This window comes from Oreochromis niloticus, linkage group LG18 (assembly GCF_001858045.2).
Source record: "Oreochromis niloticus isolate F11D_XX linkage group LG18, O_niloticus_UMD_NMBU, whole genome shotgun sequence".
In the NCBI taxonomy this organism is placed as follows: domain Eukaryota; kingdom Metazoa; phylum Chordata; class Actinopteri; order Cichliformes; family Cichlidae; genus Oreochromis; species Oreochromis niloticus.
In genome coordinates, this window is record NC_031982.2 from 1,864,655 (window position 1) to 1,936,743 (window position 72,089).

Here is a 72,089-nt window from a genome sequence, read left to right on the forward strand (position 1 = left end):
CCTCTACAATGTAGCAAGGATATCTAGGGGGGTACCTCTGGATTTGCAGACTGGGGATGTGGTTCTCATCTTCAAGAAGGAGGACTGAAGGGTGTGCTCCAACTATAGGGGGATCACATTCCTCAGCCTCTCCAGGAAACTCTATAGCAGGGTACAGGAGGAGTGAGTCTGTCTGTTAGTCAAACCTCAGTTTCAGGAGAAACAATGTGGTATTTGTCCTGGTTGTGAAACACAGGACCAGCTCTTTATCCACTTTGAGATATTTGGGAGTTCCCCAACCAGTCTACATGTCAGAGTATTCTATGGGAAGTACTTCAGGAGTATGGGGTGTCTGGCCTGTTGCTAAAAGCCATTAGATTTTTATACAACTGTTGCAAGAGCTTGGTTCACATTGCCAGCAACAAGTTTCGCTCCATCAGTTCAATTCCATTCAATTCATTTCAATTTTATTTATATAGCGCCAAATCACAACAACAGTCGCCTCAAGTCACTTTATATTGTAAGGTAGATCCTACAATAATACACATACAGAAAAACCCAACAATCATATGATCCCCTATGAGCAAGCACTTTGGTGACAGTGGGAAGGAAAAACTCCCTTTTAACAGGAAGAAACCTCCGGCAGAACCAGGCTCAGGGAGGGGCGGGGCCATCTGCTGCGACCAGTTGGGGTGAGAGAAGGAAGACAGGATAAAGACATGCTGTGGAAGAGAGACAGAGATTAATAACAGGTATGATTCAAGGCAGAGAGGTCTATTAACATATAGTGAGTGAGAAAGGTGACTGGAAAGGAAAAACTCAATGCATCATGGGAATCCCCGGCAGCCTACACCTACTGCAGCATAACCAAGGGAGGATTCAGGGTCACCTGGTCCAGCCCTAACTATATGCTTTAGCAAAAAGGAAAGTTTGAAGCCTAATCTTGAAAGTAGAGATAGTGTCTGTCTCCTGAATCCAAACTGGAAGCTGGTTCCACAGAAGAGGGGCCTGAAAACATATTTGTTCAAAATGTGCATTGAAGGACATGTCCTGGTCAAAAATGACTCCAAGGTTCCTCACAGTGTTACTGGAGCCCAAGGTAATCCCATCCAGAGTAAGAATCTGGTAAGATACCATATTTCTAAGATTTTCAGGGCCGAGTTCTAGGCATTCAGGATCGATGTGTGATGCATTGAGTAACAGGCTTTCTTGTAGTCATTCCAGGCAGTGCACAGGTTGGTCAGTCGAGTCTTATAGTCTTGGGTGACTGCTCTATCTACCAGGAGCTGGTGTTTTGCTGTCATCAAGTGCTTGCTTATTGGGGGTTATGTGATTTTTGGAATTTCTTTTTAATTGTAAGGTCTTTAACTTACAATGTAAACCGCCTTGAGGCAAACGATTTAGCACTATAAAAATAAAATGGAACTTAACTGAATCATTTTTATGCATGGATTCACAAGAGTAGTTTAAGTATTCTGGGACACAGACACAGGACAGAGAACTGTTAATTATTTTAATTATTAATTCCCTTATTTCTGTCAAAAATGACTCCAAGGTTCCTCACAGTGTTACTGGAGGCCAAGGTAATGCCATCCAGAGTAAGAATCTGGTTAGATACCATATTTCTAAGATTTTCAGGGCCGAGTACAATAACCTCAGTTTTATCTGAATTAAGAAGCAGAAAGTTAGCGGCCATCCAGGTCTTTATGTCTTTAAGACATTCCTGCAGTTTAACTAATCGGTGTGTGTTACCTGGCTTCATGGATAGACAGAGCTGCGTGTCATCTGCATAGCAGTGAAAATGTATGCTGTGGAACTCCATAATTGACCTTAGTGTGTGAAGACGACTCTCCATTTACATGTACAAATTGGAGTCTGTTAGATAGATATGATACAAACCACCATCAGGGCTGCCCTTTGTCACTGTTTCAGTTCATTTTTATTGAAGAGAACAGAATTTGTACTTTTAGCCAAGTGGGAAAAGGCTTCTACTTGGATCATCTCAGATTCTCATCTCTGCTTTTTGCAGATCATGTGTTTCTGTTGGCTTCATTAGGTGGTGGCCTCCAGCTCAGACTGGAGTAGTTCACAGCTAAATGTGAACTGGCAAGGATGAGAATCAGCACCTCCAAGTTTGAGGCCACGGTCCTCATCCAGAGTGGAGTGCTCACACCAGGTCAACGATGAGTTCCTGCCCCAAATGGAGGAGTTTAAATATCTTGAGGTCTTATTCACGATGAGGAGAGTGGGGAGCAGGAGATTGACAGATGTATTGGTGCTTAGCTGCAGTGATGCAGACGCAGTACCGGCCTATTGTGATGAAGAGAGAGCTGAATGTACCAGTCGAACTATGTTCCTACCCTCACCTATGGTGACGAACTCTGGGTAATGACCGAAAGAATGAAATTGCAGACAGAAGGAGCGGAGATGAGCTTTCTCCAAAGGGTGGCTGGGCTCTCCCTTAGGGCGAGGAGTTCAACCATCCGAAAGGGGCTCAGAGTAGAGCTGCTACTCCTCCAAACTGAAAGGTGGCAGCTGAGGTGGTCCGGGCATCTGACAAGGATGCCCCCTTGGTGAGGTGTTCCCACTGGGAGGAGGCCTTGGGTCAGAGAACGGCTTGATGTTCCCCCAGACATGAGGCTGCTGCTCCTGTAACTCGCCCCCGGATAAGCGAAAGAAAATGGATGGATGGATAGTCATAAGAAATGCAATTCACAATACTAGTTTTAAAAAGTATTGTATGCTTACAATACAATAAAATACATATACAGTCTCCTCAGTTACAATAAAACTAGATATCACTGGCTATCATATTGCCACTGGCTCCAGGTCAGTCCTCTGAGTGACTCGTAAAGTTTCAGGAAGTTACCCACACGCTAACTTCAAAATCAAAAGTTGAAGATAATCCTTTTTGTTTGATGAAACATTGTTACTGTTAACTAAAATGAGAGTAGAACCATTCAAACAATCATGATTGTTTATCAAGCCAGTATTGGAAATTTAAGGTGTAGAAAGAGCTAAAAACTGCAGAATTTGTTTTTCTGCTTTGAAAGATTAAATTAAATGTTTTCTACGTTTATGATTGTTTATCATTGCAGAAATTCATGTTTTCCCGCTCTATTTACATTATACATGCTTCCCTTAGGCAGTATCATTAAAAGACATAGCATACATTTTCATTTCTATGCAGGTGATACCCAGCTTTATGTGTCCATGAAGCCAGATGTCACAGTTGGTCACAATGCCTCTGGACTGGCAGATCAGTGTGGTGGTACCCCTTTTCAAGAAGGGGGACTGGAGCATGTGCTCTGATTTCAGAGGGATCACACTTTCCAGCCTCCTTGGAAGGGCTATGCCAGGGTGCAGGAGAGGGTTCCACTTGTTAGTTGCACCTCAGATTCAGCAGGAGCAAAATAAATGTAAAATGGTAAATGGCCTGTATTTGTATAGTGCTTTACTTAGTCCCTATGTATCCCAAAGCGCTTTTACACTACATTCAGTCATCCACCCATTCACACACACACACATTCACACACTGGTGATGGCAAACTACATTGTAACCACAGCTGCCCTGGGGCGCACTGACAATGTGGTTTAAATAGAATAGAATAGCCTTTATTGTCATTGTACAGGGTACAACGAAATTGGAGTGCCACTCCCTTGGTGCAAAATACAATAATAAATATAAATGTAAAATATAAAAGGTGCAATAAAACAAAAAATAGTAAGTACGATATATACAGGACAGCAGCATTAATATAATGACAGTATGTTGAGCAGCATAAAAACAGTTTCTGTCCTGGTTGTGGCCTTATCAGGCAGTGACCTCCAGCTTGCACTAGACTGGTTCGCAGCCTGATTGGGAATCAGGACGTCCAACCATTGTTATCAGCTAGAAAAGAGTGAAGTGCCCATTCCAGGTCGTTGATCAGTTGTTTCCCCGAGTGGAAGAGTTTAAGTATCTTGGGGATGACAAGTGAGAGCAGAGCGGGAGATTGACAGATGGATTGGCAAAGCGTTTATAGTGAGATGGATGCTGTACTAGCCTGCTGCGGTGAAGGTGAGCATGAAAGTGAAACTGTCAATTTACTGGTTGATCTATGTTCCTACCCTCACCTGTGGAGTAGGAACATAACTGAAATAACCGTAGCTGTTATTAAGTTGATTAGGAGCTCTGGGTAGTAACTGAAAGAATGAGATTGAAATACAAGAGGTGGAAATGAGCTTCTTGGGAAGGGTGACTGGGCTCTCCCTTAATGATAGGGTGAGGAACTTGGTTATAAAGGAGGGGCTCAGAGTAGAGCTGCCACTCCTCCACATCAAAATGTTGTGAAAAGTTTTCTTAACTATGTGTCGTATCCTATTGTGAGAGTTTCAGTGAACAACTACCAAATGCAAGTACTCCAGCCTAACATTATATATGCAAGACCTAAATGTTGGAGCATTCTTTGGGCTCAGACTTACTCAACGGTCCTGGACACTATATCTTCAGTCTAGTACAGAGCTCATACCCTATTTCCTCGATGGTATGGGAGGGACACACCCATGTTACAGAACATGTTCTTAGCATGAATGAAAATTATAACGATTCTTTTGATCACTGTTTCCGAACTGGATTTATTGTAAAATCACATAAATATAGGCTCTACATAATTTGCACATTGTCAAATTTTTATTTCCATTCCAGACAATATTTAATACGGTTCCTTGAATGTCCTGTTTAGAATAATGTTTGTGACTTTTGCTACACACCACATCATACTGTATATGTTGTATGGTTCATCTGCTTCATGTGTAGATTAACCAGATGATCAGTATAAACATTACCAAACTGTATAAAAAGACCATCAGTCATGTTATTAATGTTTTATTAGACACAGTAAATGACACAATACACTTACACAGGGACTTATGTTCTTGCTTATTACCTTTTCAACTCCCAATATGTTATTAATTTGGTCAAACTATTATCTATCTGTCAAGTGTAAGCATTATTATTTTTACATGCAACCTAACAATCTCAAATGGCCAGTAAAAACAAAGTTGTGGAAATTCCAGCATTTTATAAGAAAGGAAACAAAAGATGAATTTTTATGCATCAATAGAACTTGTTTGCTTTCTGCAGTAACAGCCTTTGCAAAACATGCAGTCACCTGTGCATTCTGAGTTTAGAGCCCTTCATTTCTTTTCATCCCTGCAGAGCGGACAACTTTTATTCTCTTGGCTCTTAACCTTATAATGTGAGCTTACTTAGTGATGCAAGGACTTAAAATTTCAATGACATGTTAATTTGCTCCTAACAAATCCAATGTTATAGTCAAACTGATTTCAATACATCTTTCAATGAACTTTGGCAACGTAGTAAAACAAAAAAATACATTGCTACCTTAGTGATTCATTTGCTGCTGAAGCCCATTTAAAATAAAAGTATTTGCCCTTGTATTCATATCTGCGTATTATATAAGTAAGGCTACGTTTCACAGCTGGGGAGTGAAACAGTGAGCTTGAGAAAAGAGGAAAGTTTTGTTTTATTTGGTTGGCAAAATAAAAAGATCCAGCCGAAATACTGGCTGTTCATTTGAGGAAAAAAGAAGAAGCAAAGCCTCAGTGTACAGCACTGTGTAAATGTCTCAAACCAACTCATTTCTTTGAATTTTGCGAGGAAAATGGGAGCAAGTGCAGTGATTTTTGATTTTGAAACGTACTGAAACACACATGGAAGCCAAAAGCAGCCTCTGTACAATTCTAACGAGCTTCAAAGTCCAAAAGCTGAAACGCAGCTTTTGGACCTAAACTCCGTTGATATTCACTACTGTACCTCTCTGATATCCTCTGTCCATATTGATGATGATTTAAGGCCTGTTGCCACTCATTTTCAGTCCGGTTCTTGTGTAGTTTGGCATACTGCAACCTTTTCTCTGTTTCCCTTCCTTAAGAGTAACAAGTTGTATCACGTAAATCACTCAGTTACTGTGTCGGAGCTTTGACAGATTTTTCCTCCTTCTTCAGGACATGATTTTTAGATGTTGTTTATCTGCTGTAGACAGGTTTTTCTTTTACAATTCTTCTTTTGTAATTCCCTTGGTCATGATGCTGTTCTTTAGAAATCACCTTGTTGGTACAGAAATATTATTCTATGCCTGTCAAAATGTGATATCTTTGGCATTTTTCACAGACCTAAAGAAGGGGAAACACACTGTGTGTTTTTGGAAGGTTGCAAGTGTGCCTACAAATACGATTTAAAATTGATTTCTTTGTGATGTTGTTTGATATGTGAAGACACATCACTGGTTCATCTCTTGAGTTAGGAGCATTTTTTATGAGTTATAGGTCAGTGTTAAATAACTTACCAAACAAACAAATATTCCTCTGAAAATGAGGCAACATCCAAACTTTGAAAAAACTTGAGAAAACCTGAAGAACTATTGCTCAAGAAAGTCTGTCTCTACGGAAGAAAAATGTAAAGAAATGAGTTGTTGCTCTACAATTTTACACAAAAGAAATGTAAATTGATTTAAATGATTTTGTCAGAGGTTGTCTCATGTTCCAGCCCACATACATCGATTTTGAAATGTGGTTTTCTGACAAAATCAAACTATTTATTTACACTATCACAGAGGTATAAGTGAACATTAATAAATTGTCCACCTGAAAAACATGGATCTTCTTGTTCATCTTGTCTTGTTGCTGAGTTTTAAGTTGAACGGTTAATGTTAATGTTAATGTTACAAATGATATAAAACAGGAACTGAGCATTCTCTACTTCTTTCGTGGCACCTTATCACCGAGCGGTACTTCATCCATCAGTTTCTGAAAAGACACCACAACGGTGATGTTAACATATCTTATAGTCATTCAGATGGCCAAAACACAAAATACAGTCTGGTGAAGCAAAGATGCTCTATGTGGTGATTATGAAACACGGAAAATGTCTTTAGAGCCAGTATTCGATGTAGGTAATAAAAATACTAAATCATATTTCTGGGGCTGCAGCTGCTGTGAGACACAGCTCAAAAAGCCAATTAAAGATTCATTCACTGGCCAGCATTTGTACAAGACACAAAAAAGCATACTTTATAAAAACCAATGCAAATACACACGGATGACATAAGTACAGCGGCATCAATAATATGATGAGTGTGGATGCAAGTGTTTCAGCTGTATAAAAACACAAAACAAAATTCAAACAAATCCTGAACCAACCACGCTCCTGCCTGCATATGAAAGATAAAACAGAATATTAAGACCAAAACCTTTCAAATAACACCAGCCAACTTCTAACTGGTGTGTCACCTTTTGGAACCCACCACTCACTTAACAGGGAACAGGGAGAGGGGGAAAGCTCACTATGCTACTTATACAATCATTACACTTCCTCATTAACTCGATGTCATTAAATTTTTCATTTAATTTTGGTTATTAAATCTTACCATTAACTGTGAAGTGTCCCCATTTCTGTCTGAACTCTGAGTTGGTTCATGAAAATATTCTACCAGTTTAACATGGCAGTCTTACATTTCCCAAGTTTCTCAGTTAGGTTGGGATGAACTTTGCAGACTTGCTTTTTGTGAAACCAATTCTACATCTTTATGGTTAACATGGCCGCTGCGGTCAGGAGAAAAATGTTTCATCATATTGTAAAGGTGACAAGTTTAAACAAAAATTGTATTAATTTACAGTGACCATTCCCAGAAACTAAAGGACCTAAACAATAGCAGAATAATGATCCACATCTGAACTAAAGATGGCCAGCATAGAAATGAAATGAAATGATGAAATTATGTTCAGCAGTGAAATGTATATAGGTAATGATCCTCACCTCAAGAAGCCTGGTGTAGTAGGTGAAGGTGTCCTCCCCGTCCGTGTGGGTGTCATCTACCTTGTACCTCCTGCAGGCCAGCAGCAGCTCGTTGGAGCTGTAGAGGGGTGCTGGGTCAATGGAATGGCTATTGATCAGGCTCACCAAGTACTCCCGGTAATGCTTCCTAGAAACCAGCACACCACCAAAAAATTATTTATATATCAAGTGATATCAGTGATCAATGAGTAGGGATGGGTATCGAAAACCGGTTCTTGTTGAGAACCGGTTCCCACTGTTTCAATTCCTTGGAATCATTTGCCATTTTTCCAAACGATTCCCTTATCGATTCCAGTCGCCCCGAATGACGTCACCACGTTGCGGAGCGTCGGAGCGTACCTGGCAGGAAACACGGCGCCTAAGCGGCTCAAACGCTTAAAAGTTTGTTTATACTTTACGAGGACGGATGACAACAGGGCAACTTGCAATACTTGCAAAGTAGATATTTCATTAAGGGAGGAAACACTACGAAGATGCAAAAGCATTTGCTCACAAAACACGCGATGAACTTAAATGAATGTCTTTAATTCCGCTCCGGACTCGTGAATCTCAACCCAGCAGCAGCAGCGGTAATGTTTGCACGTCATCTCCCGTTAATGCGGCAGGTAAATAATCAACTAACAGTGCATATTATGTTAGCGCGATCTGCTTTATTACAAAACCTGCCATTGTGCATTTAGGTGACCGTGATGAGACAGACAGACAGTCTGGCTGGCGCTCGCTGGCAGTTGTCGCTGCAGTCTACCGGTAGCGTCTCTTTTCAGGCCCGAATGTCACCGAGCAGTGACTAAGTTTGTGGTCAAAACCTTGCAGCCATTTGCCACAGCAGATGGTAAGTGAATGTGTTTAATTGTAGGCAGTGACATTACTGAATATTCTTGTGTAATTGCTACAGAATAATTTATGTTATACTTTGTTATTGCTACAGAAGAATATTTATTTTATTATTTTACGTTTACAATTTTCCCCGGGGACCCTGTGACACCCCACTGAAGAGCCGTAGGCTGTGGATCTCTTAAGATCTCACTGTTGGGTTTGTAAGGCCATGTTACTCCTAAATTTCTATCTTGTTGAAAGAGAAGATATAAAACAGTTCTAAGCTAATCGACCTTAGTGTTCTCCTTTTTAAAAACAAGAATCGATAAGAGAATCGATAAAGAATCGAATCGTTAAACAGAATCGAAAATGGAATCGGAATCGTTAAAATCTTATCAATACCCATCCCTATCAATGAGTCTTAAACAGGGATTCAAAGAAATATGCCACAGTGAACCAGAGTTGCTCGTTTTGTGTGTATACATATATAAAAATTCCCCACTCATCCCTACAAGCGGTCTATCTTTCAAGCTCGGGTCCTCTACCAGAGGCCTGGGAGCTTGAGGGTCCTGCGCAGTATCTTAGCTGTTCCCAGGACTGCGCTCTTCTGGACAGAGATCTCCGATGTTGTTCCCGGGATCTGCTGGAGCCACTCGCCTAGTTTGGGAGTCACCGCACCTAGTGCTCCGATTACCACGGGGACCACCGTTACCTTCACCCTCCACATCCTCTCGAGCTCTTCTCTGAGCCCTTGGTATTTCTCCAGCTTCTTATGTTCCTTCTTCCTAATGTTGCTGTCATTCATATCACTATATCTATCACTACAGTTGTCTTCTTACGCTTGTCTACCACCACTATGTCCGGTTGGTTAGCCACCACCATTTTGTCTGTCTGTATCTGGAAGTCCCACAGGATCTTAGCGCGGTCATTCTCCACCACCCTAGAGGGCGTCTCCCATTTTGACCTTGGGACTTCAAGGCCATATTCGGCACAGATGTTTCTGTATACTAGGCCGGCCACTTGGTTATGGCGTTCCATGTATGCCCTGCTTGCTAGCATCTAGCACCCTGTGCTGGATTGTCTCAGGGGCATCTTTACACAGCCTGCACCTGGGGTATTACCTGGTGTGATAGACCCCAGCCTCTATGGATCTTGTGCTCAGAGCTTGTTCCTGTGCTGCCATGATTAGTGCCTCTGTGCTGTCTTAAAGTCCAGTTTTGTCCAGCCACTGGTAGGATTTCTTGATGTCAGCCATTTCTTCTATCCGGACATGATGGTTACTCTTGTTGTTCCTCTTCTTTCTCGGGTTTCTGCTGCTTGAGGTATTCACTAAGCAGACTATCAGTTTTAGTCATCTTCTTGATGTACTTATTCGTTGTTTCATCCTGGACAGGGGTTCTGACACTCACTAGTCCCTGCGCTCCTTCCTTGTGGTTAGCGTATAGTTTCAGGGTGCTGGACTTAGGGTGAAACCCTCCATGCATGATAAGGGGCTTCCTTGTTTTGATGTCAGTGGCTTCTATATCTTTGACCAGCATTATCCCAGCAGGGTATATAATGACAGGCAGGGCGTAGGTGTTGACTGCCCAGATCTTGTCCTTCCCATTACGCTGACTCCTCAGGACTCACCTTACTCTCTGCAGGTATTCAGTGGTTGCAGCTTACCTGGTGGCCTCTTCATGGTTCCAGTCTGCCTGTGAGATTCCTAGGTACTTGTAGCAGTTCACAGTATCTGCAGAGTTGCCTTCTGGTAGTAAAATCATTGTCTTGATGTCAGTGGCTTCCATCTATCTATTCTGTCTGTTCTTGTTTATTCTTTTTTTAATTTGTATTTTTATTCTTAACTTTATTCGTTACCAACTGCCTATACTTGTTCAGTCCAAATGACATTCCAATGTCATTGTTGCACATCGTAGTGGTATGGGTCAGTGAATTGATGCCTCATTCACTCTTAGCATACAGCTTGTTGTCATCCATGTAGAGGAGGTGGCTGACGATTGCCTCATTTTGTAGTGAGTCTCGCTAGCATGTTATGTAGAAGAGTTCACCAAGGGGGTTCAGGCCTATGCAGAATAGCAGTGAAGACAGGGCATCTCCATGGTAGATACCGGAATTGATGGTGACCTGTGCAATCGGCTCGAAGTTGACCTCTAGTGTTGTTTAGCACATCCCCATCGAATTCCTGATGAATGCTCTTAGGATTCTGTTAATCTTGTATAGTTCTAGGCATTCAGGATCGATGTGTGATGCATTGAGTAACAGGCTTTCTTGTAGTCATTCCAGGCAGTGCACAGGTTGGTCAGTCGAGTCTTATAGTCTTGGGTGACTGCTCTATCTACCAGGAGCTGGTGTTTTGCTGTCATCAAGTGCTTGCTCATTGGGGGTTATGTGATTTTTGGGATTTCTTTTTAATTGTAAGGTCTTTAACTTACAATGTAAACCGCCTTGAGGCAAACGATTTAGCACTATAAAAATAAAATGGAACTTAACTGAATCATTTTTATGCATGGATTCACAAGAGTAGTTTAAGTATTCTGGGACACAGACACAGGACAGAGAACTGTTAATTATTTTTAATTATTAATTCCCTTATTTCTGTTTGTGCCAGAGACTCTGGGATCTAAGGAACATATTATAATCAAATCAAATATTACTCATTAAAAGCTCCATACTCGCAGAGTCCAGCATGTCCAGGTTGGGTCTGAGCTCCACAGGCTGCATCTGACTGCTGCCCGCCCTCATCTTTTTGCTCTATTACTCCACACAGATCTAAAAGGAAGAGAGGTATCCATTTAAAAAAATATAGAAAAACATCTGTAAGAATTACTTATAATATTCAGAACTTCCATTAATTCAGCCTGAGCTGAATTAGTTTTCAGGCCCCTCTTCTGTGGAACCAGCTTCCAGTTTGGATTCAGGAGACAGACACTATCTCTACTTTTAAGATTAAGCTTCAAACTTTCCTTTTTGCTAAAGCATATAGTTAGGGCTGGACCAGGTGACCCTCAATCCTCCCTTAGTTATGCTGCAATAGGTGTAGGCTGCTGGAAAGTTTTAAGCCTAATCTTAAAAGTAGAGATTGTGTCTGTCTCCTGAATATTTATAATTTTAGAGATGTTGCACAAATGGAAGAAAGCAGTCTTACATATTTGTTTAATATGTGCGTTGAAGGACATGTCCTGGTCAAAAATGACTCCAAGGTTCCTCACAGTGTTACTGGAGGCCAAGGTAATGCCATCCAGAGTAAGAATCTGCTTAGATACCATATTTCTAAGATTTTCAGGGCCGAGTACAATAACCTCAGTTTTATCTGAATTAAGAAGCAGAAAGTTAGCGGCCATCCAGGTCTTTATGTCTTTAAGACATTCCTGCAGTTTAACTAATTGGTGTGTGTTACCTGGCTTCATGGATAGATAGAGCTGCGTGTCATCTGCATAGCAGTGAAAATGTATGCTATGTCTTCTAATGATGCTGCCTAAGGGAAGCATGTATAATGTAAACAGAATTGGTCCTAGCACTGAACCCTGTGGAACACCATAATTGACCTTAGTGTGTGAAGAGGACTCTCCATTTACATGAACAAATTGGAGTCTATTAGATAGATATGATACAAACCACTGCAGTGCAGTACCTGTAATACCTACAGCATGCTCTAATCGCTCTAATAGGATATTATGGTCAACAGTATCGAACGCTGCACTGAGGTCTAGCAGGACAAGCACAGAGATGAGTCCACTGTCAGAGGCCATAAGAAGATCATTTGTAACCTTCACTAAAGCTGTTTCTGTGCTGTGATGAGCTCTGAAACCTGACTGAAACTCTTCAAATAAGCCATTCCTCTGCAGATGATCTGTTAGCTGTTTGACAACTACTCTTTCAAGGATGTTTGATATGAAAGGAAGGACAGGCAGGAAAAAAAAAAGGGGGGGATGAAAGGATGGAGCATAAATGCAAATGTTCGTGAGTGTGAAAGAGAGAAAGAGAGAGAGTGTCGAGTATATGTGTGTGTGCTTCTTTATCACAACACGTACTTGAAAATGAGGCTCAGAAGCCCCAATAGCGCCCCCCGGGAGGTAGACGCAGACAGAGGTGGATCTAGGGCTCCCATGGCCAAAGGCTGTCAGTCCCAGAGGACCAGAAGTGACGGGCAACCAACCCTGCTACAGGCCACCCACCCCCGTACAATCCCAGGGCTCCAGGTGCCTAATAACTGCCCAGTACCCAGCAGTATAATGAAACAGGTTACATTTTCAGGAATGCAAATGTAAAAAGATTACCCTACAGAAAGCATGTCCCAGAGCCTAGAACCTACAGACAAACAGAAAGAAATGCTCCCAAACCAACAAAAGACAGATTAGTGCTTGACACAACATACAATACAGAAGGGGAGAAAATCCAACAAAATATTAATTAAGCTGGGGTTTAATTAATTTATTCAATTTAATTTCATTAACTTTAAAGCCTCCGCTGTCACCTATAGGCCAAAGTGTCCCAGCTGCAAACTTTTAAACTGGTAGAATAAAAAGACATTTGATGGATAGGTTAGCCATAAATGCTGTATGATTAGGTAATATTAATTACCCCATTGCTATATTGATAGGTTTCCATAACACTATCCTGTATACCTTACAAACCTTTGAAACCACATTTCTCTTTCTGTACAAAGAGGAACAGACAAATGCGGAGTAAGTTTGTCACAGGAGGAACAAATCCAATTTCTTTGCAATAAGAAAGCTTTTTGGATTTACACAGCCCCCCAAATTTCATAAAATACAGAAACATACACTGATTACTTGGATTTGACTGTTTAAAAAAAAATCTTATTTGTATTTCACCCTTAGTTACCATAACGACCCAAGGTTCCAGCGCACCCTGCCTGGGATAGAGTTACCAGGAGTGGATTGTGTGTCTGTCACAGGCAGCGGTCCTGGCGCTCCGATCCAGGCGTCTAACACTGGTACATGGAGTGTCACCTTGCTGGCGGGGAAGGAGCCTTAGCTAGTGGGTGAGGTTGTGAACTACCGACTAGATATAGTCGGGCTCACCTCAAAGCATAGCTTGGGCTCTTAAACCAGCTTCCTGGAGAGGTGTTGGACTCTGTTCCCCTCTGGAGAACTCGCTGGAGAGATTATATTATCACGGTCTGCTGTCCCCATGACTCAAACCCAAATAAGTGATAGAAAATGGATAGACGATGTGCATTCTGAGATACTGGTTTAAGTATTATTAAGCATCCCTGGTGGAATATTCAATTCTAATCAAAGGTGGAAGTTTGTCATTGGTTGAACACCCTAGAAAAGATACAGTGTTTTCAGGAACTCTGTTTAATTCCCAGATGAAAAGCAGAGTTATTTAGATTAAACGTTATGCACTTCTCTACTTGAGTCATGGCACTTACAAGATTTTCCGAAAACTTGACCTTTGACCTTAACTTTTCAAGGTCACTGGGATTCAGACGTTTTAGTCTGAATGGTATGAATTTTGAAATCCTAGTTGGGTGTCCATGCCGCCCGCTCAGCATCAGCCTTTTAGAGCAGAGTAGTTTAAAACAAAGAGAATCCAGCTACTTCTGTCAGCAGTCACATGGTTTATTTTACGAGTTTCAGTCAGAACTCATTCGAGCACAGGAAAAGCACTCATGAAGGTTACAATGATCATCCAATGGCCTCTGACTGTGGACTCAACTCTCTGATTCTCCTGTGCTTGCACTGCTTTTCACTCCCTTTCACCTCTGCTGTATTTAATCATTAGTAATGATTAAACTTGGGCTCGCTCCTATAGTGTGTCTTTCCCTGTGCTGTTTTCCACTTACTTGTGGGGCTGTTTAGTGTGCCCTCACTAGTATGAATGCCATGGAGAAAATTTTAGAAAGTGCACAACTCCACAGCATCATCAAAAGTATTCAAACAAAAAACTTTGATGGAAGAAACAGCCTACCTGTCTGAGTTCCAGGGGGAGGTTCAGTGTTGAAGGCTACTCCATTATTCTGTCATGAAGATAAGATACCATGAGATGCAAAACAAACACTGACCAAATGAACAAATGAAAAAGAACGAAGGGTCTTTAGGATCACAGTAAAAATACAGAAGAGACTAAACAAAACGAGTAACATAACGGCTCTGAACACACATAAAAATATGACAATACACTAACCTCTCTGTCATGGTCCTGGGTCATACGACCCATTGTTTCGAGTTTCTTGTGTTTTGGTGTCATTTTGTATTATGGTTTAAGGTTTATTTTGTAGTCCTGAGTTTATTCTATGTTAGCTTTTTGCACATTTAGGCTCCCCTTGTGTCCTTGTCCTCTATGTCCTCTCTGTGTCTGTGTTTATGTGTGTTTGTGTGTCCTTGTGTCTTGTTTCCCTCTTCTGTTCCCATCCTTGTGTGTCATTCCATGCCCCCCCCCATTACGTTTGTCTACGTTTCCCCACACCGTCATGTCTCCTCTTGCTCTGTCTCGTCTCTATTAACCGTTTCCGCATCCCCCTCGTTCTCTCCTCCCGTTATCTCCCTGATCCATCTCATTCCCCTGAGTATTCTCTCCTCCCAGTTCTTGAGTCACGTTGTGAGATAGTTTGAATCTTAGTGTTTCCTGTTTTATTTTGACAGTCTTGCGTTCCTTGCTCAGTGTGTTTAGTTTCTGTCTGGATGTGTCTAATTTGTCTCAGCTGTGCTCCCCGTGTGTTTCCTGTTCCCTCGTCATTCCTGGTGTATTTAAGCCCTCTGTTTCCCTCTGTCCAGTGTCCTGATCTCCCTCATTCCCTGCCGTGCGTTCTGCCTGCCCACCTGTTTAGTTTGTGTTTATTATATTATAGTATTTCTGGTGTTTAGCAATAAAGCTGCCTTCTGAGTTTATTCTTGCCTCCCTGAGTCTGCATTTGGGTCCTATCCTGCCCGCTTTACACGGTCAGTTCATGACAATCTCACAAAAGACAACATGATGTCAGCACAGAACAGGCAGGGACAGTTTAACATTTAATTCCTGACCGATTCCAGATGTACACACACCAATCTGTTTAGTTTGAAAAACATTGTTTGGTAGTACGTTGCAAAGTGGAAAAGACAGAAATTTCTGCCTTAGGTTGAGATTAGATGCATGTAAGACGGAGACATTTTTAAAGACATTATTATATCAAGAAATGTATCTGTATTTGGGCTTAGGGGATTTGTTGACCGTTACACTTATTTCTTTTTCCTTTTCTGATGATGATAACGATAACATGTATTGAATGACCCTCTGCCTTGTTTGTGTATATTTTCTCTCTAATGAGAATGAAATAAAGAATGAAAGACAGAGAATAACTTTAAATCTCTTCAGTTACATGTATGTGTGTTTACCTGGAGCAAAGCCTGCAGCCTGGATGGTTCCCAGTCTCTCAGATAGAAGAGACAGTCTCTAGGATGATGGGCATGCAGTCCAGACACCGTGCACTGGTCCACTGCACAGGTCTGATGGGAAATAAGAAGAGAAAACAACAGCCATTTTTATTTTTCAGGTCTGTAACCACATTTCCCCCCCTGCTCATGTAACACTGAAATTAGCAAAAATTTAAAAAAAGGAAAATGTGACCCTTTATTAAACACTAATATTGGTTTTAAAAGACAGGACATATAAATGTGCAACTGAACTTCCCACACACACGTCATCATTTCGTCGAGTTTCCCAGATGCAATGCAGAGTTAGTTAGATTAAACGTCATGCACTTCTACGACTAAAATCGCTGAAAGATGTAAAAACAAAAAAAATATCTGTACAGACACATTTGATTTATAGCTGTTTATCTTTTGAACTGTCAGTTGTGTTTGGCTCTTATTTTTGTTTAAACATTTGAAGAAATGACAGAATCACTACAGTCTGATCCAGAGGGCATGAGTGATCATGTATGTATGTGCACTTTTGCATTTTTAACAATATGCAAATACACGCAAAACCAAATTGTAATGCATCAATACTGGTTTCTGTTTATTGGAAAGATGTTGATGAACTGTTGCACCAAATACCAATGAATTAAACAAACACCAGAGCTGCCAACAGCTGTTTTGAATGTCTCATGTGAAACAGCCAAAAACAAGAAACAAAATCTCCGTGCTGCATTCGTGTGTCATCAGTGAATTTATTTTGGGTTGCTGATGTTCCACCTTTGGAACCAGAAATGCTGTGGCCAGATGTGTGTCATTATGAAGTGGTTACTTTTGTTTCAGTCATTCAAGATTTCACATGAAACAAATCAAAAACAGTGTTTTAATAATCACATGCTGCTCTCCTTTTTTTAGGGATAAAAAATAAATCCAAGAGAAAAAAATACAATATTGCTAAAGTTGTACACATGTTTTCACTACCCGATAAACTCCACAGTCTATGTGAAATAATCAGACATGGACTGGTTCTTTTTCCACTTTACCTGAGGGCTCAAAGTGCATAATAGAACTTCCTAATTCACCCATTCACACTCTAATGTATACATCGGAGAGCATCAGGGTTAGTATCTTGCACAGGGGTATTTGCATGCAGACTGTTGCAGCCAGGGACTAAACCACCAGCCTGAGCATTAGTAGATACCTCTCTGTCACACATGTATCCTAAGTAGAGTATCACATGGCTCAAATGACTCCTTGGAAAATGACACCATGAAGAGGACTGTATGTGACAGACTTACAGTGTGGAAAGGGTTGTTGCAGCCACTGCAAAACTGGTAACGACACTGTGAGCAGCAGAAATGCATGCAGCCTCCTTTAGACAGGGCATACTGAAAGCGACAGTTAGGACAAGCTAGAAGGAGGGAGGAAGGAGAGGACACACAGGTAGCCATTACATTCAAGAAAACCATTTTAGTCTGACGTACATTCCAACATCTTTCCTGACTTACATAAATGAGTTAACTTTACTTGGTCTCTTTCTTCCAGAAGATGATTGAATAAAAAGAAATATAAATGTTTTAACACACTATGAGTCGGTTTTCTCTGTTCTATCATGGGGACAAAAGAATCGGGGTTAATAGGCTCTAGGTGAGGCTAGTTAATGCTGCTGCCTCCCCTGTTTTTAAGTAGTTTGTTGGAACCAATGGTGTGTAAGAGGGACACAACCCTAAAACAGCCAGCCTGGAAACACAGCAGCACAAAGCCTGCCATAGTGGCGCTATCAACTACCTGATGCGAGATGTTGGACCCACAGCATGTACAGCCAGTCCAGGCATCGCTGTGAGGTGTGTCAAAGCTATGTAGAGCCATGGCAATGACTGAGGGCAGAGTCGGGGCTGCGGGTGTCTCCCCTGCTCTATGGGGAGGCCCAGACAGCAGTGCTGAGCCAGCTGCTGCCGTCGTGGGGAGAGTTTGGGAACATCTGCTCCACAAGATCACCACCGCCGGTTCAAGGGCTGTCAGATGGAGGAAAAGGATCACATGTTTGCCTACGGTTGGAGGATCTGTGACGTGGCGGCAAGGTGGCTGCAGCCACGCCCTGGGGAGGAGGAAAAGGTGACTGCTGGAGTTTGTCGTCAAGGACCAACTCATTGAGAAGACAACAGAATGGGTCCTCTGCCATCGGCCAGGGAGCCTCGATGCAGCAGTGACTTTGGTGGACAACCAACTACTACGGTGGATGGAGGACCCTAGGTGGATACAGTCGCCGGTGGGGAATCCACGAGTGCCGGCCCTGAGGAGCAGAATCCTCAGCTCTCCTCCAGCACCACCGACTGCTGCGCCCCACAGAAACTCCCTACTGACCCGTTTTCCTCTGCAGGTCCTGGGAGCTACAGGCACTGGACCTATCTCACAGGGAGCCACACAGACGACAGGGCAGGAGTGCTGGTTCGGGCATCCACACGGAGTGCCCACTGATGGAGGAGGGACAGGTGTTCCGTGTCACTGGCCTCCCAGCACCTTCCCCTGGCCTGGGAGTGACATACAACATTCCAGTAAGGTACCAAAGGGCTATACACCAGGCTATGGTGGAGTCAGGCTGCATGCAAGACCTTGGTCTACCAAACTCTGGTTTGACTCTGGGCGTTTTTGGAGACAGAGTGGGTTTAGATCCTGTGTGTGCATGGGGATCATCAGCCATAGCGCCCGTTGAAATTAGGTATAAAGCATGGTGTCAAAGCTGCTGTTAGCTCATGCCTTGCACACGCCTTAATCTTGGGAAGGTGGGGGCGGCTATGATTTCTGGCTTAGTCCAGTGGGTTCAGGGGTGGGAGGCTGGGTAATGCAGCTGTGGCTCCATCCATCCATCCATCCATTTTACACACCTAAGTGTTCCCAGGCCACCCAAGAGATATAATCTCTCCATTGTGTCCTGAGTTTTACCTGGGGCCTCACTGGGACATGCCCAGAACACCTTACCCAGGAGGCACAAGGAGTCATCCTTGTCAGATGCCACCTCAACTGCCTCAGCTGTGGCCAGTTGGGTAATTATGTCTCCCCTTTCCTTAAGATATTTAGTATGCAGTGGTCCCAGCATACTACGTATCTTAAGGACAGTCCAGTCAGAGGACTGGAAGTGACCGCTGAAATAACTCGCTGGAAACACAAAAGCAACAAGCTGACTGCCCCCGTGTTGTGTCGTGTCGTGTCAGGTGAACCAGCAGCAAAAACCCTGCTATCGCAAGATTTTTAGAAAGCTTGACCCCTGCCCTGAACCTTAAGGTTGAGCTAACCAGGATTGCCTTGCCTCATTTTCAAGTTATCACATTCACAAACTTGGCTGCCCATGCTTTCCCCCCGACCGGGTGAAAAACACCCCATTAAAGAGAGGACTCCACGGGTTAGGTTTACGCAACTAATCAGAGTCTGTGTGTGTTCATATGTGTGTACTTACTGATGCCGTTGTCTCTGAGGTATCCAGCCAGGCCCTGTCTCTGATATTCTGGATCATTCTCTCTTTTCCAGGACTGGAACTGTTCACAGGACAGACCTGCATGCTGAGACTCCCACTGCACACAAACAATGTTTACCAATGAGTACAGAACAGAGCATATAAAGGATGAATTACTATTGTAACAGTTACATAGAAAAATATTTATAATCACATAATATTTAATTTTCTTTTAAATTATAAATATTAATAATATTAATAATATTTATAAAGGCTTGGATTGCACACAAGCACAAATAAAATATGTGGAAAAAATGGTTGCAAATTGTCTACGAAGACTACTTCCCAAAATCAAAATATTAGTCCAGGGGTGTCAAACTTATGAGCCCCATCTAGCCCATGATATAATTATATATCCACAGCCACAGCCGTCTGTGCAGATCCCCACACAGTCCTCAATGGTTTTAAACAGTTTCTCTGCACTGGCTCTGCCAGGAACTTGTTTGCAGAAAAGCAATTCCTCCCTCAGCATCTCCATCAATGAATCTGACATACGTTATCAGTAAGCAGTCTTTGTTACTGTCAGTGGTTTCATCCATCTGCAGAAAAAGGTGGCTGTCACGCACCTTATCATTAAGCTGCTCCTCTATGTCCTTTGACATGTCAGAAATGCGCTCGCTGATGCTATTATTGGACAGAGGAATGACCCGTAGTTTGCTGGCTGCTGTGTCAGCAATCATAGTGGAAACCAGATCCATAGCACAGGGAAGTATTAATTCCTCCGCAACTGTGTGCGGCTTTTCACACAGTCCTGCACGGTAGGCAACTTTAGAGGAGCTGAGCTGAGCATTGCCAGCACAGATGCAGCTTTAGTAAAGAAACACTGTTGAGCAGTTTTTGTCTGAAAAAGTCAGCTGACTTGTCTTTGTGCTCTGGATGTTGTGTCTCTGAGTGGCGTCTTAGCTTGTTAGGCTTTAAACTGTCACAATCTAGCACTTTAAGACAGACGACACACTGCGGCCTCTCCTCATCACCCACTGTTGTGCAGGTGAAGCCAAAGGCGAGATATGCTTCATCATATTTTCTAGTCTTTGGCTTGGAAGGAAGTTGGTTTGGAAGGATACCTGCACATGGTTATTAGGCTTTCCCCACTTTGAGGGGGAAATGTAATGATTGAAGGGAGTCCATCCCTTCAGTCTCGTATTTTTCCACTATTCAGTTAGGACATAACTTTAACGTTAAGGTTCTTAAAAGAGTGGTGAAGAACAGATGTGCTTGGAATGTCATATTTTTGTGGCTTAACAAATGGATAAAACTGCAGCTCTGCAGAAAAAGTGAAACCATACAAATGGAAGAGGCTGAGCATAAAGTGGTAAGAAAACAAGAATACACAAAGAGAAACTTACAGGCTTTTTACAGTGAGCACAGAAACTGTTTCGACATTGAAAACAGGTGACCTTCAACTGGTCTCCATCATAGATGAATCCATATGAGCACTGAGGAGAACAAACATGAGAAGGGAAAGGAGAGGACAAGATAGAAATGTAATTGTACACTAACACTATAACGTAATCATAGGCAACATTAGTCCGTGAAAATGACTTCTTGTATTCGGTAGAGTTGTGCTGATTTAAAGAAGTTTGACTAAAAAGGTATTTTTAATTAAATAATTTCAGTGGATCTTGAAAGCTCCATGACATACAGAGTGCACAGACTCTCATGTAGTTACCAAGCACTCTGCAAGCAAGAACATTGGGTAAGATTAATTCATTCATTACAGCCTTTTCAAAATAAATTGCTGAACTAATAACTGGCAATGAGTCAGTTGTATTGTTGTGGAAGAATTTTGTCCCACTCTTCTTTGCAGAATTGTTTCAATTCAGCCACATTAAGGTGTGTGAGCATTTTAAAGGTTATGCCAAATAGGAACATTTTTCTTCATTTGTAGATATTGGCTCTCATTATGGTTCACTGGTGTCCCAGTGCCTCTGAAATGGTTCTGTACCCTGTTCCAGACTGACAGATGTCAGTGACTTTGTTTCTCACCTGCTTTTGTTCTCTTTTTTAAGCCTGTCATGTCCAGTAGATCTGAATTCACCGTTGTGGCACAACATTTGTGTTTCCGAGATGAGCTCTATGTTACTCTCTATTGACTCCTATTGTTTGTGTTTATCTTTTTCTTTCTTTCTTTATTCATTTATTTCTGTTATTACTCAAGGGTGCATCATCATCTGTTTCTTTAAATGTGCGGGATAACGTGTTGGCTTCATTTCGTCACACAGGTTCAGTTTAAGTGATTTCTTGATTCAGCAGGTCTGGCAGTAATCAAGCTTGTGTCAGTAAAAATGAACTTAGTTAATTTACTGTTAATTCATGATTTTAATAAGGGGTGCAATTACTTTTTCACAAGGACCAGGCAGGTTTGGATAGCTTTTTCCACTTAATTAAAGAAATGCTCATTTTGTATTCACTCAGGTTATCTTTGTCTAGTATTAAACTTTGTTTGATGATCTAAAACATGTGCATGTGAGAAATATGCAAAAACATGTGAAATTGGGGAAGGGTAAATATATATTTTCCCAGCACTGGAATTACATATATACAGGGGTGCACATAAGTGGTCTGCAGGTGTGCATTCGCTGTCAAAATAAAAGACGCGCACCAGATAAGAAGTTGCAGCGTGCGTTTGTGTACATATAAAAGGCGCTGTTTTTGTCCGCTAGAGTGGGATTTTCACGGCATATTCTGCACCACATCTCTGTGTGTTCATCATTTGTTTGAAGCCAGCTCACCTCCTGCAACCATTTTTCCGAGAATACGCGCTTCTTTTGCGGTTCAGACTCCTTCTGACATTTCTTTGGAGGTGGAGGAACACCAAAGTAATTGCTTAAAGGAGCTTCTTCGACATCTTTAAGTATTCTAAACAAATGTCTGTCCTCCTCCAGAAAATCTTATGTACACAAACGCGCGTTGAAACCTCTTCTTATGCGCGTCTTTTATTTTGACAGCGAATGCGCACCTGCGGACCACTTATGTGCACCCCTGTATATAGAACCTTCTCCCTGTGAGCCACTGTGATGCGAGTGTTGGGGTCTGTTTTGCATCTGTGTTACTGAATTCTGGAATTTTCAACTGAAAGCAGTTCTTTGCTACAATGACTCTCAGTAAAGACACGGCTGTAGCAAAGAAATGAAAAAACCTTCAACCTTCATCCAAAAGAAATATTATGGAAGGACTTGAAGTGAGCAGCTTATGTGGGGAAGACCGCCAACATCCCAGAGATGAAGCAGGACTGATTTAGACCTTTAGTTGCAGTCATTGTTGCTCATGGACTCCTCGATTGATGTTCCTGCTTTAAATGTGTGATTTGGACCTGAGCACATGCACAATAGAAGAAACAGAAGTAGTTCCAAAACTTCCTTCTTCAGCACATCTAACACCCTGATTCAGTATACCCATAGCTTCTGTGTGGGAAAAGTGAGCTCTTCATTGGTCACCAATTCAATTTCAAAATTTGCAAAACTGCTTAGGCACATCTTACTTAATTTAACATAAACCAGTGACACACTCCAGGGCCTGATCGACCCTGGCAGGGCCTCCTTGGATGAGAGTGTCTAGTGATAATGGCCAAAACACCCGATGAATCCAAGGTCCACTACTGACGATGTGTCCCAAATTTAAAATGATAATCTAGATCAATCTCTAATCCCTAAACCTAACCAAGGAAGGAAAATGGCAGATTAGCCTGGGTAAAAGACCGGAAGTTGAGGCACACAACGATGTGTGCTGCTGGCAAAGTTTCTGCCTTTCCTCATAACAGCCATCCCTCAAAATGTTCTCAATTTAAAGCAATACATAATCAGGGATTGTAACATCTAGTCCTTTTAACTGAATTGTTTCTTATAAAGAAAATTGAATCTTTAACACCTGTGAAGCATCAATAATCCAAAAACGTGTACTCAAACTTGCATCACTTTTAAATAGTAATTAAGTAATTACATTAAGTAATTTGTTCATCAAGATTTTGTTGCAAATATTGATCCTGTACTCACGTGACAGCACCAGAGAAATTTGGGGTCCTTGATTAAAGCCTGCTCTGTCAGCTTCTTGTGGAACAGCTCGTAGACTTCTGGCTCTAGACACTCTCGCAGCTGTGAACACCAAGTTTTAGAACGTTAACTTCACAGAATGTACATGTAAGGACTGATTTACCTGTCACGACTCGTCCTGTTCTTCCTGTCAAAACATTTGTACAGAGTCGTCTAAATCTCTGGAAGATCTTCACCAAGTATGGTGTCAGTCACTCTTTCACAAGTCTTACTCATACTGCAAACAATGCGTTGTATGTTTGTCACTCTTAAATATGAACACCCTTAAAATAACACAAGCAAAGACAAAATGCAGTTTCTAAGTGACGGTGTTTCTTATTAAGAGAAAACAAATCCAGACATACGGCGGTGGGTGAAAAAACTCTTGCCCCCTAACCTATTAACTGGTTTAGGCACAAACTGCAACCAGGTGTTTCAAATAACTGGCATGAGTCGTTAACAACGCTGTGGAAGAATTTTGGCCCACTCGTCTTTGCAAAATTGTTGTAATTCAGCCAAACTGGAAGGTTTTTGAGAATGAACCTTTTTAAGGTCGTGCCACAGCATCGCAATTGTGTTCAAATCAGAACAGTGACTGACCCACTCCAAAGTCTTCATTTTGTTTTTCTTCAGCCCCTCTGAGATGGACTTGCTGGTGTGTTTCGGATCATTGTGCTGCTGCAGAACAGAAGTGCACGTCAGGTTGAGGTCATGAACAGATGGCTGGACATTTTCCTCCAGGATGTTTTGGTGGACAGCAGAGTTCATGGTTCCATTTACCACAGCAGGTCTTCAGGTCCTGAGGCAGCCCCAGACCATCACACCACCACCATATTTTACTGTTGGTATAATGTTCCTTTTCTGAAATGCTGTGTTACTTTCACTCCAGATGAAATGGCACATCACACTTTCCAAAAAGTTCAACTTTTGTCTTGTCAGTCCAGGGAATATTTTCCCAAAAGTCTTGGGAATCATCAAGATGTTTTCTGGCAAAACTGAGACGAGCCTTTATCTTCCTGTTGAGTCCGTTGTCGCTGCGCTCCTGGTGTAACGGTGCGTTCACACCGAACGCGATAGAGGCGGCCAGAGCGTCAGGTTTACATGTAAAGTCAATGGAAAGAGCGCGATGACACGCGATTGCGCGTCCGGCGAAAATTCGGAAGCAGATTTGCGTCGCGAAAACGCCAAAACGCCTGAAATGCGCGTCAGTGTAGCGTGTGGGGCGCGTTTGGCTCGCGAAGAAAACCACGCGTGTCAGATTGTGTGTTGCATTTTGTGCACACGCGCGTATCGCGCCAACCGCTCGAGTTGGAAAATCTGAACTCCGGCGTCAAATCGCGCCGCGACAACCAATCAGGAGGCTGGTGACGTGGCTCTGACCTAGGTACTGACGCGTACTGTCCCGCTATTTTCCCACTGATGTACAAATACCTTTCCGCCAACAAGATAATGTGTTTATTCAGAGGACATCTGCAGGAGAAAGTGGAAGAGCCTCAGGGACACATATAATAAGGAGAAGAGGACAGAGAAGGAGAAGAGGAGTGGGTCTGCAGCAGGATCGGGGAAGAGATGGAAGTTCTTCGCGGTCATGGGGTTTCTGGACCCTTTCCTCACCCCGCAGGAGACTAGCGGCAATATGGTGCGGACCGTGGAGAACTTCCCCCCGAGGACCAGGGACAGCCCGGAGAGGCAGCAGGGGAGTGTCAGTCAGAAGGACAAGGTTTACAGTGAATTAATGTAGGCAGTTAATTTATGCGTGTTGTCATATAGGAATATTTTCAATTCAATTCAATTCAATTTTATTTATATAGCGCCAAATCACAACAAATGTCGCCTCAAGGCGCTTTATATTGTACAATAGATCGCACAATAATAAATACAGAGAAAAACCCAACAATCATATGACCCCCTATGAGCAAGCACTTTGGTGACAGTGGGAAGGAAAAACTCCCTTTTAACAGGAAGAAACCTCCGGCAGAACCAGGCTCAGGGAGGGGCGGGGCCATCTGCTGCGACCGGTTGGGGTGAAAGAAGGAAGACAGGATAAAGACATGCTGTGGAAGAGAGACAGAGATTAATAACAGATATGATTCGATGCAGAGAGGTCTATTAACACATAGTGAGTGAGAAAGGTGACTGGAAAGGAAAAACTCAATGCATCATGGGAATCCCCGGCAGCCTACGTCTATTGCAGCATAACTAAGGGAGGATTCAGGGTCACCTGGTCCAGCCCTAACTATATGCTTTAGCAAAAAGGAAAGTTTGAAGCCTAATCTTGAAAGTAGAGATAGTGTCTGTCTCCTGAATCCAAACTGGAAGCTGGTTCAACAGAAGAGGGGCCTGAAAACTGAAGGCTCTGCCTCCCATTCTACTTTTAAATACTCTAGGAACAACAAGTAGGCCTGCAGTGCGAGAGCGAAGTGCTCTAATAGGGTGATATGGTACTACAAGGTCATTAAGATAAGATGGGGCCTGATTATTTAAGACCTTGTATGTGAGGAGCAGGATTTTGAATTCAATTCTGGATTTAACAGGAAGCCAATGAAGGGAAGCCAAAACGGGAGAAATATGCTCTCTCTTTCTAGTCCCTGTCAGGACTCTTGCTGCAGCATTTTGGATCAGCTGAAGGCTTTTCAGCGAGTTTTTAGGACATCCTGATAATAAAGAATTACAGTAGTCCAGCCTGGAAGTAATAAATGCATGAACTAGTTTTTCAGCATCACTCTGAGACAGGATATTTCTAACTTTAGAGATGTTGCACAAATGGAAGAAAGCAGTCTTACATATTTGTTTAATATGTGCATTGAAGGACATGTCCTGGTCAAAAATGACTCCAAGGTTCCTCACAGTGTTACTGGAGGCCAAGGTAATGCCATCCAGAGTAAGAATCTGCTTAGATACCATGTTTCTAAGACTTTCAGGGCCGAGTACAATAACCTCAGTTTGATCTGAATTAAGAAGCAGAAGGCAGAAGGAATATATTTTGTTTATTAATAAAACAGTATACAGTGGTCCCGCTGTTCACCCGTCACATTTCGCTGATTTTTGTTATTGCACCGTACAGCTTTCAACAATGCGCATTGCATTCTGCAGCCTGATTGACAAATCTCCTCCGTGTCGTGTCTCCTGCGCTTGCCAAACTTATCATGTTTGGTTTAGATAACCATCACGTCCAATAGAAAAAACAGCACAAAAACACTCATAACTATGACCCTCATTCGGAGATACACACCTGCACCGCGAGGGAAAAAGGCGCACAAAAGTGGCGCGCAGACGGAGAAAAAGCACAGCATAATAAAACTTCCTCCCACATTTCCGGTTCATTTCCGGTTCATTTCCGGTTCACGCGCGTCAAATGATTTTTCTTGGACACGCGTTGAGGTGCGAATGTGCACGCGTCAAATTAGGGGCGTTTGGGGCGTTTTCGCTCGCGCCTATCGCGTTCGGTGTGAACACACCGTAACTTTGGTCGGCCGGCCACTCCTGGAAAGGTTCACCACTGTTCCATGTTTTCACCATTTATATTTTTTATACTTATTTTTTATACAAGAGATATCAATTACTTATGTTTTCATTTGTTCCTGAATTTCCTTGGATCACTGCATGATGTCTGGGTTTTGAGGATCTTTGGTCTACTCCACTGTCTAAGGCAGGTCCAATTTAAGTCTTTTTTAAGAGATTTCTTAAAGTGCTTTTAATTTTCAATCACTTTTTCCACACAGGGCCACAATAATAATAATAATAATTATAACAATAATACTAACACCCTCATTTTGTGTTTACTTGTGTCATCTTTGTCTAATATTTAAATTTTATATGATCTGAAAATAAGACGTCAGGAAGGAGGCAAACACTTTTTTACAGCACTGTGAATAAAAACTGGTACTGACAGTCACAATCACAGGTATTAATATAATATTAATACTTCATTTCACCCTTTGTCTCCAGTAATAGAAATAGAAACATTCCAGACCTCAACACTGATTATAACGCACTAACTCTAATACAGGTGTTCCACAAGACTGACCTGAACATGCACTGCATTAGGACATAATGATATGACCAAAGTGAAAGTGATTACTACTACCCGTCTCTTACAATATTACTCTCATGAATGTAAAAAATTCTGAATAAAAATTAAAGTTCTGTATAATTAGTAAGCCTAGAAAAACAATATTGCAATAACTAAAGATACATATCATGTACATGTACAGGTTTTTGATATTTTATGGGCCAAACTATAATCGATGACATAAATAATTATCTGAGAAAGGAATGAAAATATGTTTTACTGTTAAACAGGAGAAAAAATATAATTAGTCCCTCCAAACTTGCATTTTGAAACTGCTGCTCAGCAGTCTGTAATTCATTTTCAACCCAAACTACAAAGTTTGATGTTGTTTGTCAACTGAATTTTCTGGCAAGCAAAAGTTTGTGTACAAGAATTTTGGTACATTAACCTCTTGTATATTTTGTACATTGTCCAAAATCCTGGAAATAAACTCAAAGAAGTAGATTCAAAGAAAAGCAAAGAAAAAACAAAAAAATGCAGATAATTGTTTTACTGAACTGTAAGTGATGGCAGGCTTTATAGTTATGATTGGCAAGATGACAATGTAGCAGTCAGAGAGAGTCAGTGTGACCAAACTTCCAGTACCACCAGTGATGGACTACATTTCACCAGGACACTTTTATGAGGTGCCCAGCGGATTTTGAGTAGGAGAGACATTCTCATTCCTTTCACAGTCTATTTGCCTACCTGGATGTCCAGGGTGGAGAAGTAGCTGTTGAGGTGTTCGGGGTCATTGATGTCAGGCTCCCAACAGACTGGACACACCATGTCTCTGATGTGTTTGTCCCTTACAGCGATGGTAAAGTGCTGCTGAAAACAACCACAGCACACGGAGCACTGACACGACGTGAGAGACTGCATCTGAGATAGAAGGGAAGGTGGGAGGAAGTAGAAAATCATGAAATGGAAATCATTCAGAAAAATATTTAGTGACCCAAAAGCATTTGTAAAGTAACCCTAACTTTGCTGTGAGGGAAAACTGAGAGGCAGATGGGACATTCTTTAGCGAGCACTCGCTTGATAAATTCCCTGTCGTGGGACTCTTGTACTGCCTGCACCACATCTTCTAGGGAATAGGGGGCACTGTGCTCCAGAAGAAGTGATAGCGCCAGCTCACAGCGACCCCAGCTGGGTAGATCATAGACTGCTAGTAGCCACCGACATACACGCTGAAAAACAATAAAATCATGTTAAAATAGACTTCAGATTTTCTACCAGTAATGCCAAACATGGGTCTTTGTAAAGTACTGTGTAACAGTTGCAAGTCACTCCTCATTTCTGTATATTTTGCTGGGAAAGTGAGCACAGAAACGTGTCCAAACAGGAAAACTGGTATGTCCACCTTTTTTTTTTTCTCATCACAGCCTGAAGCTTCTCTTCACTGGCTTCCTGTTAAATCTGGAGTCTTAAATAGATGGCTAAAAAAAAAAGGAGGACACCTCAGTCCTGCCAGCGCTAACAGCACACACTACGCCACACACTGTCTGAGCTGGAACCAGACGGGGAAAAGCTGAGGAATGGTGGCGAGTGAGGCTGCGATGAGGGTGGCTGTAGCTCAGGTGGTAGAGCAGGTCAGCTACTAACCGGAAGGTTGGTGGTTTGATCCCAGGCTCCGCCAGTCTGCTTACCAAATATCCTTGGGCAAGATACTAACCCCATGTTGCTCTCCGATGCATCCATCGGAGTATGAATGTTAGACAGTAAGTGTTTAAAGCGCTTTGAGTGCTCAGATAGAGTAGAAAAGTGCTATATAAGAACCAGTCCATTTACCATTTAAATAACTAATCCCCAAAAGTGGGTTTTGTTCATCTGGACGTAGCGTTTTCAGTGGAAGAAATAATTTGTCACTCATCCAAATAACTTCTTCAGTCTCAGCTGACTGATCCAGCTAAATCCAGTGGAGTGGTTTGGTTTAAACTAGATTAAAACCAACAATGGTCTTAAAAAATGATATATTTTAAAATAAAATAGTGAAACATACTAACTGAAAATGGATTTAGCTACATTCTGGACCATGTTTCCAGAATGCAGTAGCTAGGGAGCTGATTGGAGACTGCAACAGCCAATCAGAATTTTTGCATCCAAGTCTGCTGCCATTTCTCAATTCTCAAGTACGTGAGTACGTACTCGCGTTCTCGGCGAGTACGTACTCACGTACTTGAGAATTGAGAAACGGCCTTTGTCTGAGTTTCGGACGAAATGCATTCTGGGATATTTAGCTGTACCAAGTCCACACCGATGCATGCTCGATAAAACGGGCGGAGCGAGAACACATCCGGGACTTTTTCGCGTTCTTGGCTTGATGCTTACTTCGAATTGGAACAGTACTTGGTCTCCGACTGATGACGTATCACGAGTACACGAGAACGCAAGTACGCACAAGTACGCATATTGAGAAAGGCCCTGTGATTGGTTGCTTTTGTGGCACACCTATAACAGTGTACATGGGGCGTGTTCTCGCTCCGCCCGTTTTATCGAGCATGCATCGGTGTGGACTTGGTACAGCTAAATATCCCAGAATGCATTTTGTCCAAAACTCAACAGCGGACTCCCGGCACATCGTTTTCAACCCCCCCCCCCCCCCCCCCCCCACCGCTTGCGGTCTTCTCACTACTCAGGTTAAAGAATAAAGAAACCCCAGCAGCTGTCTATAGTATTGAGTGTCCACTAAAATAGAAATAAAAGCGTTCTAACATCTCACCTGCTTGTTTTTATTAAGGTATGTACACGTATGTACATGTACACTATTTTTATTATTAGAGGTTTCACTACCGAGGTTAAAAATGATATATAAGTGTAAAGGAATTTCTTTCACTTATGTACTAATCACATTATTTTATTGTATAATGCCTTGGTGCCACTGGATTTTAACATGTCTGACACCCATACTGTAAGACAAATGGTGGGGGTCTATTTAGGAAGTTGGGGGAAGCAGACAGCTCCACAGGAGGGAGAGTCTTTTGTCTCTTCGAGGACTCTGGGAGGTAGCAAGGGAGTGTGAACCTTAAGGTGTGAAACAGCTGTACTGCCTTTTGTTCCTGGAGAAGGTATTTAACTGAGAGCCATGTTAGGCTCAGTGAGACTCTGCTGACCCTGCCCCGTGGTCATGCAGGCTCTCCATCAAGCTTGGTTGTCTGTTCTGTGTGTTTTGATTAAAGAATGTTGGCTACCGCTCACCGCTCATCTGCAGGCTTTATTTAAGTGGAAAACTTCCACAACAGAATGGCGCTGCGAGCAGGGTGGTCCGTGTGGTCGCTGAACAACGGTTCCGTGGACGGGCTGATCACCCCTGAGGAAAAAGGTACCTTTGTCCTACCGGCTGTTGAAGCAAAGGAAATGGAGGAGTCACGGAGCCGTGTGTTTCAGTCACCACCGAGACCATCAACTTTGAGGGGACTCCTGCAGATGGGTGAGTTGTAGCTAACTTTGTATACAGTCATGGAGAGTTTTTTGTCTGGCCGAGCGGTGAAGTGCTTGCTGCTCCGGAGTTCGAGTCTCCGGAGGGAAAATCCTGGGGTTCGAGTCCCCAGGCTTGTGTTGGGTTCCGGTGTTGTGCAAAAGAAAAGCAGTTGTCTGCCAGAGTAATTGCAGAAACACCGGTCCATCACAGGGAACGGTGGTTCGAGTCCACCGTTGATAATCACGTCTGCACAATACAGTGTGTGGAGTGACGGTATTTTAGCACTTTTCTGCCGGTAAGGGAAGAAGGCCATTGCAGAGGACGCTCTGAATGTAAATGTAGGATCTAGATCCAGTAGCAGCGGACGTTGCGCCGAGCGGCCAGAGACAAAACTCAATGTGTGACTGTATGTTAAGAACTGAGGAAATGTGTGGTGTGTAAGATTGCAGAGAATGGATGTGTGGGAAAAGTTGTTGTGTGTGGAAAAAAAAAAAAAAACAGAGTATAATGGGGTTCAAAATGTTGAAATGGGGAACAAAACAAGGGGGGGAACAAAAAAGAGAGAGAGGAGTGTAGAAATGTGCGTAAAAGTTGTTTCCAACTAGCGGAAGACGGTGGTACTGCAGGCCACCAGCTCCCCTAGTGTGGACACGCAAGAAAATTCTTTTTAGCAGAATGGTTGATAAAAATAAGCAAAAATAGGAAGAGGGTTTGGTTTTTTTTCAATGTAGAACAACTACAATCTCTCTGGGTTTTTAAGAAAGGGGAGTTCAGAACCAGAGAGGGGAGATGTGTTGTTTTAAGCAATGATAAGAATGATCAAAATGTCTCAGTGTGTCACTTGCAGGTGAAGAGCAGACCCGGATCAGTTTTCCACGTGCAGCAGTCGGAAGAAATTATAGGTTAACATCATTAGAAACACTCAAGCCAAGTTCTGGCTGAACTGTTTTACAGCTTAACTTCCATGTGTTTGTCACCCTGAGAACACAAGCTCCAAGAATCTCTCCCTGAAGACAAGAAATGCAGTTCCAGAACAACGAGGTGGATATCAAGAGCTCACAGCAGGGTCCTGAGCAGTGAAGAAAAGGTCCAGCAGCAGCAGCTGTGCAAGACAGCGACAGCCAGGAGAAAAATGGCATCATCATGACTGGATGGATGGATGTGCATTTCCAATGAGCTGCAACTTCACTGTGTGTAAATGGACCTTTGAAAAGACTGTCTGAGTTGGACATTTGCCACTGTTGGAGCAAAATGGCAAGATGAGACAGTGGAAAACACAGGACAAAGCTGAAAGACAACTGACTCTCACTGGACTGCTGCAAGGGGGGAGAGATGCGATGAGACCACAGTGGAAGGAGCAGGGGAGAACATGGCTGTTTTAGTGTGGGAACTGAAATTTGGGTTTAGGAAACCGGGAAGAAAAACGACTGCCTTGCGTGGAGAATTGAAAAGTGTCTGGAGCACCGCAAAGAGGAGAGGTACACAAAATTACACAAACACACATGCAATGAAGCTCATGGAGACCAAATAGCATTTTAAGCATGCATTGCTGTTACCATCATCTTGTCCGGTTCACTTAGTGGGTTAAAAAGTGATACATAGACTAGTGAACTAGTATTATTTTGGGGAAGGATGATTGAATTATTGCAGGGGTGAACAGAATGCTGCAGGGGGGTCAGATGAGTGGGAACTAATAGGCTATTGAGTTTCTTGTTTCTGATGTGTGGGGGAGGTCTTATCATGACACACATCTGGTTACATGGGGGAAAACAAAACTCATTATCTAATAGAATATTGTTGTGTGAGGTGTGACTGGTGGATGGAAGTTTTGGGGATTTATCATTTTCCTTTGGTACCACTTTGAACCTGCCACTTAGTTTTGTTTTGATCTATCACTCTAAGAGAGTATGCTTAGACAACTTCTAAAAAGAGGCCTTCATATTGTTTCGATTTTTAACAGTGCACTGAGATATTTTTTTGTTTAGCAATTTTCTCTTTTGAAGCAGGCCTGCAAGATCGGGATCGAAAGCGCTACACAACATGTTGAACAATCGCAAGTGAGTTTCTCCAAAAATTAAAATGGGCTCGGGAGAAAGCCACTTATTTGGGACAATCAGAAAACAAGTCCCTGCCAAAAAGGATTCAGCGAGGTAATCCGGTCTAAATTTTCTTTTTTTTGAAATGACGTCATTGCTGGCAGTAGAAACTTATTGCGTCACGAGGTTCTACTGTCAGCAAATAAAAAATGGGGACTGACTGGACTGACAAAAGCTTTTACTGACTTGACACCAGTATGCAAGATTGCACCTCCACCTTGACCTGACAAAAGGGTGGATGTATGTATGTTTCTTTTTACAGGAGCAGAAAGGTGACAGCAACAGGTTGCATGACCTTTGGGCCATGCTGACTTAACCTTTTAATTACCACTTTCTGTGCCTTTGTGAATTTACCAGGGGTGTGTTATTCATGACCTTGTATTGTTTACAGTACAGAGGTCACTGTGAGAAAGTGTGCATACAGATGCGCTGCGCCAACATCTATATCAGTTTTTCCACAGCAGAGGGTTAATCATATGATCTAATCACATGATCTACAGCAGGACACACTGCTGGCTAATGTTTTACCTTTTTCTTACAACAGGGCCTGGAGTGAAACTACTCCAGGGGAGAATCCCTGGGAATTTTTAAGAGACAATGCACAACTTTAATGTGCATGTCTAATTGTGCTAAGCTGACATAGGGCAAAAGAGGGTTTTCCGTGGAAGCTTTCATTTTGAAATTGCAGAGACCGTGACATGAGGGATATGGAAGGATTGACACAGATACAAACCACGACCGGGAGAGAACGCTTCAACAGGACCAGTGAGAAGCAGGGACCATCTGCAGGACAACTGACAAACGACAATGGGCTGCACCACTGGGCTTCCAAATGATTGTCACGAGGAGATTTTGAACAGCAAAATCTTAAAATAAAATGAAAGAGTTTCGCCGTTGACGTTGAGGAAGACAACTAAGGTGTACGACGTGCTCTGCCTTAAATCTACAGCCGCGTTGGAATGGAAATCGAGGGATGGAGAGAGCATGTCAAGCTCCAAAGGTGACAGCACAGAGGGAGACCAGCGTTGGAATTATGACTCTGTAAATGGCACAGACACCAGGAGCCATGACGGGGACTGGGAATGACCATCTAATGCTTTTTCACTTTGCCATGCAAAGTACTTTGACACTCTGGAGAAGGCCTTTCCTCTGTATCATTGTTGTTGCCATTTGCATGTGAGAGCTTAGATTGGGGGGAAGATTAAAGATGAACAAAGGGTGGTGAGAGAACAGTGAAGTGAGGATACACAGTGTGAAACTCCTTTAAGTGTACAATAATGTTGATGTGATTACAGAAGGTCAGGAAAAAAATTCTGGTATTAATGTGATTCTTGATTTAAGAATCAAAGGGTGGGATTGTAATGGAATTTCTTTCACTTATGTACTAATCACATTATTTTATTGTATAATGCCTTGGTGCCACTGGATTTTAACATGTCTGACACCCATACTGTAAGACAAATGGTGGGGGTCTATTTAGGAAGTTGGGGGAAGCAGACAGCTCCACAGGAGGGAGAGTCTTTTGTCTCTTCGAGGACTCTGGGAGGTAGCAAGGGAGTGTGAACCTTAAGGTGTGAAACAGCTGTACTGCCTTTTGTTCCTGGAGAAGGTATTTAACTGAGAGCCATGTTAGGCTCAGTGAGACTCTGCTGACCCTGCCCTGTGGTCATGCAGGCTCTCCATCAAGCTTGGTTGTCTGTTCTGTGTGTTTTGATTAAAGAATGTTGGCTACCGCTCACCGCTCATCTGCAGGCTTTATTTAAGTGGAAAACTTCCACAACAATAAGTCACTTAGATCACTTCTAAATGTTAATGTTTGGTTTATTTCAGTGTTTTATTTGTTCCTGAGTAAACCGGTTTGGCTGTGATTACAGTTAAGCTTCATAACATGTTACTCACAGTTAAATTAAGAGGGGACGGCAGTAAAAACTCCGGACCTGTGACATCATCACGTACGCAGGTGTTCCAATTGTACAAATCGCGAGTCTGTGCTCGCGTTCTCGGCGAGTCCGTACTCCCGTGCGTTCTCGGCCAGTACGTACTCGCCGAGAACGCGAGTACGTACTCGCATACTTGAGAATTGAGAAACGGCCAGAGAGTTGAGCGTGCAGGGAGCAGAGATGTTGAGAGCGACTCACTGAGAGCAGGTCTGCAGATGTCTGTGAGCACACAGAGCAGAGATCTGAGCGAGTGTGTGTGTATGGATAATAGCAAACACTGAAATACATTTCTTCCCAGAAATGAATTTTGTTTGCTCGAATTAAACTTTTCTTCACTCAAAATAATTTTTCTCCTCAAAATACAACATTTGCACTTGCATTTTTTTTTTTTATTTTACGTGCGCTCAGAATAGAGACACAAAAATAACGCTGTAGAGTTTTTCCTTCCCACTGTCACCAAGCACTACTCATAGAGGGTTTTCTCTGTATTACTGTAGGGTCTTTACCTAACAATATAAAGCATCTTGAGGCAAATGTTGTTGTGATTTGGAGCTATACAAATGAAAGTGAACTGAACTGGACCTTAATACTGAAAATGGTCAAGAACATGACTGAAAATGAGCGAAAAAACAGCAATGTCCAAAGAAAAACTTTAAATGACCTTCAGAAAGACAATGACTGATGGGTTTAGATTTTATTGTCATTTGTATTAAGGAATATTTAACCATATATGCTTAGAGGTGTATAATTGATTGTGTAGTGATAGGATGTGTGATCTTTAGTAGGCTTTGTGTGCATTCCAGAGTGCTCTGGCTTTCACACCCACATTTTGGGAGCATGGGAGAGGTGGTACCTTGTCTTATTGTTTTATGGTAGGATAACCGTGTCTGTATCTGTTTTAGTCTAAGTGCCTTTTGTTTAGATGAACTGTTGGACTTCCAGGCCAGCAGGTTTAGGAAGTCATTTATGGGGTCACACTCTGACACCCCCCCCCCCCACACACACACAGGGTATTCTTTGTTCACATGTATACCTATGTAAGATGTTATATGTTAATGACCCTATGCATATTCATGTAACCACAATAAAAGGAGTGCTATGGGGGACCTGGCTGAGAGTCTGACGGAGGTCAAGTGGGTGGAACGACACTTGGCTTTGGACAGGCTTCCCTCATGCATGAGTAACACAAAGAACTTTGCCTACTTGTGTCTTGTTTTTGCTGTGTAGTAAATTGCCTTGAACGTTCCAGCAAATAGGTTTAAACTACAAACCTATCAATGACCACTTTAAAAAATGCAAAGAAATCCTGACTCCTTGGAAGCAAAATATAAAGAAATGAGGGTGACCCACTCGAAAAACATCTACACATTCCAAAATAAAAATCCCCAGTGTGGCCATAAACTAAAAATCTGGGCTTTAAACTGGCCCCAGCGAAACCCAATGAGTGACATCACACGTTTCGTCTGTGGTTTTACCTGCTTGTCAGGATGGTGGATATCAACAGGAGGCTCAGGTTTCTCACTCCAGATGCGTTTGTGGAAGGGCTCCAGAAGTGGTCGCTGTAGCAACACCAAGGCTCCCCTTACCTCACCACCACTCTGCCATAAAACCTCATGACAGCGAGCTTCATCACTAAAGCCGAGTGCACGCAGCTCCTTTACCTGATAGGACAGAATGAAGAAATATAATTGAATGTCTACACAGGTGGCAGAGTCATGAAATATTAGGGCACAATGCTAAACGTTTGACCAAGCATCACCTTGGCGAGTCTGTCTCTCAGAGCTTGTCTGGCAGCTCTCTCTGTGTCACCCCCTGCTGTAAGCCAGGCTTGCTTGGCTTCTGCTCTGGAAAGTTGGATCACACTTTCTGTTTCTGCAAGATCTACCACTTTGCCAGCCTCCTTGGTGAGATCCCGTGTTATGTTATTCTGTGTAGCAGGACAGTTTCCCTTTCAGAAAACACAGAACTATAGTCAGAGTGATTTGTCAGGTTTAACAGGAGGTTACTGACCTTGTCTTCAGTTGGGGTCTTATCAGAAAATGACTGAAGGGAGGATGTCGCCACCAACATCCTGATCTGGTCTAACAGCAGGGGAAGCTCAGTCTTTAACCACTTGCAGGGCAAGATGTTGCTGTCCCCAGCTACCCTCATGCTTGTGTATACTTCCTCTGGACTCACTCCTTTCTTCTCCCCATGCTGACAAGGATATAAAGAACAAATGAACTTGTGTTAAGACATGAAAAGAAATCTGTATAGAGATATAATGACAGTACGGTGACTTGCTCTGATTAGTTGAATCAGCTTTAGCCCCTCCTCCTTTATCAAATTCTGCCTCCAGGAGTCCAGATCTTCAGGAGCAGGTTCCTTCGGTTTGATCGGCAGAGCAGGGACACGTCTAACAGGAGAGGGGGGGCGGAGCTTAACTGGCAGCGGTGCAGGCTCTGGGCGAGCCAGGTCACACATCTCACACACCATAGCCGGAGAGTAGTTCAGATAGGTGCAGAACTGACACACCCACTGGAGCAGAGTTACAGAAAGAGAGTCACTAACCATGGAGAACAGCCACAGCATTAAAAGGCTGATGAAGAGTGATGATCAGTAACGATGATCATATCTAACTCACACTGTTAAAGCCTCAAAATTAAAACCATAAACCTGACAGTGATCACTGACCACTGTACATGTAAATTATTGTACTGTAGTGTGGGTCTCCGTACAGCTATAAAATGTGGGGCCTGCCTGGAAGCCCCACTATGGGGCCTGGGAGGGGCCCCAGTAGGGCAGCCCATGTCTACAGTATGAGCACGTGGCAATTCATACTGGGCATACTGGGGTGGCTGTAGCTCAGGAGGTACAGCAGGTCATCTACTGATCGCAAGGTTGGTGGTTTGATATTTGATGAATGAATTGGAGTCATCATCATATCATGTGATTTTTCTGGCTTTCTTTGTATTATTGTAGGGTCTTGGCCAATATAAAGTGCCTCTAGGCAACTGTTGTTGTGATTTGGCACTATGAAAAAAATGGAATCATTGAACAGATATGACTTAAACCACTGCAGCGCAGTACCTTTAATAATTACAGCATGCTCTAATCGCTGTAATGAAATGCTAATAGCAACAGATAGCTAGCAGGACAAGCACAGGAATGTGACCACACTCACACATCTAACCTGACTGTCAGGGTCACCGGGCATCCCCAATACTGGTGCTGGTGGTCTGGGTGGGGTTATGGGTGGGTGTGACAGGGTCACCGGAGGTCGTGTCGCCAAACGAGGTCGTTCACAAACCTCACACAGAATACTACTGGCTGCATTCACCATAGTGCAGCTCTTACACTGCCACTCTAAAAAACAGCGACAAACACACACATCACGTTATTCTCTTCCAATTACTCAAACTGAGCTTTACAACAAAATTCTTACAGAAGCCTTTGTGACAATTACTCTGTTACAGAGAACAAAAATGATCACGACAAATTAAATAATGGAAGTTTTTAATAGACACTAAACATAAACAGATGTATATGTAGATCTTATATGTAGTTTTTATGAATACTAACTAAGATAATGACAACCTAGTATAATAATGGCGTTTTCCTGCTTCAACAAGTCGTAGGTTACTTGTTTATGTTCTGCCCGAAAACTCGGATCAGCTGCTTGTTAATTGTGGTTCCAAACAAGAACTGCCAGCAGGGAGGCTGCAGAGCGCACCCTGGTGGACAAACTATGTTATAATAACACTGGTAACATGGTTGAAGAAGGTTTTCTCTATTCAGTTACTGATATATTGACTATTGGCCGGGCTATGGTTCAAACCAAGAAGCTCCATGTCATTAGGAAACAGTGCAGCACTGTGCCACCCATCAGTTTCTATGTTGAGAAAACCCCCCCAGAAAAATAAAAGACATAACAATATGCTATTGCTAGAGCCTGAGATACACCAAAGGATAACAGACCGATGATAGTAGCAGGCTGACATTCATCTTCTTTAGGGCTGAGGGGTTCCAAGCGAGGCTGCTCACACTCCTCACAGAGCACATCCTGGATAGAGTTGACTTTAGTGCAGTGAAGGCAACGCCAGGTGGAAGAACTTGAAAAGTAAAAAGGTCTAATTTCAGATGAAAAAAGTTAAACCAGCGATAGTCGTTCATTGAGCTTCATCAAAGACATGATCAGGAAAAAGATAGAATGAACCTGAGCAGCAATAAAGCAACATCTCAAATCACATATGCTGCTCAAAGCTTCTATCTCAAAATATAGTATTGTGATACTACATTTACAACAATATATATATGTATATATATATACATATATATATTTTTATATATATATACATATACATATATGTATATATATGTATATATATGTACATAGCACTGCAGAACTGTACCCCCCCCCAGCATGTTTACACTGAGTAGGAGATGCTCTGTATCTCATTGTACAACTGTATAGTGACAATAAAGGCATTCTATTCTATTCTATTCTATTCTATTCTATATATATATATATATATAAATATACATTAAAAAAAAAAAAAAAAAAACCACCCATCTCGCCCCTGCGGGCGGTTTATCCTTCAAGCTCGGGTCCTCTACCAGAGGCCTGGGAGCTTGAGGGTCCTGCGCAGTATCTTAGCTGTTCCCAGGACTGTGCTCTTCTGGACAGAGATCTCCGATGTTGTTCCCGGGATCTGCTGGAGCCACTCGCCTAGCTTGGGAGTCACCGCACCTAGTGCTCCGATTACCACGGGGACCACCGTTACCTTCACCCTCCACATCCTCTCGAGCTCTTCTCTGAGCCCTTGGTATTTCTCCAGCTTCTCGTGTTCCTTCTTCCTGATGTTGCTGTCATTCGGAACCGCTACATCGATCACTACAGCCGTCTTCTTCTGTTTGTCTACCACCACTATGTCCGGTTGGTTAGCCAGCACCATTTTGTCCGTCTGTATCTGGAAGTCCCACAGGATCTTAGCTCGGTCATTCTCCATCACCCTTGGGGGCATCTCCCATTTTGACCTCGGGACTTCCAGGTTATACTCGGCACAGATGTTCCTGTACACTATGCCGGCCACTTGGTTATGGCGTTCCATGTATGCCTTGCCTGCTAGCATCTTGCACCCTGCTGTTATGTGCTGGATTGTCTCAGGGGCATCTTTACACAGCCTGCACCTGGGGTCTTGCCTGGTGTGATAGACCCCAGCCTCTATGGATCTTGTACTCAGAGCTTGTTCTTGTGCTGCCATGATTAGTGCCTCTGTGCTGTCTTTCAGTCCAGCTTTGTCCAGCCGCTGGTAGGATTTCTGGATATCAGCCACCTCCTCTATCTGCCAGTGGTACATACCGTGCAGGGGCCTGTCCTTCCATGATGGCTCCTCGTCTCCCTCCTCTTTCTTGGGTTTCTGCTGCCTGAGGTATTCACTGAGCACTCGGTCACTGGGGGCCATCTTCCCAATGTATTCTTGGATGTTCGTTGTCTCATCCTGGACTGTGGTGCTGACACTCACCAGTCCCCGGCCCCCTTCCTTCCGCTTAGCGTACAGCCTCAGGGTGCTGGACTTGGGGTGAAACCCTCCATGCATGGTCAGGACGGGCAGGGTGTAGGTGTTGATGGCCCGGATCTTGTTCTTACCGTTCAGCTGACTCCTCAGGACTTGCCTGACCCTCTGCAGGTACTTGGTGGTTGCAGCCCTTCTAGCGGCCTCTTCATGGTTCCCATTCGCCTGCGGGATCCCCAGGTACTTGTAACTGTCCTCTATGTCTGCAATGTTGCCTTCTGGTAGTTCAATCCCCTCAGTTCTGACTACCTTTCCTCTCTTTGTTACCATCCGACTACACTTCTTCACTCCGAACGACATTCCAATGTCATTGCTGTATATCCTGGTAGTGTGGATCAGTGAATCGATGTCTCGTTCACTCTTGGCATACAGCTTGATGTCATCCATGTACAGGAGGTGGCTGACAACTGCTCCATTCTGTAGTCGGTATCCGTAGCTAGTCTTGTTAATGATCTCACTGAGGGGGTTCAGGCCTATGCAGAACAGCAGTGGGGACAGAGCATCTCCTTGGTAGATCCCGCACTTGATGGTGACTTGTGCTATGGGCTTGGAGTTGGTCTCTAGTGTTGTACGCCACATCCCCATTGAGTTCCTGATAAAGGCTCTTAGGGTCCTGTTGATCTTGTACAGTTCTAGGCATTCCAGTATCCAGCTGTGGGGCATTGAGTCATAGGCCTTCTTGTAATCAATCCAGGCAGTGCACAGGTTGGTCAGTCTGGTCTTGCAGTCTCGGCTGACTGTTCTGTCTACCAGTAGCTGGTGTTTTACACCTCTGGTATTCTTGCCATACATATATATAAATACATATATTTATATATGTATTTATATATATATATATATACATATATATATATATATATATATATATATATATATATATATATATATATATATATATATATATATATATAAATAAATATGTATGTATTTATATATATATATATAAATGTATATATATATATATATATATACACATATATATGTATATATATATAATATATAATGTATGTATGTATATATATATATATATATATATATATATATATATATATATATATATATGTATATAACTATATAACTGTATATAACTATATTTATATATAGTTGTAAATTCTGAGGATTACTGCACCCTTGTAAGACAAAGTACATTTTGCCAAGAACTGCTTATCCTGACCCGTCACTGCTCCTGTTTTTGGATGAAGATGATGACGTGACAGCTGTTCGATGGTGGTTGGCTCTCTCAGGGTAGGAATGATACAGTCTGTCACAGTCTGAGCACAGCCCCTGGAGGCAGGTGAGGCAGTGGGCTGAGATGCGAAATATTCCACAAATAGCGCAGTTCTCTGTAAAACAAAACAACAATGACACAACACTGCTTTCTGCTATAATTTGTATCAATTCACAGCAAAAATTCATTGTTGTTTTGCAATGCACCACATAATACACTGTTAAATCTAGACTTAGTGTAAAATTACAACATAAAAATTCATAATAATTGGAATCTTTCCTTCCAGAAGTTGAGGCTCAATTCGCACATCTGGCCTTCAGGGTAAATGGACTGCTTTTCTAGTCCTACAGACTGAAGCTATATTTACCCATTCATGTGTCACACACTCACATCCACACTACGATGACACATTGATGGAGGTTCAGTGTCTTTAGCATTAAGACTGAGGAAGTCAGACATCAATTTCTCAGCTAACCTGGATGTTTGCTTGAGAAGGTGGAAAAGACCTGAATGGACCTAAGGCTTTGGTTTTTGGCAGAGAGCGAGTGGCTACGGTTGCTCTCCCTGGAGGATCGACGGTATAGGGAAACAGCTAGAGACTTGGTCTGGCTGGCTGCATGGCATGACGAGATCACAGCATCAGTGTTGAGTCCCACATCCTACGAAAAGAGAAAAGTGGCTGAACGCTGGCTTTAAAATTAGAGATGGTTCACTCTGTCTGATAGTATATTAATATCAACATGGCTTCATTAAAAATGCAATCATAAAGACAATGTATGTAGACAATAAGAGGAGGCCAATAAAGGGGATAATTAGAAAAATATAAAGAATATAAGGCATGACACTCAATCATCAGTGGAAGTCCATATGAGAAATGGATGGAAAATGTGGCTGGAAATCTGAAAGTCTCTATTTAAACTGTGGATGTATGGACAGAATTCCCTTTCCCCCAGCTACCTCCTGAAGCTCACCTGCGGGCCTACCAAGTCATTCTCAAGTCAGCTCAGATACATAATGCCTCTCCAGTGGGTCCTGGGTCTCCTCCCATTGGGACATCCCACTGAGGAAGTTCAGATGCCCAAACTAGCTCAATGGGTTCCTTATGACTCTAAGGTAGAGCTAAGCCAGCCTTCATATGCATCCACAGTCTCACGCTGTCAGTCCCTTTCCAGAGCTCATGGCTATCGGTGAGGGTAGAAACATAGATCGACCACTAAACTGACAGCTTTGCTTTCACACTCTCTCTTCACGACAGCACACTGGTACAGCGTCCACAACGCCCTTTACGCCTCAACAATCTGTCCATGACCTTCGCTCAGTCTCTGCTCCACCCTCCCCTCACTTGTGAACAAGAACCCAAGATTGTCTAGGGAGCTTGGGAAGAAAAGCGTCTGGAAGTTTCTTGAAGATGTTTCAGCCAAGAAGCTTCTCAATGAGAGGTGAAACATCTTTAAGAAACTTAAAGAAGTCCAGACGCATTTCTTTCCAACCTCCTTATACTATGATGACCTGGATGACTGAGAACCTTCACAGACAAGACCCCAAGATGCCTAAACTCTCTCATTTGGGGCAGCAAGTCCCTGCCCTGGCTAATTCTTATATCGAACACTTCCCACTTGGCCCAAGTGCAAGCTGGAAATGTCCACTTGAGAAAGCCAAAAAAGCCAACTGTTTCAAAACCACAAAAGAGCAAAATTATTATCAATTGTGGACTATTAAACATTAGGTCACTCTGTTCCCCATTTGTAAACGATTTAATAATTGATCAAAACCTGGTTACAGGAGAAGGGATTAAGGTTCAACATCCCCAAATCAGTCAAATTATTTGTAAAGTTTATTTGAAGGTTTATTTGAAGCATGTAAGTCAGCATTAAAGGCAATAGTGAAACTAATGACTAACCTGACAGAGGACTCATCTCTGTGCTTGTCCTGTTAGAGCTGGGGTGTCAAACGTATGGCCACATCCGACCCACAGTACAATTACACCCAGCCCGTGAGATAATTTCAAATGTCAATTATTAATGGCCTGTTGGTATATGGGATCCGAATCTTCAGCCCTGCTGAGAGTCCATGTAGACGGGGTCAGACTTCATTTTGATGAGCACACAATGCAGCCAATCACATTAAAAAGACTGACTGGGATCATACCACTATGTGAAAAAAGGAAGGTGGGCATATGTTCTGAAGACAGCAAGTGTAGCAGTACAGGCTGGTGGAGATATTTGTAGCTCATTTTAGGATTTAGTAATGTGTTAGATAGGCTGTCGAAATATTGTAGAGACACTGACACTGCCCTGGATGTAATAAAGGCCTAAACGTGTCATAAACTGAGGAGTAGGCTTGTAGGAGACCCTCCCCCACCTTGAGCTGTGAAGGTAAAACAGAGAGAAGCCCCAGCTTATTGTTGTTGGTGACTGCTCTGCTGTTATTATTATTTTAATGTGAGAAAGTGGTTTATGAAAGTTATATAGTGACGTATTAGCAAATGTGAACTGTGAAGAGTTTAAGGGATTAAAAAAATAGCTGGTTCCTTATCACAGCATGAAGCGCTCCCAGTATAGAAAGTCATCATGTTTATAGAGGGTCATCTATTCTATAGGGAGCGCACAGTGTGGCGTATGTCAGCACAATCTTAACTAAAAGGTCACAATAAGCCTCTCCTCCAATTTATTCCTCCTTAAAACACCTCATACCTACATATAGACAAATGAAAAACTTCTAAACCTGAGGTTAAAGTAGTAAGAACTGGACCGAGGAGGAATGCATGCATGCAAGCATGCATCAAGATGAAATTACAAGCCTGCTACGTCTACACAGACTGGAGTGTTTTTGAAGCTGCAACCAAGGGGGAGGGCTACACCAGAGGGGAACAGAAACCTGAGGTCCAGAAACAAGCTGAGTGAGGAGATCAGGGTAGCTAAAAGGAGTTAGAGTGAAAAGCCAGAAAACAGCTTCTTAGCCAATGACTGTGCATCAGTTTTAAGAGTTTTGAGAGTGCCTGTGCTGTCTGGCACTGTAGCAATCAGAAATATTGTCTGAAGGCCAAGAAAAATGCCCAACAGATTGATTTTCCCAAGTGGATCATTACAGCTTTTGCCTTCCTTCTGTCATGGTCCTGAGCCTGTTGACTCAGTGGTTTTGGTTTTGATTATTATTATCTTATGTTTCAGGTTAATTCTTAAGATTTTCTTGTTCTTAGGGTTTGGTTTCTGTTTTGTATTTTGAGCGCCTTCGGTTCTGTGTCTCTGTGCCTGCCCTGGTTCCATGTCTGATGTCTTTGTGTTAGTCTTACGTGTCTTGAGTTGAGTCTGCGTTGCTTCCTGTGTCTCGTTAGCTTTGATTTGTACCTGCTGTGTTATCACCTGTGCCTCATCCTCTCGTGTCCATCTGTGTATTTAAGCCATGTGTTCTCTCTGTCTGTGTCGCATCGTCAACGTCATCCACACCTTCTCCGTGCTGTCTCATCCTCCATGTTCTGGTGAAGTTCTAGTTCCCAATTCTGCTTTCCTAGTCTATGCTTCCTAGTTCTAGTTTCCTGAGTGTTTGAGGTTCTTGGTTTGTTTTTTTGTAAAGTTTACTTCTAACAAAGAGTGTTCCAGCAAATAAAGCTGCGCTTTCAGTTAACTTCCTGTTTCTGAGTCCTGTATTTGAGTCCACATCCTGCCCACACACAGCACTAGCCTGACACCTTCCTTCCTTCTTCCATAATGGTATGATCCCAGTCATGACCTGCTCCAAATGACATGCCTCGTGCTTTCTTGGCATATATAATTTTTGATCACTGCTTGTCTGAATCTGGATTATTAAGCTTTCATTTCAGTGTAACTATGGTCAGCACAGCAGCAAGCTCTTTTTGATGACACCGGTTTTATTTCCCACAGTTTGAGAGCCACCGCTTTAACCACTTAAATGAAATGTGTAAGAGAAGAGACTCACCTTGTGTCTGAGTGTAGGAATGATTCTCTCATAGAATTCAGGATGGGGATGAGCCTCCTGAGATCAAACCAAACAAGTCATAATTAATGAAAAAACTACAGTGCATGTACAGTAGTGTGCGTATATATATTTATGTTTGAAATAGCTTGAAAGTATGTCCTGTTGTTTAATATATTCTCTCTCAAAGATGGAACAAGATTTCATTCTCCTATCTGATGACGAGCCACTCTCCATGCTGCATCATAATTGGCTCGTGTTCCTCAAACCAAACATCATAAAAGAAGCTGAGCGGTTCATTTCATCCCCAGAGTTGCGTCACTTGATGCAGTCAGTAGAAAGTGCTCCAGGAAGTGATGGTGATGAGTCAGCAACTAAGTTATGTTTCTTTTTCTTGTTTTGAAGTGTTTGCCATAATTCCGGGTACAGTTGCTTCATTCATGATTTTTTACTATATGATTAATAGGAAATGAGAACACCGTTTTTTCCCTCAATTTAATTTGTTTGTTTTGTGGATCTCTGAAAGATTAATCTGACTTTTGGCATAACTATAACAAGAGTTTCCAGTTAATCGCATCACTCTTAGTCATGAGCCAGTGACCAAGGCTGTGATCCTTGCTGTTGCTGGTAAATATGATGCCAGATTGATTGAGAGACTTCTGCTCTTTCATAAGGTGATTCTAATATTAAGGTGGTTATAATAATTTGTTACGTCATCTTCATAGCTATATACACTGCCTGGCCAAAAAAAAAGTCGCCACCAAAAAAAAAGGTCACCCACTCTAATATTTCATTGGACCGCCTTTAGCTGTGATTACGGCACACATTCGCTTTGGCATTGTTTCCACAAGCTTCTGCACTGTTAGAAGATTTATTTCCATCTAGTGTTGCATTAATTTTTCACCAAGAACTTGCTTTGATGATGATAGAGTCTGACCACTGTGCAAAGCCTTCTCCAGCACATCCCAAAGATTCTCAGTGGGGTTAAGGTCTGGACTCTGTGGTGGCCAATCCATGTGTGAAAATAATGTCTCATGCTCCCAGAACCAGTCTTTCACAATTTGAGCCCGATGAATCCTGGCATTGTCATCTTGGAATATGCCCGTGCCATTAGGGAAGAGTATAGTATAGTCAGTATATTCAGGTAGTCAGCTGACCTCATTCTGGAGCACATACTGTTGGTGAACCTCGACCTGACCGGCTGCAGCAACCCAGATCACAGCACTGCCCCCACAGGCTTGTACAGTAGGCACCACGCATGATGGGTGCATCACTTCATCTGCCTCTCTTCTTACCCTGATGTGTCCATCATTCTGGAACAGGGTAAATCTGGACTCATCAGACCACATGACCTTCTTCCATTGCTCCAGAGTTCAACCTTTATGCTCCCTAGCAAACTGAAGCCTTTTTTTCCGGTTTGCCTCACTGATTAGTGGTTTTCTTACAGCTACACAGCTGTTCAGTCCCAATCCCTTGAGTTCCCTTCGCATTGTGTGTGTGGAAATGTTCTTACTTTCACTATTAAACATAGCCCTGAGTTCTACTGTTGATTTTATTTGATATGACTTCATCAAACATTTAAGTGATCGCCGATCATGATCATTCAGGATTTTTTTCCGGCCACATTTCTTCCTCTAAGACGATGGGTCCCCACTATCCTTCCACTTTTTTATAATGCGTTGGACAGTTCTTAACCCAACTTTAGTAGTTTCTGCAATCTCCTTAGATGCTTTCTCATACCGATGCATGCCAATGATTTGACCCTTTTTAAACACACTATCATTTTTTCCACAACCACGAGATGTGTCTTTCCACATGGTTGTTTATGAAATAAGAAGCAACTCATTGCATCAGTTGGGGTTAAATAACTTGTTGCCAACTGAAAGATAATCACCCACACAGTAATTGTCCAGTAAGAGGCTCATACCTATTTGCTTAGTTAAATCCAGGTGGTGGCTTTTTTTTGGGCCAGGCAGTGTATATTGTAGGTCTAACTTACAATATAAGGCCTTGAGGTGACTGCTATGTTGTGATTTGGTGCTGTATAAATAAAATTGAATTGAAATATAAATAATAACATGAAATACTTTACTCTGGCTGCTGGTTATTCTGATGTCTGACGTAGAGTTTCCTTATCACAACCGTAGTCGTGTTGAAGTTTGGAGGAACATCTCCGTAACCAGCAGGGTCGGGTACCGTACCTGCTCGCTGTTGGCCATCAGAGGAGCAAAATGACAGTTGCTATATCACCGTGGATAAGCATCTCATCCCACGCAAGACAAACCATCCCCTGGGGCTTTTGAGGAACTTTTCAAAACCCATTTTGTGTTCAGTTTGTCTTCTGATGCTACGTTGCCGAATTTTTACACATTCCTGCAAACAACAGTCTGAGAAAATGAGGGAGTCAGCCAGAGTTTGACAGTTAGAGCCAGACTGCTGAACCCGCCAGCAGCACTCATACTCAGTGAGTGAGAAGTTATAAGTATGTGACCTGTTTCATGTGTCTGTATCCCAACAGTCAGAAGTCAATTTCACATTTAAGAGTTGAACATTTGAAAGAGCCAATCCCCTCGGCTCCAGACGTGGAATTCACAAAATTGGTTGAGTTTATTCTGCTGTAAGAAACTTGCCTCCAAAATTTAATTTGGTTTTGAATAACATTCATTTGGGATCACTTTTTCACAGGTGAGATCTGCACAAGTACGGTTTTTATGTTATACTGGAACCATCGATCAATGATATAAACACTGGGGAGCTAAGGGCTAAGTCTTCCATTACCTGGGGAGCAGTTTATGGTACAATCTCACAGATCACTGGAGATAATCTAGGGATACACAAACTTCTTGGCTCGAATGAGTCATTCAGGAGCCGTCATATGCTGGGCATCCTCTGCACACGGCCATAAACAACCAGAGGAGTCTGTTCAGTGACAGGTTGCTTCTCCCAAAGACAAGAACCAACAGACTTAAAAAGTCCTTTGTCCCACATGCCATCAGACTGTTTAACTCCTCTCTGGAGGGGAGAGGGAGGGGAGACAGGGGGACAAAGGAGGGGGGGACAACTAAGCTGTAGTGCCTCTTCACTTCACTGTGCAATACTTATTGTTAATAGTCAACGGTGCAATAGACTTCAATACTTGAAATGTGCAATTCCCTTGTGTTCTTATTCCTATTTATTCTATTTATCCCTTTTGTATACTCTGTATTTATATATGTATATATATAATATTCTGCTCACGTTTTGTAACTTCTGTCGGTGCTGTGCTATTGGAAACCGAATTTCCCAGAGGAACCCACCCGAGGGATTAATAAAGTTTTATCTTATCTTATCTTAATTGAGAAGAGTGATTCTTAAACCGTATACAGTGAGGATGATCCTTCGTGGAAAAGATGTGTTTGAAATGCATTGCCAGTCTCCAGGAAAACCCACAATTGAAGTTTTTATATAGTTTGAAAAAACATTCACACTTAAGTATTTCCATGTTTGTAATTCCGACTTATTTGATATAATACACGATCTTTTTGAGGGTGTATCTCAGTACGTGATCAAAAAGCTCTTTGAATATCTCACGCATCACTTAACGTCAGAACAAGACTCGCTTTCCAGGATTTAGGGTTTTGATGATGGAGTGATTTTGGAGAGTGCTGGCAGTGGCATTGGTTTGAGTTCTATTCAGTGTGACATTATTATCCTTGCAGGACACGAAAACTGGAATTTGTTTTTGTTGTTGTTACTTCACATAATGAACATAGTTTTTCCACTTTCTCTCACAATGACAATATATTTGACTGCATTAGAGTTTCTTGACCACCACAAACTATTTATCCACATAGAATCTTGATACCTAAGCATGATTCTATGATCCACCTACTATTAGGAAATTTGGCCCCCTTATTACACATGTGGAGTATGAGGTTTGAAAAAATTGGGAAAAAAGGGCTTAAAATACTTCACTTTAAATGCAATTAATGCAGAATTTATAAAGGTTTTCCTTTTATAAACCCAGTACAGATTCATATACAACATTCAACTTTTCCCGATATTTAGGGACACTCACTGTTTCCTTGGGGAAAAAGCAGAGTTCACACTGACCAAAAACAAGAAAATGCAACAAGAGACTTTGTTACATATAAACTGGTTCATATTTGGTGCCTTTCAAATGTACATTAGCACTCTTTTTACAACATTGTCATTCAGCCTTTATATCTAACATTCACACACATTCACACTCCCGTGAATGCATCGGTGATGGGTTCAGGAGGGTTCATTGCCCAAGGAAACTCAATGCAGGCTGGAGCAGCCAATAATCGAAACGCTAACCTTCCAATTACTGGATGACCTGATCTGCATCGAACTGACAGATCACGTCAAAGCCAACCTTTTAAAACTCTCTTTGGTTCTGCAGCAAACTCACATCGGCTTGGCACAGGGACAACTAGTAATACGCACACAGAAAGTTTACACAAACCTTGATAAGCATTTCTAGTTCCATTCTCAGGCTCATCACTTCCAGAGTTACTGCAGCAACTCTGCCCACATCAGGATCTGTAACATCATCAGGGAAACTGAGTCCGTCTGGCTGCTGATTAGAGTAACCATAGAGACAGAGCACAGCGCGTCCTCCCTGGGAATATAACAGACAGGGTGGAAGGTAATGAAATGTTAGTGGTTAGTACCAGCAGCGGTAACTGGAACAGTTCTGTCACTTCTTACTAGCCTGCATCAGTAGGACTGGGCATTTTCACACAGAGCTCTGATCACATCAATCATAAACATTAAAACAAGAGAAAGAAGAATCCACAACTAATTAGTTTCAACAGGGCAAACATCATGGCACAATTGTATTAGAAACATAAATTATTTTGAACACTAAGACACACACAGCTGAACAGCATGCTGACTGATTATAGCTAGCATAGCAGTCTGCTGGCACTGGAACTGTCACTACATTGAAGAAGAGTAAGGACAGATGGAAGGTGAAGGAAAGAGATGCTGCCATTAATCTGTGATCGGGGAAGGAGCTGCGCCTGTTGGCGAAGTTTTGTACCTTCAAAAAATGCTTGTTTTGCCATCATCTTTGTTGGTGGTGGACTTTCACTGTGGGTGGGTCCAACCACCCCCTCCACACACATCAGCAAGAAACTAGGAGAGGTAAAGACTGCCTTTTTAAGTGTGAGAGCAGCAATCAGGAAAAATGTGCATCTGCAGCCCTCAGAAGCTCATTGGTCTCATCTCCTTGGTCATTGTTGAAATTGCTTCCTTGTTTTTGTGTTTATTTGCTGATATGTGGGGATTTTCTCTTAACGCTTTGTTCTCCTTCTGGGGTAACTCATTATATGTCTTATAATCGCTTATTTGACCCTCCGTGCTTGAGAGTATGTGCTCTACTTTGACAAGTTTCTTGTTGCATCCATTCAAGTTTCCTGTCATCGAGTGAAGCTGAAGCTTTGTCAGTCAGATAATAATTTACATTTTACGTCGTTTTGCCTCTTTGGCACTTTCCCGGTTTATTATTTGCATCTAATTCTCACATGCTCCCTGGACTACTCCACCGATCTATCAGCTTTTCAGCACAGCCAATTTTCACTGCTCTTTTCAGTAAAACTTGACCTCTGACCTTTAAACCTTGCACCCGAGGCCATTGTAATTCAACCTTGTTGTTGATGGTATTGATTTGAAACTCATTCACAAACTTGAGAAACCACACCCCTCGCCTGCCCACAGAGCGGTGTGACCACAACACCCCGTCAGCCTTTTACATCTGAGGGGTAAAAATGTCTGTATCTGTCAGCCAATGAGCTCTTTGCATTCCTTCTCACTCATTCCTGTTCATTTTTTCCCCTTTCCTTTCTAAGCAGTATTCTTTCACAGTAGGATTTATAATACTTTATCATTTTTTTAATTTTAATTTTTTTTTTGCCTGTCCCGTTTGGTTTTTTAGCCGTCAGAATTGATGTCTGAAAGCCAACAAAGACACCCAACGGATTTACTTTGCCAACTGGATCAGCACGGCCTTGTCGTTTTGGTCCATTTGATCGGCCTTTGTTGTTCTTATTTATTTTATTTTATTTTATTTTCAGTTATTACAGACGGGATAGGAAAGGGAGAAAGAAAGATGAAGGAACAGAAAAACAGAGGGGAAGAGTGACAGTGAGTGATAGTGCTTTATCATTACCTGGATAGCATCAACTGTGGCCCTGAACACTGGGTTGTTGTGTTTTACAGTCCTCCAGTACTTTGGCCTGTTGGGATTTGTCAGATTACAGCCATACTTTTCGAGGATGTTGAGCGCTGTAGATAAGCGCTGAAGAGATCCAAGAGTCTGCAAGCAGACACATTTTAGTTTCAATTTTAATCTGAAATAGAAGAATACAGTTAAGCTACACCCACACTGTTTCAGTTGTACTGGTGTGACATACTACAATACTGAACGCATTCAAACATCTATCTTCCTGTCGACCCTTAGATCACATTTTTAGCTGCCTGTGTGTGGGGGGCGGTGTACCCGCCGCAGTCACATTTATACTCACGTAGGAAGCCGTTGCAGTACTCAGCATCGCCACTACTGAGCATCGTCACTCGAACAGTATCGCTACATAAGTGCTATAGAAGTAGAAGAAGTCAAAACCAGAAGCCTTTGTCGAGTGTTCAGAGTGTTCAGGTCACAAACTCAGCTGTCTGTAAGTCTCTCAGCTCCTGAGCTGGAACATCATTAAAACCAACAGGATCGTACAATCATGGACACATCTCAGGACACCTTTGACACATTCGTTTTTTACGGGACTCTGGTCTTGTGAAAAAGTAAACTGGATGATTTAGAAGCTTGTATAAACCTCTTTGGATGCAGTCATTTGAAGTGCATGCCTTTATCAGGCTCTCACAGCATGTTGGGGGAATTCTGGTCCCCCTCAGTTTTGCTTCACTTCAATGAGGTTTTCAAAACTTTTATTAAGCTCCCACCACAGCATATCAATCAGGCTGAGGCCTGGGCCATTGCAACATCTTGATTACTTTCTGTTTTCATTCATTGTGTTGTCTACCTGCTATTCTTTGGATCAAGTCACGATCCAAACAACAGAGTGTGAGATGTAGCCAAATGTTACCTACAATCCCAAAAAACTTGGTCTCAGTCTGGATTGAGGTTAGTCATATTTCCAGATGGGACTAATAAACATGCATTTGATCTTTCTCACCTCCTTCCTGTTGCTGCCAAAGCTGTTCTCTATGACCATCGTTTCTGCAGCGATGTGGTGGTATTTAGAGCAGGGTGGTAAGGGCAGATTAGCCATGGCCACTACCCCAGCCCGCAGATCCATCACTCTGCCCCCAGAATACAGACACACTTCAGCCTGACTCCGCACATCCTGCAGCTGCTCGGAGAGGGACGCCATTCTGCACACACACACGGTTGATGCATGCCGTTTACTTAAAACAACAACAAATAAATCTGACGACACGCATGCACAGTATCTCAGATCAGTGTATTCAACATCTACGAGAAATAAGAATTCCTTTGTTCTTATATTCCTGCACAGATTGGCATTTTTGCTTCGTTTAAAGTGAACTTTTTTTTGAATGCTCTTCTCTGGAAGTTGGCACAAAGTACTTTATTTGAAATGCTGTTGTGCTACCACGCCCACATCAGATCACTTAATTTTCTTGAGTGTTCCTAAAAAGTCCTTTTTCCTCAGGTGATTTAGTTTAGCGAATTTAAACATTCTGCTGTGCTGTTGCTGTTCCTATCATCTCTGATTTCTTGATATTTGACTTCTAAAGAGACAGACTTGCTCAGCAACAGTTCTTCAGGCTGTTTTCAGAGTTTGACTTTGACATTGGCGGCTTTTTCAGTCATTGCAGTCTGACTTTGTACCTGACCATTTTCAATTTCGTATTATTTAAAGCCTCTGAACTGGAAGAGTGGCTGTCAAGACGCCATTCTTGAGAAAGGGAAAGAGGGCTACAGTATGCCAAGTTACACAAAAACTGGAATGATGAATCCAAATGTCACATTTTTGGTTCACATCTTGAGTATGCAAATACACCAGTGAGTGCCTAAGAGCCAAGTGTAAAACATGGTGGAGGCTTTGTCATGGTTTGGTGCTGCATTAAAGCCAGTTGTGCTAGAGATCAGGTCTAAATATGTGATGGAAGGATGAATGCAGGAAAAGTACTGTCTGCTTTTAACCTGCCCTCTGGAAAGGTTCTTACTGGGAACAGCTTTTACAGCATGCATGGACTGAAAACCCCCCACACACAATGGAAACAATGTGGGATCATCTTGACAGAGAACAGAACAAAAGGCAGATACATCTGTTAATATGGTTTAAGAAGCCTGGAAACTCTTCCTGAGCCCAGCTGACTATGAGCCGCTCATATCGTTCAAACCATGGGCGTAGATTTGGCATGGACGGAAGGGACATGTCCCCACCAATAATTTGATCTCTTCGAGTAAAGAAAAACAAACCCGATAGAAAGAAAAAAAACGATCTGTCAGCGTCTCATTCACCCAGCGGTGCAGAAAGAGTTAAACTAGAAAGCGAAAATTTCAGAAGAAATTTTATGTGTGCCTATGCCGCTGCTAATCACTGTAGTTGCCATTCATACGGCTACAGACAGCAAAACTCAGAAGAGCAGCCATTCTCCACCATGAACTATGGTAAAAACAAACACCGCTCACGCTTCACAGATGACAGCTTACAGTTTTGTGTAAAGATGAAGTTACTTCGTACAGCGCCGATTTGCAGACGCTGTGCACACAGGTTCATGAGCAGAAGTCCCATTGTACCACGGCAGACCCGACAATGTTTGCATGAACACGCTTTGAAGCAGTACATTATGGACCACTTTTCACACATGCATTCACTTTTTGTTTTTTGTTATTTTTACACAGTGTTCTGAATGATGAACAATGGTCTACAGCCAATCTTGTGTATTATTATACAAACTTTGGTTGTAAGATTCAGATAAGTATTTAATAAAAGCTAAATATTTTATATGAGAGTAAGAAAGAAAAGTATATCTTTATGTCCACCTTTCTCTGTTAATGCCCTACCTGGCCCCCTGGCAAAAGCTTTGCTAGATCCGCCCCTGCACAGTTACCAGCTGTCAGCTACACAAAAAAAGGAGCTTGGTGTTTACAGGGAGTGCAGAATTATTAGGCAAATCAGTATTTTGTCCACATCATCCTCTTCATGCATGTTGTCTTACTCCAAGCTGTATAGGCTCGAAAGCCTACTACCAATTAAGCATATTAGGTGATGTGCATCTCTGTAATGAGAAGGGGTGTGGTCTAATGACATCAACACCCTATATCAGGTGTGCATAATTATTAGGCAACCTCCTTTCCTTTGGCAAAATGGGTCAAAAGAAGGACTTGACAGGCTCAGAAAAGTCAAAAATAGTGAGATATCTTGCAGAGGGATGCAGCAGTCTTAAAATTGCAAAGCTTCTGAAGCGTGATCATCGAACAATCAAGCGTTTCATTCAAAATAGTCAACAGGGTCGCAAGAAGCGTGTGGAAAAACCAAGGCGCAAAATAACTGCCCATGAACTGAGAAAAGTCAAGCGTGCAGCTGCCAAGATGCCACTTGCCACCAGTTTGGCCATATTTCAGAGCTGCAACATCACTGGAGTGCCCAAAAGCACAAGGTGTGCAATACTCAGAGACACGGCCAAGGTAAGAAAGGCTGAAAGACGACCACCACTGAACAAGACACACAAGCTGAAACGTCAAGACTGGGCCAAGAAATATCTCAAGACTGATTTTTCTAAGGTTTTATGGACTGATGAAATGAGAGTGAGTCTTGATGGGCCAGATGGATGGGCCCGTGGCTGGATTGGTAAAGGGCAGAGAGCTCCAGTCCGACTCAGACGCCAGCAAGGTGGAGGTGGAGTACTGGTTTGGGCCGGTATCATCAAAGATGAGCTTGTGGGGCCTTTTCGGGTTGAGGATGGAGTCAAGCTCAACTCCCAGTCCTACTGCCAGTTTCTGGAAGACACCTTCTTCAAGCAGTGGTACAGGAAGAAGTCTGCATCCTTCAAGAAAAACATGATTTTCATGCAGGACAATGCTCCATCACACACGTCCAAGTACTCCACAGCGTGGCTGGCAAGAAAGGGTATAAAAGAAGAAAAACTAATGACATGGCCTCCTTGTTCACCTGATCTGAACCCATTGAGAACCTGTGGTCCATCATCAAATGTGAGATTTACAAGGAGGGAAAACAATACACCTCTCTGAACAGTGTCTGGGAGGCTGTGGTTGCTGCTGCACGCAATGTTGATGGTGAACAGATCAAAACACTGACAGAATCCATGGATGGCAGGCTTTTGAGTGTCCTTGCAAAGAAAGGTGGCTATATTGGTCGCTGATTTGTTTTGGTTTTGTTTTTGAATGTCAGAAATGTATATTTGTCAATGTGGAGATGTTATATTGGTTTCACTGGTAAAAATAAATAATTGAAATGGGTATATATTTGTTTTTTGTTAAGTTGCCTAATAATTATGCACAGTAATAGTCACCTGCACACACAGATATCCCCCTAAAATAGCTAAAACTAAAAACTACTTCCAAAAACTTTCAGCTTTGATATTAATGAGTTTTTTGGGTTCATTGAGAACATGGTTGTTGTTCAATAATAAAATTATTCCTCAAAAATACAACTTGCCTAATAATTCTGCACTCCCTGTATTTGTCTCTCAGAAACGGTTCATAACTTCCCTTCAACTCATTCATGTCACCTAAAGGGTAAACCTGTTTCTCCATCACCTGTTCACCTCTGATGATTCAGTAAGGACATCTGGTTTGGAACAGCCGTTTTTTACAGCTGTGACTCCAGCAAACATCAGCTGATACTAGAAATTAAAAGCAAATGAATTCTAACAACAGCTGATCAAGCTTAAACGTGCAGCTGTTGTTTAGCGCGATAAACAAACAAGAGCGAAAAGCCGATCATTGATCAGTTTCATGATTAAAGTTGCAACAGGCAGAGAATGACAGGGGAGGCTTCGTAACGACAGAATAAATCGTAATATTTTCTCTGAATGTGGCACGATTCCGTTTGTACGGCAACTCTACGAACTAACCCTTATGAATAAAATAAAGTTCAACGTCAGTAACTTAGCGCGCACACAGCTGTATACAAACTCCCGTCGTGCTAGCTAGCACGCAGTACGATTGTAAAAAGTCAGCACAATGAAAACAAACTACACCTAAACTCGGTTTATATCTGACCCAAATAGAGTGCAGGTCATAACTTCTTACCTGAAATTCAGTTCACCTCACGCTCCTGCCTTCGCTTTCCCTGATCCACGATTGACCTCCGCGTTAGCAAACACCGGTCGATCGGCGGTAGCCTCACCGCCTTTTATGTCTCGTTCGCGGCATGTCCTTTCTGTCACACACCGGTGGATAGCTGCCCTCTGTTGTAGCTCCACCACCAAACAACTCAGTTATTTTTTCCACATCGACCAGCATCATCGGCCCATATAAACGAAAAATAAGTGCAGCTAAGACACAGACCCTTGCCGAGCGATCGGGCGATTAAACAAATTTTAGCCACCTCACTATCAGCCAAGCCTGGGTGGTTTTTCACGAAGGGTCGCTAGCCGCGCTAGCTAGCTAAGCCAGCGGCGCTAGCTAGCTAGCCAGCCGGCTATCAGCAACACGTAAGAGAACTGTTGCTAAATAAACTACACCTAAACTCGGTTTATATCTGACCCAAATAGAGTGCAGGTCATAACTTCTTACCTGAAATTCAGTTCACCTCACGCTCCTGCCTTCGCTTTCCCTGATCCACGATTGACCTCCGCGTTAGCAAACACCGGACGATCGGCGGTAGCCTCACCGCCTTTTATGTCTCGTTCGCGGCATGTCCTTTCTGTCACACACCGGTGGATAGCTGCCCTCTGTTGTAGCTCCACCACCAAACAACTCAGTTATTTTTTCCACATCGACCAGCATCATCGGCCCATATAAACGAAAAATAAGTGCAGCTAAGACACAGACCCTTGCCGAGCGATCGGGCGATTAAACAAATTTTAGCCACCTCACTATCAGCCAAGCCTGGGTGGTTTTTCACGAAGGGTCGCTAGCCGCGCTAGCTAGCTAAGCTAGCGGCGCTAGCTAGCTAGCCAGCCGGCTATCAGCAACACGTAAGAGAACTGTTGCTAAATAAACTACACCTAAACTCGGTTTATATCTGACCCAAATAGAGTGCAGGTCATAACTTCTTACCTGAAATTCAGTTCACCTCACGCTCCTGCCTTCGCTTTCCCTGATCCACGATTGACCTCCGCGTTAGCAAACACCGGACGATCGGCGGTAGCCTCACCGCCTTGTATGTCTCGTTCGCGGCATGTCCTTTCTGTCACACACCGGTGGATAGCTGCCCTCTGTTGTAGCTCCACCACCAAACAACTCAGTTATTTTTTCCACATCGACCAGCATCATCGGCCCATATAAACGAAAAATAAGTCCAGCTAAGACACAGACCCTTGCCGAGCGATCAGGCGATTAAACAAATTTTAGCCACCTCACTATCAGCCAAGCCTGGGTGGTTTTTCACGAAGGGGCGCTAGCTAGCTAAGCTAGCGGCGCTAGCTAGCTAGCCGGCTATCAGCAACACTTAAGAGAATTGTCGCTAATATGGGATGTCTTGATAAAACGAGCAGATATTTGAAGTTTACACACCTACATTCTCGCCTGAAAATATCTTAAAAGTGTATTTTGTGACCTAGAAACACGAATAAAAGACATATAAAACGAAGTGGTGTCCGCCATTGTTTAACTCGGCAGAGGGGTGCTATGAATTATGGGATATGGAGTTTTGTAACAAGCATACAGATTTTCAGCCGTACTACTCCCGGTATACCACTAGAGAGAGCCAACCCACCACAAATAAAGTCTGTTTCTATGGAAATTGGCTTAAATTTGCACTAAAATCTAAATATTTCAAAAACTATAAAAGTCATAAACACCAAAAGTGTATACCATACTAGTCCAGCTCCAGCCGCACAAAATGATCTAACATATGTAACCCTATTTTCAAAACTGTTTGGCAGAGAAGCGCGGGAAAATTTTCACTAAAATATTAATATTTAAAAAACTATAATAGTTATAAACACCAAAAGGCATAGCACACCATTCCTGATCCAGCCGCACAAAATGAGGTAACATATATGAAGCTTGTCTCAAAACTGCGGGGCGAGTTTCGCTGCAAAATTTCAGGCGGAAACTGAAGAATAATAATAATAATAACTAGAAAGCGAAAATTTCAGAAGAAATTTTATGTGTGCCTATGCCGCTGCTAATCACTGTAGTTTGCCATTCATACGGCTACAGAGAGCAAAACTCAGAAGAGCAGCCATTCTCCACCATGAACTATGGTAAAAACAAACACCGCTCACGCTTCACAGATGACAGCTTACAGTTTTGTGTAAAGATGAAGTTACTTTGTACAGCGCCGATTTGCAGACGCTGTGCACACAGGTTCATGAGCAGAAGTCCCATTGTACCACGGCAGACCCGACAATGTTTGCATGAACACACTTTGAAGCATTACATTATAGACCACTTTTCACACATGCATTCACTTTTTGTTTTTTGTTATTTTTACACAGTGTTCTGAATTATGAACAATGGTCTACAGCCAATCCTGTGTATTATTATACAAACTTTGGTTGTGAGATTCAGATAACTATTTAATAAAAGCTAAATATTTTATATGAGAGTAAGAAAGAAAAGTATATCTTTGTGTCCACCTTTCTCTGTTAATGCCCTAGCTCCCCCCCCCCTAAAAGCTTTGCTAGATCCGCCCCTGCACAGTTACCAGCTGTCAGCTACACAAAAAAGGAGCTTGGTCTTTGTCTCTCAGAAACAACTCATAACTTCCCTTCAACTCATTCATGTCACCTAAAGTGTAAACCTGTTTCTCCATCACCAGTTCAGCTCTGATGATTCAGTAAGGACATCTCCTGATTTCATCTTCATGCTCCAGCAAACATCAGCTGATACTAGAAATTAAAATCAAAAGAATTCTAACAACAGCTGATCAAGCTTAAACGTGCTGCTGTTGTTTAGCGCGATAAATAAGAGCGAACAGCCGATCATTGATCAGTTTCATGATTGACGTTTCAACACGCGAGAGAATGACAGGGGAGGCTTCGTAACGACAGAATAAATCATAATGTTTTCTCTGAATGTGGGACGATTCCGTTTGTACGGCACGGCAACTCTATGAACTAACCCTAATGAATAAAATAAAGTCCAACGTCAGTAACTTAGTACGCACACAGCTGTATATAAACTCCCGTGGCATTACGATTGTAAAAGGTCAACGAAAATAAATTACACCTAAACTCGGTTTATATCTGACCCAAATAGAGAGCGACCGGGTGCTGACACGAGTTTCACCCGCCTCAATATAAGCCAAGCCTGGGTGCTTTTTCACGAAGGGTTGCTAGCGGCGCGAGCTAACTATGCTAGCGGCGCTAGCTAGCTAGCCGGCTATCAGCAACACATAAGAGAACTGCTGCTAAATAAACTACACCTAAACTCGGTTTATATCTGACCCAAATAGAGAGCGACCGGGTGCTGACACGAGTTTCACCCGCCTCAATATAAGCCAAGCCTGGGTGCTTTTTCACGAAGGGTTGCTAGCGGCGCGAGCTAACTATGCTAGCGGCGCTAGCTAGCTAGCCGGCTATCAGCAACACATAAGAGAACTGCTGCTAAATAAACTACACCTAAACTCGGTTTATATCTGACCCAAATAGAGTGCAGTTCATAACTTCTTACCTGAAATTCAGTTCACCTCACGCTCCTGCCTTCGCTTTCCCTGATCCATGATTGACCACCGCGTTAGCAATCGCCTGCCCGGCCTCATATGTCTCGTTGGCGGCATGTCCTTTCTGTCACACACCGGTGGGTAGCTGCCCTCTGTTGTAGCTCCACCACCAAACAACTCAGTTATTTTTTCCACATCCAGCTGTAACTGCGATTCTATGCGAGCATTTGCGAGAGACCAGGGAGGTGAAACGACAGAGAGAGTCCCCTCGCTATCCATTTGCAGCCAAGCGCGGCAGCTAGCTAGGTAGCCAGCTAGGTAGCCGGCTAGCTGTCAGGCAGGACCGACGTAGTCAGAGCACTGTCGCTAAATATGGGATGTCTTGATAAAACAAGCAGATATTTGAAGTTTACACACCTACATTCTCGCCTGAAAATATCTTAAAAGCTTATTTTGTGACCTAGAAACACGAATAAAAGACATATAAAACGAAGTGGTGGCCGCCATTGTTCACTCTGTAGAGGCGTGCTATGAATTGTGGATATTGAGTTTTCCACCAAGCATTACCGTAACTTTTGAATGATTTGCGCAACCTTAAAAATTCCAAGGGCTCCTGAAAGCAGCGACGCTGTGCGCACCGTTGAAATTGTCATCATTACGGTAATCCAAATAAGGGTACACAGGCTGTACCACTCCCGGCATACCACTAGAGAGAGCCAAGACACCACAAATGAAGTCTGTTTATTTGGCGCCAAAAGATGAATTGGCCTAAATTTGCACTAAAATATTAATATTTAAAAAACTATAAAAGTTATAAACACCAAAAGTCGTAACATAATAGTCCAGCTCCAGCCGCACAAAATGATCTAACATATGTAACCCTAATGTCAAAACTGTTTGGCAGAGGAGCGCGGGAAAATTTTCACTAAAATATTAATATTTAAAAAACTATAAAATTCATAAACACCAAAAGTCATAGCACACCATTCCAGATCCGGCCGCACAAAATGAGGTAACATATATGAAGCTTGTCTCAAAACTGCGAGGCGAGATTCGCTGCAAAATTTCAGGCGGAAACTGGAGAATAATAATAATAATAACTAGAAAGCGAAAATTTCAGAAGAAATTTTATGTGTGCCTATGCCGCTGCTAATCAGTGTAGTTTGCCATTCATACGGCTACAGAGAGCAAAACTCAGCAGAGCAGCCATTCTCCACCATGAATTATGATAAAAACAAACACCGCTCGCGCCTCACAGATGACAGCTTACAGTTTTGGGTAAAGATGAGGTGACTTCGTACAGCCCCGATTTGCAGACGCTGTGCACAGAGGTTCATGAGCAGAAGTCCCATTGTATCACGGCAGACCCGACAATGTTTGCATGAACATGCTTTGAAGCATTACGTTATGGACCACTTTTCACACATGGTTGGTGTACCCACACAGGCAGCCGTAGCTTTTCAACTCATAGCCCAACACACACCCAAAAAACAGCCAAGAGAGCACAGACTTTACACCCGTGGGTCCACCTCCCCTGCAGCGGCACTGCAGACCACGCCCCGACACACATCAAACACATAAAATAAATATGTATGCACTTTCGCATTCACTTTTTGTTTTTTGTTATTTTTACATAGTGTTCTGAATGATGAACAATGGTCTACAGCCAATCTTGTGTATTATTATACAAACTTTGGTTGTAAGATTCAGATAACTATTTAATAAAAGCTAAATATTTTATACAGGGAGTGCAGAAATATTAGGCAAATGAGTATTTTGTCCACATCATCCTCTTCATGCATGTTGTCTTACTCCAAGCTGTATAGGCTCGAAAGCCTACTACCAATTAAGCATATTAGGTGATGTGCATCTCTGTAATGAGAAGGGGTATGGTCTAATGACATCAACACCCTATATCAGGTGTGCATAATTATTAGGCAACTTCCTTTCCTTTGGCAAAATGGGTCAAAAGAAGGACTTGACAGGCTCAGAAAAGTCAAAAATAGTGAGATATCTTGCAGAGGCATGCAGCAGTCTTAAAATCGCAAAGCTTCTGAAGCGTGATCATCGAACAATCAAGCGTTTCATTCAAAATAGTCAACAGGGTCGCAAGAAGCGTGTGGAAAAACCAAGGTGCAAAATAACTGCCCATGAACTGAGAAAAATCAAGCGTGCAGCTGCCAAGATGCCACTTGCCACCAGTTTGGCCATATTTCAGAGCTGCAACATCACTGGAGTGCCCAAAAGCACAAGGTGTGCAATACTCAGAGACATGGCCAAGGTAAGAAAGGCTGAAAGACGACCACCACTGAACAAGACACACAAGCTGAAACGTCAAGACTGGGCCAAGAAATATCTCAAGACTGATTTTTCTAAGGTTTTATGGACTGATGAAATGAGAGTGAGTCTTGATGGGCCAGATGGATGGGCCCGTGGCTGGATTGGTAAAGGGCAGAGAGCTCCAGTCCCACTCAGACGCCAGCAAGGTGGAGGTGGAGTACTGGTTTGGGCTGGTATCATCAAAGGTGAGCTTGTGGGGCCTTTTCGGGTTGAGGATGGCGTCAAGCTCAACTCCCAGTCCTACTGCAAGTTTCTGGAAGACACCTTCTTCAAGCAGTGGTACAGGAAGAAGTCTGCATCCTTCAAGAAAAACATGATTTTCATGCAGGACAATGCTCCATCACACGCGTCCAAGTACTCCACAGCGTGGCTGGCAAGAAAGGGTTTAAAAGAAGAAAAACTAATGACATGGCCTCCTTGTTCACCTGATCTGAACCCCATTGAGAACCTGTGGTCCATCATCAAATGTGAGATTTACAAGGAGGGAAAACAGTACACCTCTCTGAACAGTGTCTGGGAGGCTGTGGTTGCTGCTGCACGCAATGTTGATGGTGAACAGATCAAAACACTGACAGAATCCATGGATGGCAGGCTTTTGAGTGTCCTTGCAAAGAAAGGTGGCTATATTGGTCGCTGATTTGTTTTTGTTTTGTTTTTGAATGTCAGAAATGTATATTTGTGAATGTGGAGATGTTATATTGGTTTCACTGGTAAAAATAAATAATTGAAATGGGTATATATTTGTTTTTTGTTAAGTTGCCTAATAATTATGCACAGTAATAGTCACCTGCACACACAGATATCCCCCTAAAATAGCTAAAACTAAACACAAACTAAAAACTACTTCCGAAAACATTCAGCTTTGATATTAATGTGTTTTTTGGGTTCATTGAGAACATGGTTGTTGTTCAATAATAAAATTATTCCTCAAAAATACAACTTGCCTAATAATTCTGCACTCCCTGTATGAGAGTAAGAAAGAAAAGTATATCTTTGTGTCCACCTTTCTCTGTTAATGCCCTACCTGGCCCCCTGGCAAAAGCTTTGCTAGATCCGCCCCTGCACAGTTACCAGCTGTCAGCTAAATAAAAAAAGGAGCTTGGTGTTTATTTCTCTCAGAAACAGTTCATAACTTCCCTTCAACTCATTCATGTCACCTAAAAAAAAGGTAAACCTGTTTCTCCATCACCAGTTCAGCTCTGATGATTCAGTAAGGTCATCTCCTGGTTTCGACCAGCCGCTTCTACAGCTGTGGCTCCAGCAAACATCAGCTGATACTAGAAATTAAAATCAAATGAATTCTAACAACAGCTGATCAAGCTTAAACGTGCTGCTGTTGTTTAGCGCGATAAACAAACAAGAGAGAAAAGCCGATCACTGATCAGTTTCATGACTGAAGTTTGAACAGGCGAGAGAATGACAGGGGAGGCTGTCATAAACTCCATCGTGCTAGCTACCACGCAGTACGAGTTATTATAACTGATTGTAAAAAGTCAGCACAACAAAAATAAACTACACCTAAACTCGGTTTATATCTGACCCAAATAGAGTGCAGGTCATAACTTCTTACCTGAAATTCAGTTCACCTCACGCTCCGACCGGCAGCCGCCTGCTTCTCCTGCCTTCGGTTTCCCTGATCCACGATCTACCACCGGTCGATCGGCGGTCGCCTCGCCGCCTCGTTCCCCGCATGTTCTTTCTGACACACACCGGTGGATAGCTGCCCTCGGTTGTAGCTCCGCGTCAGCGACTACCAAACAACTCAGTTATTTTTTCCACATCGACCAGCATCTGGACAATCCACCGCCTTTCACTGTTTGTACCGTTACTAAAAAAAACCCCTCATCGGCTCATAAAAACGAAAAATAAGTCCAGCTATGACCCTGAGTCAAAAAGACAGCCAGCTCGGGTTAGCTAGCTACCTGTCTAGCTCTTTGCAGGCACCGAAAACATCAGAGCTAATATGGGATGTCTTGGTAACACGAGCAGATATTTGAAGTTTACATCTGGCCAATCCACCACCTTTCACTGTTTATACCATTACTAAAATGAATAAATAAATAAATCATCGGTCCATATAAACGAAAAATAAGTCCAGCTAAAACACATACTGTCGGCGAGCGACCGGGTGCTGACACGAGTGTCACCCGCCTCAATATAAGCCAAGCCTGGGTGCTTTTTCACGAAGGGTCGCTAGCGGTGCTAGCTAACTATGCTAGCGGCACTAGCTAGCTAGCCGGCTATCAGCAACACATAAGAGAACTGCTGCTAAATAAACTACACCTAAACTCGGTTTATATCTGACCCAAATAGAGTGCAGGTCATAACTTCTTACCTGAAATTCAGTTCACCTCACGCTCCTGCCTTCGCTTTCCCTGATCCACGATTGACCTCCGCGTTAGCAAACACCGGTCGATCGGCGGTAGCCTCACCGCCTTGTATGTCTCGTTCGCGGCATGTCCTTTCTGTCACACACCGGTGGATAGCTGCCCTCTGTTGTAGCTCCACCACCAAACAACTCAGTTATTTTTTCCACATCGACCAGCATCATCGGCCCATATAAACGAAAAATAAGTCCAGCTAAGACACAGACCCTTGCCGAGCGATCAGGCGATTAAACAAATTTTAGCCACCTCACTATCAGCCAAGCCTGGGTGGTTTTCACGAAGGGGCGCTAGCTAGCTAAGCTAGCGACGCTAGCTAGCTAGCCGGCTATCAGCAACACTTAAGAGAATTGTCGCTAATATGGGATGTCTTGATAAAACGAGCAGATATTTGAAGTTTACACACCTACATTCTCGCCTGAAAATATCTTAAAAGTGTATTTTGTGACCTAGAAACACGAATAAAAGACATATAAAACGAAGTGGTGTCCGCCATTGTTTAACTCGGCAGAGGGGTGCTATGAATTATGGGATATGGAGTTTTGTAACAAGCATACAGATTTTCAGCCGTACTACTCCCGGTATACCACTAGAGAGAGCCAACCCACCACAAATAAAGTCTGTTTCTATGGAAATTGGCCTAAATTTGCACTAAAATCTAAATATTTCAAAAACTATAAAAGTCATAAACACCAAAAGTGTATACCATACTAGTCCAGCTCCAGCCGCACAAATGATCTAACATATGTAACCCTATTTTCAAAACTGTTTGGCAGAGAAGCGCGGGAAAATTTTCACTAAAATATTAATATTTAAAAAACTATAATAGTTATAAACACCAAAAGTCATAGCACACCATTCCTGATCCAGCCGCACAAAATGAGGTAACATATATGAAGCTTGTCTCAAAACTGCGGGGCGAGTTTCGCTGCAAAATTTCAGGCGGAAACTGAAGAATAATAATAATAATAATAAATCCGACGAATAGTAATATGTGTGCCTCTTCATAGGCACACATAATAATAATAATAAAAATCGACAATAATATGGTGCCCTTGGCATAGCACACATAACTAGAAAGCGAAAATTTCAGAAGAAATTTTATGTGTGCCTATGCCGCTGCTAATCACTGTAGTTGCCATTCATACGGCTACAGACAGAAAAACTCAGAAGAGCAGCCATTCTCCACCATGAACTATGGTAAAAACAAACACCGCTCACGCTTCACAGATGACAGCTTACAGTTTTGTGTAAAGATGAAGTTACTTCGTACAGCGCCGATTTGCAGACGCTGTGCACACAGGTTCATGAGAAGTCCCATTGTACCACGGCAGACCCGACAATGTTTGCATGAACACACTTTGAAGCATTACATTATAGACCACTTTTCACACATGCATTCACTTTTTGTTTTTTGTTATTTCTACACAGTGTTCTGAATTATGAACAATGGTCTACAGCCAATCTTGTGTATTATTATACAAACTTTGGTTGTGAGATTCAGATAACTATTTAATAAAAGCTAAATATTTTATATGAGAGTAAGAAAGAAAAGTATATCTTTATGTCCACCTTTCTCTGTTAATGCCCTACCTGGCCCCCTGGCAAAAGCTTTGCTAGATCCGCCCCTGCACAGTTACCAGCTGTCAGCTACACAAAAAAAGGAGCTTGGTGTTTACAGGGAGTGCAGAATTATTAGGCAAATGAGTATTTTGTCCACATCATCCTCTTCATGCATGTTGTCTTACTCCAAGCTGTATAGGCTCGAAAGCCTACTACCAATTAAGCATATTAGGTGATGTGCATCTCTGTAATGAGAAGGGGTGTGGTCTAATGACATCAACACCCTATATCAGGTGTGCATAATTATTAGGCAACTTCCTTTCCTTTGGCAAAATGGGTCAAAAGAAGGACTTGACAGGCTCAGAAAAGTCAAAAATAGTGAGATATCTTGCAGAGGGATGCAGCAGTCTTAAAATTGCAAAGCTTCTGAAGCGTGATCATCGAACAATCAAGCGTTTCATTCAAAATAGTCAACAGGGTCGCAAGAAGCGTGTGGAAAAACCAAGGCGCAAAATAACTGCCCATGAACTGAGAAAAGTCAAGCGTGCAGCTGCCAAGATGCCACTTGCCACCAGTTTGGCCATATTTCAGAGCTGCAACATCACTGGAGTGCCCAAAAGCACAAGTGTGCAATACTCAGAGACACGGCCAAGGTAAGAAAGGCTGAAAGACGACCACCACTGAACAAGACACACAAGCTGAAACGTCAAGACTGGGCCAAGAAATATCTCAAGACTGATTTTCTAAGGTTTTATGGACTGATGAAATGAGAGTGAGTCTTGATGGGCCAGATGGATGGGCCCGTGGCTGGATTGGTAAAGGGCAGAGAGCTCCAGTCCACTCAGACGCCAGCAAGGTGGAGGTGGAGTACTGGTTTGGGCTGGTATCATCAAAGATGAGCTTGTGGGGCCTTTTCGGGTTGAGGATGGAGTCAAGCTCAACTCCCAGTCCTACTGCCAGTTTCTGGAAGACACCTTCTTCAAGCAGTGGTACAGGAAGAAGTCTGCATCCTTCAAGAAAAACATGATTTTCATGCAGGACAATGCTCCATCACACGCGTCCAAGTACTCCACAGCGTGGCTGACAAGAAAGGGTATAAAAGAAGGAAAAACTAATGACATGGCCTCCTTGTTCACCTGATCTGAACCCCATTGAGAACCTGTGGTCCATCATCAAATGTGAGATTTACAAGGAGGGAAAACAGTACACCTCTCTGAACAGTGTCTGGGAGGCTGTGGTTGCTGCTGCATGCAATGTTGATGGTGAACAGATCAAAACACTGACAGAATCCATGGATGGCAGGCTTTTGAGCGTCCTTGCAAAGAAAGGTGGCTATATTGGTCGCTGATTTGTTTTTGTTTTGTTTTTGAATGTCAGAAATGTATATTTGTGAATGTGGAGATGTTATATTGGTTTCACTGGTAAAAATAAATAATTGAAATGGGTATATATTTGTTTTTTGTTAAGTTGCCTAATAATTATGCACAGTAATAGTCACCTGCACACACAGATATCCCCCTAAAATAGCTAAAACTAAACACAAACTAAAAACTACTTCCGAAAACATTCAGCTTTGATATTAATGTGTTTTTTGGGTTCATTGAGAACATGGTTGTTGTTCAATAATAAAATTATTCCTCAAAAATACAACTTGCCTAATAATTCTGCACTCCCTGTATGAGAGTAAGAAAGAAAAGTATATCTTTGTGTCCACCTTTCTCTGTTAATGCCCTACCTGGCCCCCTGGCAAAAGCTTTGCTAGATCCGCCCCTGCACAGTTACCAGCTGTCAGCTAAATAAAAAAAGGAGCTTGGTGTTTATTTCTCTCAGAAACAGTTCATAACTTCCCTTCAACTCATTCATGTCACCTAAAAAAAAGGTAAACCTGTTTCTCCATCACCAGTTCAGCTCTGATGATTCAGTAAGGTCATCTCCTGGTTTCGACCAGCCGCTTCTACAGCTGTGGCTCCAGCAAACATCAGCTGATACTAGAAATTAAAATCAAATGAATTCTAACAACAGCTGATCAAGCTTAAACGTGCTGCTGTTGTTTAGCGCGATAAACAAACAAGAGAGAAAAGCCGATCATTGATCAGTTTCATGACTGAAGTTTGAACAGGCGAGAGAATGACAGGGGAGGCTGTCATAAAGTTCAACATCAGTAACTTAGCGCGCACACAGCTGTATAGAAACTCCATCGTGCTAGCTACCACGCAGTACGAGTTATTATAACTGATTGTAAAAAGTCAGCACAACGAAAATAAACTCGGTTTATATCTGACCCAAATAGAGTGCAGGTCATAACTTCTTACCTGAAATTCAGTTCACCTCACGCTCCGACCGGCAGCCGCCTGCTTCTCCTGCCTTCGGTTTCCCTGATCCACGATCTACCACCGGTCGATCGGCGGTCGCCTCGCCGCCTCGTTCCCCGCATGTTCTTTCTGACACACACCGGTGGATAGCTGCCCTCGGTTGTAGCTCCGCGTCAGCGACTACCAAACAACTCAGTTATTTTTTCCACATCGACCAGCATCTGGACAATCCACCGCCTTTCACTGTTTGTACCGTTACTAAAAAAAAACCCTCATCGGCTCATAAAAACGAAAAATAAGTCCAGCTATGACCCTGAGTCAAAAGACAGCCAGCTCGGGTTAGCTAGCTACCTGTCTAGCTCTTTGCAGGCACCGAAAACATCAGAGCTAATATGGGATGTCTTGGTAACACGAGCAGATATTTGAAGTTTACATCTGGCCAATCCACCACCTTTCACTGTTTATACCGTTACTAAAATGAATAAATAAATAAATCATCGGTCCATATAAACGAAAAATAAGTCCAGCTAAAACACATACTGTCGGCGAGCGACCGGGTGCTGACACGAGTTTCACCCGCCTCAATATAAGCCAAGCCTGGGTGCTTTTTCACGAAGGGTCGCTAGCGGTGCTAGCTAACTATGCTAGCGGCGCTAGCTAGCTAGCCGGCTATCAGCAACACATAAGAGAACTGCTGCTAAATAAACTACACCTAAACTCGGTTTATATCTGACCCAAATAGAGTGCAGGTCATAACTTCTTACCTGAAATTCAGTTCACCTCACGCTCCTGCCTTCGCTTTCCCTGATCCACGATTGACCTCCGCGTTAGCAAACACCGGTCGATCGGCGGTCGCGGCATGTCCTTTCTGTCATACACCGGTGGATAGCTGCCCACTGTTGTAGCTCCGCGTTATAGCACCACCAAACAACTCAGTTATTTTTTCCACATCCAGCTGTAACTCCGATTCTGTGCGAGCATTTGCGAGAGACCGGGGAGGTGAAACGACAGAGAGAGTCCCCTCGCTATCCATTTGCAGCCAAGTGCGGCAGCTAGCTAGGTAGCCGGCTAGCTGTCAGGCAGGACCGACGTCGTCAGAGCACTGTCGCTAAATATGGGATGTCTTGATAAAACAAGCAGATATTTGAAGTTTACACACCTACATTCTCGCCTGAAAATATCTTAAAAGTTTATTTTGTGACCTAGAAACACGAATAAAAGACATATAAAACGAAGTGGTGGCCGCCATTGTTCACTCTGTAGAGGCGTGCTATGAATTTGGGATATGGAGTTTTCAACACAAGGATAAATCTTTTCGGCTGTACTACTCCCGGTATACCACTAGAGAGAGCCAAGACACCACAAATGAAGTCTGTTTCTATGGTGCCAAAAGCAGAATCTTTCTCAGGAGCCTAGAAATTGGCCTAAATTTGCACTAAAATCTAAATATTTCAAAAACTATAAAAGTTATAAACACCAAAAGTCACACCATACTAGCCCAGCGCCAGCCGCACAAAATGATGTAACATATGTACCCCTATTGTCAAAACTGTTTGGCAGAGGAGCGCGGGAAAATTTTCACTAAAATATTAATATTTAAAAAACTATAATATTCATAAACACCAAAAGTCATAGCACACCATTCCAGATCCAGCCGCACAAAATGAGGTAACATATATGAAGCTTGTCCAAAAACTGCGGGTCGAGATACACTGCAAAATTTCAGGCGGAAAAAGGAAAATAATAATAATAATAACTAGAAAGCGAAAATTTCAGAAGAAATTTTATGTGTGCCTATGCCGCTGCTAATCACTGTAGTTTGCCATTCATACGGCTACAGAGAGCAAAACTCAGAAGAGCAGCCATTCTCCACCATGAACTATGGTAAAAACAAACACCGCTCACGCTTCACAGATGACAGCTTACAGTTTTGTGTAAAGATGAAGTTACTTTGTACAGCGCCGATTTGCAGACGCTGTGCACACAGGTTCATGAGCAGAAGTCCCATTGTACCACGGCAGACCCGACAATGTTTGCATGAACACACTTTGAAGCATTACATTATAGACCACTTTTCACACATGCATTCACTTTTGTTTTTGTTATTTTTACACAGTGTTCTGAATTATGAACAATGGTCTACAGCCAATCCTGTGTATTATTATACAAACTTTGGTTGTGAGATTCAGATAACTATTTAATAAAAGCTAAATATTTTATATGAGAGTAAGAAAGAAAAGTATATCTTTGTGTCCACCTTTCTCTGTTAATGCCCTAGCTCCCCCCCCCCCAAAAGCTTGCTAGATCCGCCCCTGCACAGTTACCAGCTGTCAGCTACACAAAAAAGGAGCTTGGTCTTTGTCTCTCAGAAACAACTCATAACTTCCCTTCAACTCATTCATGTCACCTAAAGTGTAAACCTGTTTCTCCATCACCAGTTCAGCTCTGATGATTCAGTAAGGACATCTCCTGATTTCATCTTCATGCTCCAGCAAACATCAGCTGATACTAGAAATTAAAATCAAAGAATTCTAACAACAGCTGATCAAGCTTAAACGTGCTGCTGTTGTTTAGCGCGATAAATAAGAGCGAACAGCCGATCATTGATCAGTTTCATGATTGACGTTTCAACACGCGAGAGAATGACAGGGGAGGCTTCGTAACGACAGAATAAATCATAATGTTTTCTCTGAATGTGGGACGATTCCGTTGTACGGCACGGCAACTCTATGAACTAACCCTAATGAATAAAATAAAGTTCAACGTCAGTAACTTAGTGCGCACACAGCTGTATATAAACTCCCGTGGCATTACGATTGTAAAAGGTCAACGAAAATAAATTACACCTAAACTCGGTTTATATCTGACCAAATAGAGTGCAGTTCATAACTTCTTACCTGAAATTCAGTTCACCTCACGCTCCTGCC

The 72,089-nt window shown here is 42.5% G+C and overlaps 1 protein-coding gene across 3 annotated transcripts; it reads right to left on the reverse strand.

Moving 5' to 3' along the window:
• Positions 1–4,830: 4,830 nt before the first annotated feature.
• rnf31 (ring finger protein 31) lies at positions 4,831–53,166 on the reverse strand. Of its 3 annotated transcripts, none has more exons than XM_025900503.1 (23): positions 52,971–53,166; positions 51,953–52,099; positions 50,246–50,401; positions 45,781–45,837; positions 42,320–42,503; positions 41,791–41,959; positions 39,019–39,152; positions 38,234–38,406; positions 37,345–37,578; positions 37,072–37,257; positions 36,821–36,988; positions 36,537–36,722; positions 28,588–28,794; positions 28,313–28,486; positions 23,518–23,616; positions 20,872–20,961; positions 19,469–19,583; positions 17,313–17,425; positions 15,994–16,104; positions 14,591–14,639; positions 11,326–11,422; positions 7,799–7,964; positions 4,831–6,789 (listed from the first exon to the last, which is right to left on the reverse strand). In XM_025900503.1, the coding sequence occupies exons 1-23, from the start codon at positions 53,091–53,093 to the stop codon at positions 6,739–6,741; spliced, it is 3,189 nt and encodes a 1,062-aa protein (XP_025756288.1). In that variant the 5' UTR covers positions 53,094–53,166; the 3' UTR covers positions 4,831–6,738. The 3 variants fall into 3 exon arrangements, 2 of the variants coding, with proteins under 2 accessions (XP_025756288.1, XP_025756287.1); XM_025900502.1 differs by having other exon boundaries at positions 38,225–38,406; XR_003214971.1 differs by lacking the exons at positions 4,831–6,789; positions 7,799–7,964; positions 17,313–17,425 and having other exon boundaries at positions 11,408–11,422; positions 38,225–38,406.
• Between the last annotated feature and the right edge of the window lie 18,923 nt (positions 53,167–72,089).

Coding starts and splice junctions, on each gene's coding strand:
- rnf31 (XM_025900502.1), bottom strand. CDS start 53,093: ATGGATCTGCGGGCTGGGGTAGTGGCCATGGCTAATCTGCCCTTACCA. Junction 23,617..28,312: donor TCTCCACCCTGGACATCCAG/GTAGGCAAATAG, acceptor TGGTGTTCACAG/CTGCGAGAGTGTCTAGAGCC. Junction 6,790..7,798: donor ACTACACCAGGCTTCTTGAG/GTGAGGATCATT, acceptor GTGTCTTTTCAG/AAACTGATGGATGAAGTACC.